This window comes from Microcebus murinus, chromosome 1, assembly GCF_040939455.1.
Source record: "Microcebus murinus isolate Inina chromosome 1, M.murinus_Inina_mat1.0, whole genome shotgun sequence".
NCBI classification, from domain to species: domain Eukaryota; kingdom Metazoa; phylum Chordata; class Mammalia; order Primates; family Cheirogaleidae; genus Microcebus; species Microcebus murinus.
This window is the reverse complement of record NC_134104.1, coordinates 78,932,512-79,000,567: the sequence shown is the minus strand read 5'-3', so window position 1 is coordinate 79,000,567 and position 68,056 is coordinate 78,932,512. Positions and strand designations below refer to the sequence as shown.

General features: G+C 49.1%; 5 protein-coding genes across 8 annotated transcripts in view; 3 read left to right on the top strand and 2 right to left on the bottom strand.

Annotated features, from left to right (window-relative positions):
- Window positions 1-4,605, top strand: part of ABCF3 (ATP binding cassette subfamily F member 3) — a 9,677-nt gene extending 5,072 nt beyond the window's left edge. For 2 of the 3 annotated variants that reach the window (XM_012736920.2, XM_076003523.1), the window contains 6 exons: window positions 1-15; window positions 1,336-1,424; window positions 1,531-1,622; window positions 1,812-1,944; window positions 2,091-2,178; window positions 2,268-4,605. The exon at window positions 1-15 is cut by the window's left edge and continues 118 nt beyond it. In XM_012736920.2, the coding sequence (XP_012592374.1) occupies window positions 1-15; window positions 1,336-1,424; window positions 1,531-1,622; window positions 1,812-1,944; window positions 2,091-2,178; window positions 2,268-2,426 (576 nt within the window). In that variant the 3' untranslated portion in view covers window positions 2,427-4,605. The remainder of the gene's footprint in view (window positions 16-1,335; window positions 1,425-1,530; window positions 1,623-1,811; window positions 1,945-2,090; window positions 2,179-2,267) is intronic. The other variant, XM_076003519.1, reaches the window with a different exon arrangement.
- A 27,905-nt stretch (window positions 4,606-32,510) lies between these two features.
- On the top strand, window positions 32,511-46,062 carry VWA5B2 (von Willebrand factor A domain containing 5B2). The gene is made up of 19 exons (XM_076003505.1): window positions 32,511-33,667; window positions 33,752-33,922; window positions 36,152-36,371; window positions 36,552-36,709; window positions 37,211-37,342; window positions 37,570-37,694; window positions 38,055-38,210; window positions 38,671-38,781; window positions 38,862-39,070; window positions 39,157-39,268; window positions 39,743-39,928; window positions 41,593-41,764; window positions 41,848-42,161; window positions 42,606-42,795; window positions 42,901-43,254; window positions 44,451-44,588; window positions 44,684-44,767; window positions 44,848-45,071; window positions 45,158-46,062. Exons 1-19 carry the CDS (start codon window positions 33,529-33,531, stop codon window positions 45,704-45,706), a joined length of 3,744 nt encoding a protein of 1,247 aa, XP_075859620.1. The 5' UTR covers window positions 32,511-33,528; the 3' UTR covers window positions 45,707-46,062.
- A 67-nt stretch (window positions 46,063-46,129) lies between these two features.
- Window positions 46,130-51,350, bottom strand: ALG3 (ALG3 alpha-1,3- mannosyltransferase). 2 transcript variants are annotated; one of them, XM_076003490.1, is made up of 9 exons: window positions 51,125-51,350; window positions 49,186-49,285; window positions 48,941-49,088; window positions 48,671-48,831; window positions 48,092-48,212; window positions 47,466-47,671; window positions 47,261-47,336; window positions 46,538-46,683; window positions 46,130-46,375 (listed from the first exon to the last, which is right to left on the bottom strand). In XM_076003490.1, exons 1-9 carry the CDS (start codon window positions 51,318-51,320, stop codon window positions 46,213-46,215), a joined length of 1,317 nt encoding a protein of 438 aa, XP_075859605.1. In that variant the 5' UTR covers window positions 51,321-51,350; the 3' UTR covers window positions 46,130-46,212. The 2 variants fall into 2 exon arrangements, with proteins under 2 accessions (XP_075859605.1, XP_075859610.1); XM_076003495.1 differs by having other exon boundaries at window positions 51,162-51,349.
- Window positions 51,351-52,029: 679 nt separating this feature from the next.
- On the top strand, window positions 52,030-63,514 carry EEF1AKMT4 (EEF1A lysine methyltransferase 4). Its single transcript, XM_012736898.3, has 3 exons — window positions 52,030-52,280; window positions 62,176-62,459; window positions 63,049-63,514. Exons 1-3 carry the CDS (start codon window positions 52,085-52,087, stop codon window positions 63,334-63,336), a joined length of 768 nt encoding a protein of 255 aa, XP_012592352.2. The 5' UTR covers window positions 52,030-52,084; the 3' UTR covers window positions 63,337-63,514.
- Window positions 63,515-63,961: 447 nt separating this feature from the next.
- CAMK2N2 (calcium/calmodulin dependent protein kinase II inhibitor 2) lies at window positions 63,962-66,291 on the bottom strand. The gene is made up of 2 exons (XM_012736899.2): window positions 65,857-66,291; window positions 63,962-64,974 (listed from the first exon to the last, which is right to left on the bottom strand). The coding sequence occupies exons 1-2, from the start codon at window positions 66,023-66,025 to the stop codon at window positions 64,904-64,906; spliced, it is 240 nt and encodes a 79-aa protein (XP_012592353.1). The 5' UTR covers window positions 66,026-66,291; the 3' UTR covers window positions 63,962-64,903.
- Window positions 66,292-68,056: the final 1,765 nt, after the last annotated feature.

The window sequence follows — 68,056 nt, the reverse complement described above, 5'->3', positions numbered from 1 at the left end:
TCCCGCATCTGTGTGGTACGGTTGCTGTTTCTCTGTTCTATGCACTGAGGCTCTCTTACCCCAGTATGTGGAGTGGATTGCCCCAGATGCACAGGAATAGGAGTGAGGGCCTGGGCTATGGGCTTTGCTATACTTGTACTGCCCCTGTCCTCTGGCTGCACAAGGCTGCCCTGCAGAAAAGAAGAGCCTGGTATGTGATATTTTATGAACACTTAGAGTAGTGCTTTATCTTACTGCTCTCAGTTCTGAGTTTTCTCAAATCATGGAACATTGAGGAGAGAGCATGGGCTTTAGGGTCAGACTTTAGATCACAACTATGCTATTTCCTAGCTTGGTTACCAAGCTCGTTTTATCCTTAAAACAGATATAACATCTCCCTCATTTGGTTATTGGGAAAAGTAAATCCCTAACACTTAACAGGTAGTCAAGTATTACTTCCCTTAGTATTTTTATTTTTCTGTATAGTTCCCTAAAAATATTTTTTTGGTTGTTGAGGGAGTTATTGGGACTGCTGGGATCCCTTCTCATCTCCTTCCCTTCTGTGTACCACACACGTGCATTTTTTTATTGACATAAAATGTACATATTTATTGGATACAAAATGATATTTCAATACATGTATACAATGTATAATGATCAAATCAGGGTAATAAGCATATCACCTTAAAATATTATCATTTTTTTGTGTTGGGAACAGTGAAAATCTTGTCTTCTAGCTATTTGAAAATATACAATAAATTATTAACTATAGGCCGGTTGCTGTGGCTCATGCCTGTAATCCTAGCACTCTGAGAGGCCGAAGTGGGCGGATTGCTCGAGGTCAGGAGTTCGAAACCAGCCTGAGCGAGACCCTGTCTCTACTAAAAATAGAAAGAAATTAATTGACCAACTAACAATATATATAGAAAAAATTAGCCAGGCATGATGGCACATCCCTTTAGTCCCAGTTACTCGGGAGGCTGAGGCAGTAGGATCGCTTGAGCCCGGGAGATTGAGGTTGCTGTGAACTAGGCTGATGCCACGGCACTCACTATAGCCTAGGCAACAAAGTGAGACTCTGTCTCAAAAAAAAAAAATTATTAACTATAGTCATCCTTCAGTGCTGTAGAACACTAAAACTTATTCCTCCTATCTAGCTGTGATTTTTGTCTTCGTTAACCAATCTCTCCAAACCTCCCTCTCAATCCCTGCTCCCTGATACCTTTCCCAGCCACAATTCTGTTCTCTACTTCTATGAGCTTGACTTTTTTTTTTTTTAGCTCTCACATATGAGTGAGAATATGTGGTATTTATTTTTCTGACACATATTCTAAAACATTCTCATATTTCTTACAGGTTGGGGAGAATGGGGCTGGGAAGTCCACCATGCTGAAGCTGCTTATGGGGGACCTGGCACCTATTCGAGGCATCAGACATGCTCATAGGTAAGGCCCACCTGCACCCTTGTGCACACACTCATAGGCACACTGCCTACACTCCTTGATGGTCGTTGCCTTTCGTCCCCATTTCCACCTCCATTTTTGCCTTCAGGAATCTGAAGATTGGCTATTTCAGCCAGCACCACGTGGAGCAGCTGGACCTGAATGTCAGTGCTGTGGAATTGCTGGCACGCAAGTTTCCTGGTGAGTTAGGGATTTGAGTTGAAGAAGGGGGGCCAGGGCTGACTCCTGCAGCCAGGCCTGCCTTGGGGTGGGTGCAGAGCAGCCCGCCCAACCGCAGGTGTTAGGACTTGGACACTTGAAGGTGTTGTTGGAGGGTAAAAGGAGGGAGTTGAGCTAAGAACCCACCTGATGGGAGGAGTCCTTTTCCAGGGCAGCCTGAGGAGGAATATCGTCACCAGCTGGGCCGGTATGGCATCTCTGGAGAACTGGCCATGCGCCCTGTTGCCAGCTTATCTGGGGGTCAGAAGAGCCGAGTGGCCTTTGCTCAGATGACCATGCCGTGGTGAGGCCTCACTTTCTAGAGCTCTTGCCCTCCCATTTCCCCATCTTGCACAGTAGAAAATGATCTTCTCCCATTTGTATCAAAAAGATTCATTTTCTTCCACTCCTGTACCTCAACTGCCCGTATTCCTGGGTTCTGCCTTCCAGCCCCAACTTCTATATTCTGGATGAACCCACAAACCACCTGGACATGGAGACAATTGAGGCTCTGGGTCGTGCTCTCAACAGTTTCAGGGTGAGTGTGCCTATACCCTGACCACCTCTCCCCAAGCCTCAGAGCCCCTTGGCTGTTCCCTGAGCACTTCCTGTTCTCCTGTCTTTCAGGGTGGCGTGATTCTGGTGTCCCATGATGAACGCTTCATCAGGCTGGTGTGCCGGGAGTTGTGGGTGTGTGAAGGAGGTGGTGTCACCCGGGTTGAAGGAGGATTTGACCAGTATCGAGCCCTCCTCCAGGAACAGTTCCGCCGTGAAGGCTTCCTCTAGGGCCACCAGGCTGAGGACTGTGCCCAGGACATTGACTGGTCTCAGACCCTGGGCCACCATGTAGGGAACCAACTCCAGGCTGAGGACTTTACCCGACTTGGGGACAGCCTTATTCCCAAATGTCTCTCCTTTCGACTGGAGCATCCTCTGCACAACCTGGGGAACCCCATCCAAGTATCTGTGAGGACTGGTCTCCCAGGGGGAAGGGGTTGGGGGGGGTTGCCCTCTGGGGTTATAGATTCCCCCACTGCCCCAGCTCTGCCTGGGCCCCACGTGGCTGCTATGTAAATTAAATTTCCCCCTGCATCTCCCTGGCCTCATCTCTGCTGATCACTGCAGGGCTGCAGTGGTTGCCTGCTATTGAGGAGTGTGGACTCTTTGGTTGGTGGTTTCCTTAGACAATTGTATCACTCACATGGATGAAGCAGTGGCAACACCAGCCTTGTCCCTGGGAAGAGACATCAAGGCCCCTGGGGCTTAGAGGTCCTGTGCCTAAGCTTGGGGAGGCTGAGCCAGTGGGACAGAAGGACAGCACATTGGCATCATGTAGTGCTGTTACCCCCAGCTCAGGCACATCCTCAGCTGAGGAGTCTTAGGCTGTGCTCTCTCAGCTTCCACTGCTTGGGAGGTTAAACTGATTCTGAAACCTGGCCTCACACATGGTTTGCCAGCTGCATTCTCCAGTGGTTTCTGGCTCAGGTTTGCTTCTCTGAACTGGACCCTCAGGGCTGAAGAGAAACCATCTTTGTCCTTATTTTGCTTGGACAAATTCATATGTATTATTTTTCCTTTATATAGGAGGGGCCTAGGAAGTGGGGAATTTAGGTCAGGGTCTAATGGGAAGAAATAGAACACTTCGTTTTCAAATTAAGCCATCTTTAAGAGGGGAGAGATGTTTAACAGAGGTGGTATGATTTGTAAATGTTATTTCTCAAGGACTTAGCCGTTATATGCAGTTGTTATGCAGAAGATGTTAGAATGGAGACATTGGAGCCAAGCAGGGTGGCACACACCTATAATCCCAGCTACTTGGGAGGCTGAGGCAGGAGGATCACTTGAGCTCCAGGAGCTTGAGACCAGCCTGGGCAACATAGCAAAACCCTATCTCTTAAAAAAAAACAAACACTGCTTTGCACTCAATGACAATGAAGAAACCGGAGGAGTTTGATTGCTTTGTGGAGATTGTAGTCATAAAGCTCGATCAAGGAATCTTAACTCTGAGCTGCTGAGGGTAATGTGGGATAGGTATCTGGGGGAGAGAGACCTGTTTGGGGGTAAAGGAGAATAAAGGCAGGAAGGCTCTGTTGATTAACCACGGAGCAGGCATGGCAGAAGGAATGCCTATCTGCCTGCCTCCTCAGCTTCCCTCCCTCTCAGAAGTCCTGAGGAGGTGTTTCTGTAGCCTTGAGCACCCATAGCACTCCTGAGAACTTTCTCACAAGCGCCATAATTCTCTTCCAACAACTTCAGGCCTGCAGATGGGCAAGTCAGGGATCCATCTGTTGGAGGTCTGTGCCTGCCTGTTTTGCCAGGCTTTTAGTTTTCCCCTGAGCCCCTCACCAGTTGCGAACCCCTCTTGGAGTTCTCCCAGCTCCTTGGAGTCCTCCGAAATGCAACTGAAGGGTTCTCTGACAATGAATATTTATTGTGTGTGAAGAGCTTTGGAGTTGGTGTTGGGTCTAATACCAAATCTCAGCTCTATTACTGGTAATGGAAGGGGCCACCAACGTTAGCTGGATAACCACAAATCCCTTCATTTTTGAACAGCTACTTGGTTTCTTTATAGGACTGTTGTGAAGATTTACTAACAAATACAATATGTAACCACTCAGAAATGTGACCAGGCCGGGCGCTGTGGCTCACGCCTGTAATCCTAGCTCTTGGGAGGCCGAGGCGGGCGGATTGCTCAAGGTCAGGAGTTCAAAACCAGCCTGAGCAAGAGCGAGACCCCATCTCTACTATAAATAGAAAGAAATTAATTGGCCAACTGATATATATATAAAAAATTAGCCAGGCATGGTGGCGCATGCCTGTAGTCCCAGCTACCCGGGAGGCTGAGGCAGAAGGATCACTCGAGCCCAGGAGTTTGAGGTTGCTGTGAGCTAGGCTGACGCCACGGCACTCACTCTAGCCTGGGCAACAAAGCGAGACTCTGTCTCAAAAAAAAAAAAAAAAGAAATGTGACCAGTCTGATCTGAAGGACTATCATGAGAAAAGAAGTAAAATTTCTCTGAGTCATTCCAAAGGTAGACCAGTTTGGGCTCAAAGGAAGGAAGATTTTAATAGCTCAGGCTGCCTTCTGAGAGTGAGTTATCAATTGCTGGGACCGTTCATCCCCGTCAGGCTTTAGAGAAGGGCTCTCTGAGCTAGGAGGCAGCATTAGATAATCTCCAGGTTTGCTTCCAGTTTTATGACTCCATGAAAGAAATGGAAGGACCTATATATATGGCAATACAAGCCCATGCTGCAGGACTTCAGAAAGGTGGGCCAAATGAATTGCACCATCTGAGAAAGACCTAGTTTTTAGAGATTAGATGGAGTTGGTAGAAGACAGTTTGTTTTGTTTTGTTTTTATATTTCTCTCTTTTTTTCTTTATTTTTTAATGATCCTTTTGAATTCAGCTGCAAGAAGACAGTTGTTTTGAGGGATGGAAAATGGTAGTGTGTCAGCCAGCTCCATTTCAGAAAGCACTGGACAAAGAAAGGAGAGAGGAATCTGGTGTGGAAGGGTGGGAGGTAACTTTTTTTTGGGGGGGCATCCCTGGGTGGGTATGAACAGAGGTCACTCGTGAACAGCCACACACTCTCAAGCACCCCATTTACTGGCTGACCTTCAATGTGATTATTAATGTCTTGAAATTTGTTAGACATGGACAATATTTTGCCATTCTTACTGATTTCCAGGCAAATTTTAGCCCACATCAGAGCTCAAGTCTGCATCAGGCCTGAGTGCAGATTGGATGTCAGAAGCTGTGGTTTGAAGTCCCAGCAGGCTAGCAGGGTGGGCCGAGGCTGTAACTTTCACAGCCTGGCTGAAGGGCCTCTAGGAGTCCCTGAACCTGGAGTGATGGACTCCTCAATTCCACTCCCTCCGACTAGGCTTCCATTGCACTTCGTGCTTCCCCCGAGAGCTGCGTGTCATCATTAAGATTGTAGTGCCCACTTTGCCTCAACATCCTTGAAGGCCAGGCCGTAACTTACTCATCTTTGCATCTTCTGTGCCTGTCCCAGGTTGGGTTTCCTGGGAAACAGCTTGAAGAGATCAGCATGCAAGGTGTTTTGGGGGTACTCCTGGGATCAATAGCTATAGAAAAAAAGGGCCAGGAAACAGGATGGAGCAGAGGGAAGAGTTGAGCAGCAGTGAAAGGCTTGGGTTAGTCTTGCAGAGTTGGCCTGAGTTGGGGTAGCCAATCAGGCCTCCATTCTGCTGAGGTGATCAGCTTTGGGATGCTGGCTACTACCAGAAGGAGGTGTGACCTTGAAAGAGGAAGTTTTCTTTAGTTGAGGCAAACCCCAAAGGGGCTGACAGCTGAGGATTTTCTGCCTCGGCACTCTTAGCAGCAAGGACAACAAGTCCTTTCTTCCTGAGAAGGGACTGGGCAGGTCATCACAGCATCTGCTCCAAGGCCTAGTACATAATAGCTGTGCAGTAGAAATGTTTGATAAATGAATGTTTTAGGAAAATTAGTTTGAGAAGAAGCAGAGAATGACATGGAAGGAGAGAATCCAGCCTTGAGGAAGTGGGGCTGGGATGATGGAGGTGAGACTAGGGAGGGTGGCACGCAGACGCCGAGGGCTTACGAACTTGGCCCAAACTAGAGAGGACTCCTTATTCAGCCAGAACCTTTGAAATGAAATGAAAGCTTTGGAACATTAAGAGGCAAGTTACAGGGGCTTTTTTTTTTTTTTAATAACTTATCCTTGTTTCCTTTCAAGACCATTCTAAGGAACTTTCAAATAATAACATTAATTAGGCTCTTATTGTATAATAAATATGGTCATTAAGTACTTTACCTGTATTGACTAAGTCAATCCTGACAATCCTATGAACTGGCACAATTATTGTCCCCATTTCATTGATGAGGAAATACAGAGAGTTGATAACAGTGGGTGGCAGGGCTAGGATTCAAGGTCAGTCTGGCTCTGGGACACAGCTCTTAACTGCCACACTGTTCTACTATGGACTTTTTTTTTTTTTTTTTTTTTACCATTGGGCTCTTAATGGGATGTGCAGAATAGTCACAGCTTGTTAATTCCATCACTTAAAACTTAGTTGCATGGACAGGGTTTGAACAAGCTTCTCTCAGGAGAGCAAGCTGAAGAGTAGGAGTTCTGACCCAAAGGCAGACACATGCTAGGTGCTCCCTGAATAGTTATTCAGTAAATAAATAATCTAAAACTCATGGTATACTGGAAAAGTTATGCACTGGTATTAGCTCAGCTCTAACACTGATGGCCTCGGGCAAGTCAGCCTCTCCTGAGTAAATTATCCATGCCATGAGCACAACACAATTTGTTTTGCTTCTTTAGGTAGTTGTATTGAGTCAGATAAGGTCCTATGTAAACTGAGTAAAATTTTTGTAAACTGTAAAGTCCTATGGGTCTAAAAGGTATAATTTCATGGAAGAAGTGATTAGGGCAGCAGCCTGGAGCCACCGCTGGAGACACACATACATGTGCAGGTAAGCGCTCCTGGCCATGCTCAAGATGATTGTCCCAGGAAGGCCACCCCACAGCTCTCCCCGTCCACTGAGCCAGACATCAGAAAGCGTACATGTAGGAATGTAGCATGAGACTCTGGCACCCACTGACTCGCATGGGGTGAGGCAGAAATCACCGTGCAATTTTAGCCCATTCTAATATGTATAGTTCATGCCCTGTTGGTAATTCTAGGTTTCTGTTTTCTTTATATTAAATAAATGGGTAGTTTGGAAAGTGATTTCTGCTTTACTGTATATAAACCTTTGAAACCCTAAATTAGAATAAATATTTACCAACTCATGCTGCAGTGTTTGTACTTTTTTTTTTTTTTTTTGAGATAGAGTCTCGCTTTGTTGCCCAGGCTAGAGTGAGTGCCATGGCATCAGCCTAGCTCACAGCAACCTCAAACTCCTGGGCTCAAGCAATCCTCCTGCCTCAGCCTCCCGAGTAGCTGGGACTACAGGCATGCACCACCATGCCCAGCTGATTTTTTTCTATATATATATATTAGTTGGCCAATTAATTTCTTTCTATTTATAATAGAGGTGGGGTCTTGCTCTTGCTCAGGCTGGTTTCGAACTCCTGACCTCGAGCAATCCACCTGCCTCGGCCGGCCTCCCAGAGTGCTAGGATTACAGGCGTGAGCCACCACGCCCGGCCAGCCTAATACTTATTGAACTGCTAGAAACCATAATGAGAGTTTTCCTTATCTTATATAATAGTCACCATAACTCTACAATGTAAGGACTATTATTATTTCCATTTTACAGATCAGGAAACTGAGGTACAGAGAGGCCTAATTTGCTGAGGTCGCACAGCTAATGGATGATAGAACCCAGACTCAAATGGAACTCTTTCTGACTCTAGAGTGGGCTTCCTATTTTACAAGTTAACAACAAATTAAGAGTAGATGCATAGTCACTACCTTCCATTCCAGGTTCAAAATATTTCCCTAAAAGGACAGAAGGGCACATGACCCTGGGTGTGCCCCACAGGCATGTGCGACATGAGAATGTCACCCATTGTATGAATAGCTGTGGAACAAAGAGGAGAACAGCCAATCTGGATGTGAGAAGGCTGGTGCCCAGATATCTGGGTTCTTGCCTCATCTCTGCACATAGAGGTATGTGAACTTAAGCAAGACACTTATCTTTCTACCCCAACTCTTCTATAAAGTGGGAATAACTAAACAGAAGCCATTTACACAAGATTATTGAGAAAAGGCCAAAGAGAATGTTTGTAAAAGTGTTTCCCAGTGTTAAAAAACTCTGCAGTGGCTGGGTGCAGCTCACGCCAGTAATCCTAGCACTCTGGGAGGCCAAGGCAGGCGGATTGCTCAGGGTCAGGAGTTCGAAACCAGCCTGAGCAAGAGCGAGACTCCGTCTCTACTATAAATAGAAATTAATTGGACAACTAATATATATAGAAAAAAATCAGCTGGGCATGGTGATGCATGCCTGTAGGCCCAGCTACTTGGGAGGCTGAGGCAGTAGGATCGCGTGAGCCTAGGAGTTTGAGGTTGCTGTGAGCTAGGCTGATGCCATGGCATTCACTCTAGCCTGGGCAATAAAGCGAGACTCTGTCTCAAAAAATCAAAAACAGGCCGGGCGTGGTGGCTCACGCCTGTAATCCTAGCACTTTGGGAGGCCGAGGCGGGCGGATTGCTCAAGGTTAGGAGTTCGAAACCAGCCTGAGCGAGACCCCGTCTCTACCCAAAATAGAAATAAATTAATTGACCAACTAAAAATATATATACAAAAAATTAGCCGGGCATGGTGGCGCATGCCTGTAGTCCCAGCTACTCGGGAGGCTGAGGCAGTAGGATCGCTGAGCCCTGGAGATTGAGGTTGCTGTGAGCCAGGCTGACGCCACGGCACTCACTCTAGCCTGGGCAACAAAGTGAGACTCTGTCTCAAAAAAAAAAAAAAAAAAATCAAAAACAATAAGTGTTAGTCATTGTGATGACAATTAGTATTTGTTGAGACCCTCACTACTTTATTGATTTTTAGTGAGATATTGTTTATAATGTTCTATAGCTGAGAACTACTGTGCAGTCTGCCCTCCCTATCTGTGGATTCTGCATCTATGAGTTCAACCAATTGTGGATGAAAAATATTCAGAAAAAAATTACATCTGTAATGAGCATGTATAGACTTTTTCCTGTCATTCCCTCAACAATACAACAAATATTTACATAGCATTTACAATGTATTATGTATTATAAATAATCTAGAGATGAATTAAAGTCTACAGGAGGATGTGAGTAGGTAATATGCAAATACCATGCCATTTTATTTCATGGACTTGAGCATCTACTGGCATTGGTATCTGCTGGGACTCCTGGAACCAATCCCCCATGAATATCAAGTGATGACTATATTTAGTCATAGTGCCTCAGCCAAAATGAATAGGAATTCACTCCTCCAACTTTATGCATTGATCCCAGAAGGGACTCCTTCTTGGATTCCTCTCCCACTGCAAAGACATTTCTTCCAATTCTTCTATTCATGCACACATATACATCTATGTTCCTATAGTTCTTTCTGGATATTCTGTACTCAATCTATTCCATCACTCAATACTTTCTTCCAGGTTGTGACTCTCATCATCGGGGCAGGAGTCCAGGTTTTTCTTGACTGGTAAGTGCCCTTGAGTGTAGTCATTCTTAACTCCCCTCCCCAAAGATTTCTTACTCCTTCTCCCCATGAACTGTGCAGTCAGAACATAGATATAGCATATGAATAACTTGCAAGTAGCGTTATATTAAAGGAAAACTAGTAATCAACAAAAACTGGTTGAGATGTAGAATTCATTGAAGAGATTATAAACTGTAGTTTTGTGGTATATGTGGGTCAGAGTTGGGGAGATATTTAAGAACCATCAGGTTGACTAGGGCCCAATAAGCCAAAGAACACAGTGACAGGAGGAACACACAGAATATGACTGGAGTCCTGCAGTGGAGGGGAGGGTGTGAGAGAGCAAGCACTGGTCAGTCGGTCCCCAGCCCTGCCTCAGAGGAGGCAGACCCCATCTGGTGACTTGTCTCACAGCAGCTTTGCCCTGGGTGCCATAGTCCATCAGAACTTGACACCACAAGCCCCTGAGCTCCATCCTCGCTCTCCCCTAGCTCCATTCCACTCTCATCTGGCCTCTTTGGCTTGTGACGGGGTTTCTTGTGTGGCCTTTCTCACCCAGAGAGGATGTGCCAACTAGCAAAGATGGATTTTCAGGCCACTTGTCAGCTGCATTTCTAATGATGTTAATAAACTGGAAGCTGGTTTACATACCAGTCTCTTGTAAGTTTTACCAGCTTGATCCAATAATAACAATTTTTTTTTTGAGACAGTCTCACTTTGTTGCCCAGGTTAGAGTGAGTGCCATGGCATCAGCCTAGCTCACAGGAACCTCAAACTCCTGCGCTCAAGCGATCCTCCTGCCTGAGCCTCCCAAGTAGCTGGGATTACAGTCATGTGCCACCATGCCCGGCTAATGTTTTCTATATATATATTAGTTGGCCAATTAATTTATTTCTATTTTTAGTAGAGACAGGGTCTCGCTCTTGCTCAGGTTGGTTTTGATCTCCTGACCTTGAGCAATCCGCCTGCCTCGGCCTCCCAGAGTGCTAGGATTACAGGCGTGAGCCACCATGCCTGGCCCAATAATAACAATTTACTGAACACTCTGTACCAAGCAGTGTTCTAAGCATTTTACATGAATTCACTCATTTAATGCTTTTTTTTTTGCAACAGGATCTGGCTCTGTTGCCCAGGCTGGGGTGCAGTGGTGCCGTCACAGCTCACTGCAACCTCCAATTCCTGGGCTCAACCAGTCTTCCCTGCCTTAGCCTCCTAAGTAGTTGGAAATACAGGTGCATGTCACCATGCCCAACTAATTTTTCTTATTTTTTGTAAAGACAGGGCGCTGCTGTATTGCCCAGGCTGGTCGCAAACTCCTGGCCTCTCAAAGTGCTAGGATTACAGGCATGAGCCACCACTCCCAGCCTGATTTAATCCTTACACCAAACCATTGTGGTATGTATTATCCCCATTTTATAAATGAGAAAATAGAGACCCAGAAAAGTTAAATAAATACTTGCTTAAGTCCCCCAGGCTAGGAAGACTCTGAGCTGGGGCTTGAACGGAGGTCACAGTGGGCCCAAAGCTTGAGCTCACCCACTTTAGCACAGAGAGACAGCTTGATCATGTGGACGTTCAGGACCTGAGGCAGCAAGGGACCTAATGCTCTATGCTATGGTGACCTCAGCAGGTGCTGGGTCCCTGGAAGTCACATCTCAGCAGCCTGCCTGGGGCATAGCACTGTGTTTCAAAAGATTTTACTGTATCTATGGATCAGGCTTGTTGGTTCATGCCTATAATCTCAGGGCTTTGGCCAGCTGAGGCAGGAGGATCACTTGAGGCCAGGAGTCTGAGACTAGGCTGGGCACCATAGTGAGAACCTTTCTCTACCAAAAAAAAAAAAAAAAAAACAATAGCCAGGCATGGTGGTACGCACATGTAGTCCTAGCTACTCGGGAGCCTGAGGCAGGAGGATCACTTGAGCCCCAGCCTGGTCGACACAACATAGCAAAACTATCTCTTAAAAAATAATGTAAATAATTTATCTATGAAACCTAATTTGTTAAATAATTATTTGTCCATAAAAATTCCATCAAAGACATAGGATGGTACCAATCACAGTGTCTGATCAGCCTTAAATAATCGCAGTTGCCAACTCAAGTTTTATAAATCCAGCCCCCAAAAAAGAAATGTTTCATTTAGCTTGGACACTCTGGTGACATCTCCTGGCCAGTCGTACTGCCTTCTCAGACCCCAGGCTGGGATGTCTGTTCTTGTCCTCAGAGGTCTCTGCCACGCTGGGTGGGAGAGAGAGGAAAAACAAGCCAAGGGGCACGTCTGCAGAAACACAATGGGAAGCCAGGAGCAGCAGAGTCACCACCACTGCCCTAATCCTGCTCTTCAGGCCTTACTGACTGCAGCTCCCATGCCCTCAGCCTACAATTCCCTTCAGTTCTTATCTTCCCTGACAACTCCTACACCTTCTGGAAAGCCTACTCAGGAAAGCTTCCCTGAAATCCTCCAAGTAGGTAGAACCTCCTCCCTTCTGCTCCCAAGACAGTTGACATATTCCCTGTTATAGCTCCTAGCACATTGTCCTGGAATCACCTTTCTTTAAATCTGTGTTCCCCACTAAACTGTGAGTCTCTGTGAGTGAGAATGATGTTATTGTGTTCTCACTATCTAGCACGATGCCTGGCATATAGTAGCTGTGCAATAAATATTTCCTAGATAAATGGAAAAATAATAAAAATTGTTCCTCCAACAAGGCTCTGTGGGGCTTAAAACCACACTATCAGAAAGGCATTCTTGGGCCAGGTGCAGTGGCTCACAACTGTAATCCTAGCACTCTGGGAGGCTGAGGTGGGAGGATTGCTCAAGGTCAGGAGTTCGAAACCAGCCTGAGCAAGAGCAAGACTCCATCTCTACTAAAAATAGAGAGAAATTAATTGGCCAACTAAAAGTATATAGAAAAAATGAGTCAAGTATGGTGGCACATGCCTGTAGTCCCAGCTACTTGGGAAGCTGAGGCAGGATTGCTTAAGCCCAGGAGTTTGAGGTTGCTGTGAGCTAGGCTGACACCACGGCACTCACTCTAGCCTGTGCAACAAAGTGAGACTCTGTCTCAAAAAAAAAAAGAAAGGCATTCTTTTCATCATTCATGACTACCTCTTTGGGAAATTAAATAATAACACTAATAAATCAAAAGTAAGGTAAGAAGGAGCTCGTGAGGGACCAACCATAAGAGATAGGACAGTGATGAGGAAGGAGCATGAATTTTAGAAATCTAGGTTTAAAACTCAACTCCCACACCCTCTGTGAGTTCTTCAATCTCTCTGAATTTTCAACTAGTAATATGGAAATTAAATTATTTACACCAAAGAGCTATAATGATTAAATGAGATAATGTATGTAAAGTACTGCATATGGTAGGTATGAAATAAATGGTGATCACTATATTATTATCATCAGAACCTAATTTGTATTGATTTTGACTGGACTTTCTTTTGTGTACATGCCAATGACTTTCAGGAGAGGAAAAAGAAGGAAATCTTATAGGATAGGAAGTGATTTATCTTTAATACAGCTACTCATTTAAAAATCTCTGCAGTCCTCTGTACTCACATTCTCATTCAAACTTATTTTTAAAAAACTTTCCTGAATATTTTTTCCTCAGTATATACAGTAGCTTTATTTTTCTATAGTATCTTAGAAATATTTTTTAGAGCAATTATCATGCTAGGAATGTTGACATTCTCTTCCCTTCCTCCATATCTTTCTCTCTCTCTGTGTGTCTCTCTCTCTCTTTCTCATGGTATTATATTTCCTAAAACTTGTTGAGCACTGGAAATCTTATATTTCTGAGACAGTGAAAATATAGATAAGTTTTGTGCAACAAAATGCATTGAGCCCCATCAAAAAGGCAAAATTACAATTCAAAGGACAGGTGAGCTTGCAGAACACTCTACAAATCAAGGTAGACAGTGTCAGAAAAGTAAACAGAGATTAGGGAAATTTCTGATCAAGGAATAAGGAAAGCAGCATAATCTATCTCAAAGTAACCTTGTCCCCCTCTTTAAAGAAACCCCTCCTCCCCAAGTAATCTCTTACCTTCTCTTCTTGGTTCCCATTGCACTTTACACCCCCACCCCCAACCCCTCGCCTTTGGCAAACTGGTCCCATTCTGCCTTGAAGGGAGCATCCTCTGCATACAAGTCTCAGGGTAAGGGCTATGTCTCATTTATCTTTGACGCCCTTATGGAGCCAGCATTGAGCTGGGTGATATGCAGAAAAGGTTTGTGGGAAGGAATATTCTTAAATCTACATCACTTCACGTCTCTAGCCTTATGGGTCTATATCCCAGCAAGTCTAGAGGAGTATTTGTACAATTAATTTGATGACGTGTGTAGTTCTTTGGATTGGAACAGCTGGTGCAGCTCCTTTGGGAGAGAGACTATGACCAGCACTGGTTTTGGCATCCTCCCCCCTCCTCTAGCTCTGTCTCCATCTCTGTCTCTATCTGTCTCTCCATCTCCCTCTCTCAGGTTGCCGTCACCCAGGCTGCCAGTGAAGATGTTAGTTATACATTTCTGCAGCTACTGCCGAATTTCAGGTAAGGCTATCTCTTTTGAAGTTTTGAAAATTAAAAACGTCTTCTTCTTCTTCCTCTTTCGATCCCTTCCCTTCCTGAACAGTCCAGTCCTGAAGCCATTAGATGAAGTAGAAAAAAGTAGGTATCCAGGCTGGGCGTGGTGGCTCATGCTTCTAATCCCAGCACTCTGAGAAGCCAAGGTGGGTGGATCACTCAAGGTCAGGAGTTCAAAACCAGCCTGAGCAAGAGCGAGACCCCATCTCTTCTAAAAATAGAAAGAAATTAATTGACCAACTAAAAATACATAGAAAAAAATTAGCTGGGCATGGTGGTACATGCCTGTAGTCCCAGCTACTCAGGAGGCTGAGGCAGGAGGATTGCTTGAGCCCAGGAGTTTGAGGTTGCTGTGAGCTAGGCTGGCGCCATGGCACTCTAGCCTGGGCAACAGAGTGAGACTCTGTTTCAAACAAAAAAAGTAGGTATCCACACTAGGGTGAGGGTCTGCCTTGGAGACTCAGAGCAGATGTCAGACAGATGTTAGAACCTAAAGAGGATGAGAACCGGTGTAGAAAGGTTGCCTGGTATGAGGTGTCAGAACCCGAGCCAGGTGCATGGCCTGGGGCAGGCTGTCAGAGACTCAACAGGGTCTATCTGCAGCATTAGGGGTGTAGCCAGAGTGAACAGTCAGAGCCCAAGCAGGGGAGGGAGGACATTTTTCTTTTTTTGAGACAGAGTCTCGCTTTGTTGTCCAGGCTAGAGTGAGTGCCATGGAGTCAGCCTAGCTCACAGCAACCTCAAACTCCTGGGCTCAAGCAATCCTGCTGCCTCAGCCTCCTGAGTAGCTGGGACTACAGGCATGTGCCACCATGCCCGGCTAATTCTTTCTATACATATTAGTTGGCCATTTAATTTCTTTCTATTTATAGTAGAGAGGAGGTCTTTGCTCCTGCTCAGGCTGGTTTTGAACTCCTGACGTCGAGCAATCACCTGCCTCGGCCTCCCAGAGTGCTAGGATTACAGGCGGGAGCCACCATGCCCCGCCAAAGAGGGCATTCTTGAGGGGAGAGACCAGGGCAGCATGGTGGGAAGGTTGGGATGAGGAGAGCATTCATTGTGGGGAGGGGAATAGCAACCAAAGACTGGAGTGAGAAGGGTGTCTGAGTGTGGAACAGGGGGAGAGGATAGAAAATTGATCATAGGCCGGGTGCAGTGGCTCACGCCTGTAATCCTACCACTCTGGGAGGCCAAGGCAGGTGGATTGCTCAAGGTCAGGAGTTTGAAACCAGCCTGAGCAAGAGTGAGACCCCGTCTCTACTAAAAATAGAAAGAAATTAATTGGCCAACTAAAATATATATAGAAAAAATTACCCGGGCATTGTGGCGCATGCCTGTAGTCCCAGCTACTAGGGAGGCTGAGACAGTAGGATTGCTTGAGCCCAGGAGGTTGAGGTTGCTGTGAGCTAGGCAGATGCCACGGCACTCACTCTAGCCTGGGGAACAAAGTGAGATTCTGTTTCAAAAAAAAAAGAATGAGCCGGGCGCGGTGGCTCACGCCTGTAATCCTAGCACTCTGGGAGGCTGAGGCGGGCGGATTGCTCGAGGTCAGGAGTTCGAAACCAGCCTGAGCAAGACCCCGTCTCTACTATAAATAGAAAGAAATTAATTGGCCAACTAATATATATAGAAAATTAGCCGGGCATGGTGGCGCATGCCTGTAGTCCCAGCTACTCGGGAGGCTGAGGCAGGAGGATTGCTCGAGCCCAGGAGTTTGAGGTTGCTGTGAGCTAGGCTGATGCCACGGCACTCACTCTAGCCTGGTCAACAAGCGAGACTCTGTCTCAAAAAAAAAAAAAAAAAAAAAAAAAAAAAAAAAAAGAATGATGGAAACATGTAAAAAAGACACAAAAGTGAGCTTAAAGTGCTCCTACTTCAAATTAGGGGCAGTTTGAGCATCAGTATAAATAATTATAATAATGAATTATAATCCCTGAATAAAACAGAAAACTATGGGTTTATAGTGATATACATAAATACATGAAGACATTAAAAGTTTGATGAGAAATGAGATACTGACATATATGCAAAATATCTCCACCCCAAACATTTATTAATTATATATAAAGGGGGAAAAGAATTACTTTGCAGTGGAGGAGCCTGGCAGACACCACCCGAAGCAAGTAATCAGAGTGAACATCATCAGTAATGGAACAAATCCACATCTTGTGCCAACCCATAGGATGCAATCAGGAGAACACAGCATCACTTCTGCGACATTCTGGCCAAAGATGCATAACCTGAATCTAAGCATAAGGAAGCATCAGACAAGCCCAAATTGAGGGACAGTCTACAAAGTAAATATCCTGTACTCATTCCAAATATCAAGGTCATAAAGTCAAGGAAAGACTGAGGAACTGTTTCAGAAGGAAGAAGAGACTAAAGAAATATATAGTAACAAAATGCAACATGTAATCTGCACTGGAGTTTTTTGTTTTTTTTTTAATTTAAGGACATTATCCAGACACTAGGCAAAATTGGAATGGGATTTGAGGATTAGTTGGTAGAAATGTATCAATGTTAATTTCATGATTTTGATGGTTGTGCTGTGGCTATACAGGAAAGAATGTCCCTTTTTGCAGGAAATATTTGCTGAAGTATTCAAGGGTGATGAGATATCAAATTGGCTACTTACTGCTGGGCACAGTGGCTCCCGCCTGCCTGTAATCCTAGCACCGTGGGAGGCCCAGACAGCGGATGGCTCAAAGGTCAGGAGTTTGAAACCAGCCTGACCAAGAGTGAGACCCCGTCTCTACTACAAATAGAAAGAAATTAATTGGCCAACTAAAAATATATAGAAAAAATTAGCTGGGCATGGTGGTGCATGCCTGTAGCCCCAGCTACTTGGGAGTTTGAGGCAGAAAGATTCCTTGAGCCCAGGAGTTTGAGGTTGCTGTGAGCTAGACTGACGCCACAAAAAACAAACATTGGCTACTTACTCTCTTAAATAGTTCCTGAGGGATAAAAGTTATTTGTTCTGTACTTTAATTTTTCCTCAATTCAAGATTGTTTCAGGCCACACAAGGTGGCTCACACCTGTAATCCTAGCACTCTGGGAGGACAAGGCGGGAAGATTGCTCAAGGTCAGGAGTTCGAAACCACCCTGAGCAAGAGTGAGACCCCGTCTCTACTAAAAATAGAAAGAAATTAATTGGCCAACTAAAAATTTATTGAAAAAATTAGCCGGGCATGGTGGCGCATGCCTGTAGTCCCAGCTACTTGGGAGTCTGAAGAAGGAGGATTGCTTGAGGCCAGGAGTTTGAGGTTGCTCTGCGGGCAACAAAGTGAGACTCTGTCTCAAAAAAAAAAAAAAGATTGTTTCAAATTCTTTACATAGTTTAAAAATATGAAAATAGTACATAAGTGTTGTAACAAGTTAAAGAATGCGTGGTATAGTCCAAGAAAGTTAATATCCCCCCTCTCCCTTCCAATTCTAGTTCCTTCATCACTAAGGAAACCATTATTACCAGTTTTGTTTGTATCTCTCCAAACTTTATCTATAGTCATTCAAACATGTAAACCAGTAAATGTATGTGTATGGAAGTATCTTCTCTCATTGTGCCAGCTACTAACTTGGTCCATAGTGTCCTTCCCTGCATAGAAATCCTTAATTTTTATAACATTTTATTTTGAAATAATTTCAGGCTTGGAGAAACATTGCAACGTATTACAAAGAATTCTGCTTTTCCCTTCAGCCAGATGCCCCAAATGTCAACATTTGCCACATTTGCTTTATCATCCTGTGTACTTGTGTGTGTATATATTTTTTTCCTAAACCATTGGCAAGTAAGTTGTAGAAAAAAATGTTCTTTTATTTCTAAATACCCCAATGTCCTGTTTTCTACTAACGAAGACTTTCCTGACATAACCACCATACAATTATCAAACTCAGGAAATAAACACTGATACAAGACTGGCACGTGATCTAGAGAGTTTATTCAAATTTTATGAATTGTACCACCAATTTCCTTTATAGAAAAAGAAAAAAAACATGTTTTTGGTTCAGGAGCCAATTTAAGATACTACATTGCATTTAGTTGTGTCTCTTCAGCTTCCTTTTATTTGGAACAATTCTTCAGTCTTTCTTTATCTTTCATGACCTTGACATTTTGGAAGAGTACAAGACACTTATTAATTTGGATTGATCTGGTGTTTTCTTATGATTAGATTCAGGCTGTGCATTCTTGGCAGGAACACCACAGAAATGGTACTGTGCCTCCTCAGTGCATCTTAGCAGGAGGCATGTGATGCCAATTTGTCCTGTCACCGGTGATGTTAACTTTCATTACTTGGTTAAGGTGGTGTTTGCCAGATTTCTATGCTGTAAATTACTATTTTTCCCTTCGTAATTAATACGTTTCCTGTGGAGAAGAAATACTTAATTTTTTTTTTTTTTTGAGACAAGAGTCTCACTTTGTTGCCCAGGCTAGAGTGAATGCCCTGGCGTCAGCCTAGCTCACAGCAACCTCAAACTCCTGGGCTCAAGCACTTCTCCTGCCTCAGCCTTCCGAGTAGCTGGCACAGGCATGCGCCACCATGCCTGGCTAATTTTTTCTATATATATATTAGTTGGCCAATTAATTTCTTTCTATTTATAGTAGAGACGGGGTCTTGCTCTTGCTCAGGCTGGTTTTGAACTCTTGACCTCGAGAAATCCGCCCGCCTTGGCCTCGGATTACAGGCGTGAGCCACCTCGCCCGGCCAATACTTAATTTTTTTTAATTTAAAAATTATTATTAGACTGGGCATGGTGGCTCACGCCTGTAATCCTAGCATTCTGGGAGGCCAAGGCAGGAGGATCACTCAAGGTCAGGAGTTCAAAAACAGCCTCAGCAAGAGTGAGACCCCATTTCTACTAAAAAAAATAGAAAGAAATTAGCTAGACATCTAAAAATACATAGAAAAATTAGCTGGGCATGGTGGCACATGCCTGTAGTCCCAGCTTCTCGGGAGGCTGAGGCAGGAGGATTGCTTTAGCCCAGGAGCTTGAGGTTGCTATGAGCTAGGCTCATGCCACAGCACTCTAGCCTGGGCAACAGAGTGAGACTCCTGTCTCAAAAAAAAAAAACAACTTTCTTCAATTAACTCTTGAAAATATTGTTCTGTTTTCTTTTTTTTTTTATTATTATTTTTTATTTATTTTTTTTTAACGGCCCAGCTTTCATTGCACAAGTATGTTCTGTTTTCTTACATCTAATATTACTTATAAGAAATCCTTATTTCCTTAACCTAATCAAGTGGAAAAAGAAAAAAAAAGAATTAAATTTACAGAAAAAAAAATATTAAAAAAAAAAAAAAAGAAATCTTATGTCAGTTGATTCTTTTTTTTTTTTTTTTTTTTTTTTTTTGAGACAGAGTCTCGCTTTGTTGCCCAGGCTAGAGTGAGTGCCGTGGCGTCAGCCTAGCTCACAGCAACCTCAAACTCCTGGGCTCAAGCGATCCTGCTGCCTCAGCCTCCCGAGTAGCTGGGACTACAGGCATGCGCCACCATGCCCGGCTAATTTTTTCTATATGTATTAGTTGGCCAATTAATTTCTTTCTATTTGTAGTAGAGATGGGGTCTCGCTCTTGCTCAGGCTGGTTTCGAACTCCTGATCTCGAGCAATCCGCCCGCCTTGGCCTCCCAGAGTGCTAGGATTACAGGTGTGAGCCACCTCGCCCAGCCTATAATTTCTTCAAACATTTCTTCAAAGCTTTTTCAAATTTTCTCTTACCTGTGTTGCTCTTGGATTTCTTTATAATGTGTTTCTGTTTTTCTTTGTTCTTTCTTTATTCCCTTCTGGTTGAGACTCTATGGATACTTTCAATTTGAAGTTATTTATTTTTCTTTAATTCTGAGAAATTTCTCTCTATTATTTTTTCAAATATTTCTTCCTCTCCTTTTATTTTTCTCTCTTTTGGATATTCCTATTATCTGAATGTTGACACATCCTTCTTTCCTTTGTATCTATCTATGAACTTCTGTTTTCTGTCTTTATCCTTCCTTGCATTTTTCTGAGAGATTTCCTAAATCTGATCTTCCAACTCATTAATTTGTTCTTTAGCTGTTTCTATATTATTATTAATCCTATTTATGATGTTCTTTATTTTAATTATAGTTTTCATACCTAAGAGATCTACAATCACTTATTGAAAACCCATGAGGCCCTATATATTTTAGAATTGAGAATATTTCAAATTTTAGAAAGTTAATATAATTATACTCTAATGTAATACCATGTATTTGTAAAACCCTCAATGGGAACTGGAACAATATCCCATAATCAGAAACATTCATACTTCTGCGGCAAAATATATAAATATTCACACTGAATGGGATAACTACTACTATAAGTAGCTTCTTATCAGCTTAGATTTATTGTTCTCAAACCTATTTTTTAAAAAATCCTGGGACTGCAGAGTTGTTTTTTGATTCTGAAATGTTGATAAGGGACTACAAATTAGTAGTTTCACTTTTTTGGTTTTTTGTTTACTGTTTGTTTAATGATTGCCTGCTCTAGTTTTATATTGCTGATATGTTCCGTTTATTTTTTTACTTGAAGGATGCCTTCTTTTGCAGTACCTTCTCACCTACGTATTTATCAAAACCTATTCCAAATTCTTGATCTATCTGTTGTAATACTTCTACCTTAGAAGTATATGTTGTCCAGTTTGTTGTCTTTCACCTGGGGTATCTGGTTATTTTGGCCTGAGAGCTCACATTTCCCTGGGGGGTGTCAGCCATTCTGTCTGGTAAGAGGTGTTGGGCTGTCACCCGAGTCTATTGCAGACCCGGTGAGTTCAAGGATAGTGGAAGGAAAGAGCCCTAGGGCAGAGGGCAGCACCCCAGGACAATTAACCACTCCCAATGTGCTGCCACCCACTAAGACATTTAAATCCTTTAAGCCCTTACAGAGAAGCAGGTGGGGAGGAGGTAATTTACTAGCCCCAGGGTTCTGGAAAGAAGAAGTGGGGGAGTGACTGCCAACATGATTCAGTCCCCTTCTGTTCTCATCAAGTCCTCTCCTAGCAGGGCTTTTGCACTACCCTGATATTAGAGGTAGTAGTAATTATTTGTTTTTATAAAAATGGACTCATACTATACACATCATTCAGCACTTGGTCTTTTCTTTTATCAATATGTGTAAGTAGAACTCATTCTTTTTAACAGCAGCATAAAACTGCCCAATATTTCATGATATGAATGCACCATCATTTATTCAACAGTTCTCCTTTTGGTGGACATTCAGGTTGTTTCCCTCTTTTTTGCACATTAAAATGGGTTTGTATCCTTGACTATAATCCCTTATATACTAGTGTATTTCTTTCTATAAGATAGCTTCCCCAGTGTATGGCAGAAGGATACATAAAGATACTGACAATACTGATTACTTCTAGGCTAGGACAGAGGAAGGAAAGGGAAGGAGACTTTTTACTTTCCACTGAATACCCACTAAGACTTAAGTACTTAACTCATTAAATTGAAATAAACTCTTATGATCATGTCATTCCCTAGCTTAAAACCCCTCTCGGGCTTTCCACTAATTTTCAAGTGGATTGCAAAATCCTTATCAAGGATCTAAAGCCTTGAATAATCCAGCAACTGCTGACCTCTCCAGATTGTCTGGCCTGACTCTTCCCTTGCTTTCAGGTGGATAACCCCATGAGCTCTCTCTCATTCTCAGTAAGGCTCCAGGCTTTTTCCCAACTCATGGCCTCTGCACATATAGATTCCTCTGCCTAACAACTTCTCCCTCATTTTATTTGCCTACCTAATTCTTATTCATCCTTCAAATCTCAATTGTATTTAAAAAGAATTTTTTTAATCCCCTAAATGTTCTCCAGGACCAAATCTCAGTTTTAAAGTGATACGTTGGCTGAGTGTGGTGGCTCACGCCTATAATCCTGGCACTCTGGGAGGCCTAGGCAGGAGGATTGCTTGAGCTCTGGAGTTCGAAATCAGCCTGAGCAAGAGCGAGACCCCATCTCTACTAAAAATAGAAAGAAGTTAATTGGCCAACTAAAAATATATAGAAAAAATTAGCCAAGCATGATGGTGCATGCCCGTAGTCCCAGCTACTCAGGAGGCTGAGGTAGAAAGATTGCTTGAGCACAGGAGTTTGAGGTTGCTGTGAGCTAGGCTGATGCCACTGCACTCTAGCCTGGGCAACAGAGTGAGACTCTTGTCTCAAAAAAAAAAAAAAAAAAAAAAAAAAAAAAAAGGCCGGGCGCTGTGGCTCACGCCTGTAATCCTAGCTCTTGGGAGGCCGAGGCGGGCGGATTGCTCAAGGTCAGGAGTTCAAAACCAGCCTGAGCAAGAGCGAGACCCCGTCTCTACTATAAATAGAAAGAAATTAATTGGCCAACTGATATATATAAAAAAAAAAAAAAATTAGCCGGGCATGGTGGCGCATGCCTGTAGTCCCAGCTACTCGGGAGGCTGAGGCAGAAGGATCACTCAAGCCCAGGAGTTTGAGGTTGCTGTGAGCTAGGCTGATGCCACGGCACTCACTCTAGCCTGGACAACAAAGTGAGACTCTGTCTCAAAAAAAAAAAAAAAAAAAGAGAGATATCTAAATAAGTAGAGACACATACTGTGTTCATGGATTAGAAGATTCAACATAGTAAAGATGTCAGTTCTCCTCAAATTGATATATAGGTTTAATGCAATCCCTATCAGTATTCCAGCAAGATTTTTTGTAGATACAGACAAAATTATTCTAAAATCTATATGAAAAGGCAAAGGAAATAAAATAACAAACTATTTTGAAAAATAAGAATAAAGTTGGAAGAATCAGTCTACACATAAACCAATGGAGCAGAATAGAGAATCCCAAAATAGCTCCATACAAGTATATCAACTGATTTTTTACAAAGGTGCAAAAGAAATTCAATGGAGGAAAAGACATGCCTTTTCAACAAATGGTGCTGGACCTATTGGATATCCATAGGCAACAAGAAAAAAGAAGGCTGGGCCTGGTGGCTGACGCCTGTAATCCTAGCACTCCGGGAGGCCTAGGCAGGAGGATTGTTTGAGCTCTGGAGTTTGAGACCAGCTGGAGGAAGAGTGAGACTCCGTCTCTACTATAAATAGAAAAAAATTAGCCAAACAACTAAAAATAGAAAAATATTAGCCGGGCATAGTGGCATGTGCCTGTAGCCCCAGGTACTCAGGAGGCTGAGGCAGAAGGACTGCTTGAGCCCAGGAGTTTGAGGTTGCTGTGAGCTAGGCTGATACCATGGCACTCTAGCCTGGGCAACACAATGAGACTCTGTCTCAAAAAAAAAAAGAAAAAGAAAAAGAAAAGAAAAAGAACCTTGACCTAACCCTCACACCTTATACAAAATTTATTTCAGGCTGGGTGCAGTAGCTCATGCCTATAATCCTAACACTTTGGAAGGTTGAAGAGGGAGATCACTTGAGCCAGGAGTTTGAGACCAGCCTGAACAAAATAGTGAGACCCTGTCTCTACAACAAATAGAAAAATTAGCTGTATGTGTACCTGCAGTCCTGGCTACTTGGGAGGCTGAGGCAGGAGGATCACTTGAAGGATTTTGAGGTTACAGTGAGGTTTGATTGAGCCACTGCACTCTAGTCCAGGTGACAAAGCAAGACTTTGTCTCAAAAAATCACATATTTTTATTTCTATGGCACGATCATAGCTCGCTGCAGCCTCAAACTCCCAGGCTCAAGTGATCCTCCTGTCTCAGCCTCCTGAGTAGTTGGAACCACAGGCATGTGCCACCATGCCCAGCTGATAAAAGACTTAAATGTAAAACTATACAACTTTTAGAAGTTAACACAGAAGGATATCTTGGGGAGCTAGGGCTTGGTGAAGAGTTCTTTTTTTTTTTTTTTTTTTTTTTTTTGAGACAGAGTCTCGCTTTGTTGCCTAGGCTAGAGTGAGTGCCGTGGCGTCAGCCTAGCTCACAGCAACCTCAAACTCCTGGGCTCAAGCGATCCTCCTGCCTCAGCCTCCCGAGTAGCTGGGACTACAGGCATTCGCCACCATGCCCGGCTGATTTTTATATATATATATATTAGTTGGCCAATTAATTTCTTTCTATTTTTATGGTAGAGACGGGGTCTCGCTCAGGCTGGTTTTGAACTCCTGACCTTGAGCAATCCGCCCGCCTCGGCCTCCCAGAGTGCTAGGATTACAGGCGTGAGCCACCGCGCCCGGCCATGGTGAAGAGTTCTTAAACATAACACTAAAAGCATGATCCATAAAAGGAAAAAACAGCAAACTGAGGTTTTGATTTGTGTTGGTGAGGATGTGGAGAAATTGGAACCCTTACACATGGCTGGTGGGAATGTAAAATGGTTCAGCCAGTGTGGAAAACCTCAGTAAGTTAAACACAGAATTACCCTATGACCTGGCAATTCCATTCTTGGGTATATACACAAAAGAATTGAAAATAAGTGTTCAAACAAAAACTTATACACAAAAGTTTATAGAATTACTATTCACAATAGCTAAAAAGTAGAAAAACTCAAATGTTCATTACAGATGAGTACATAAACAAATGTGGTAGATACATACAATGGAATATTATTCAGCCATATAAAGGAATAAAGTACTGATTCATACTACAACAGGAATGAACCTTGAAACATTGTTAAGTGTTGGTACCAAGACAGCTGGCATTGGCAAAAAAAAGAAAAAGAAAAAAGAAATAAAGAAAACATTGTTAAGTGAAAGAAGCTAGACACAAAAGGCCATATATTGTATGATTCTATTTATATGCAATATCTAGAATAGGCAAATCCCTAGAGACAGAGCACATTAGTGGTTTTTAGGGACTGGGAGGAGGCTGGAATGGGAAGTGTCTGCTTAATGGACACAAGATTTCCTATTAGGGTGATGAAAATGTTCTGGAACTAGATAACAGTGAATGGTTGCACAATATTGGGAAAGTGCTAAATATCACTAATGTTAAATTTTATGCTATGTATATTTTACCAAGATTAAAAATGGCTAATTTTATTGTATGTAAGTAATACCTCAATAAAACTGATGTAAAATATTATTTGGGTCATCAATGGATGTTAAAACTCATAGACAAAATTTTGCTGAAGATCAGGATAGTTACATAGAATCAAACTATCTCCCTACAAAGGGACTGATTTATTTATTTATTTATTTTGAGACAGAGTGTCACTTTGTTGCCCAGGCTAGAGTGAGTGCCATGGTGTCAGCCTAGCTCACAGCAACCTCAAACTCCTGGGCTCAAGCAATCCTGCTGCCTCAGCCTCCCAAATAGCTGGGACTACAGGCACACGCCACCATGCCCAGCTAATTTTTTCTATATGTATTAGTTGGCCAATTAATTTCCTTCTATTTATAGTAGAGACAGGGTCTCGCTCTTGCTCAGGCTGGTTTCGAACTCCTGACCTCAAGCAATCTGCTGGCCTTGGCCTCCCAGAGTGCTAGGATTCCAGGTGTGACCACGGCGCCCAGCCAAAAGGGACTGATTTAATTACAAAAAGAAAATGGCAGCATTACAATGGAGAAATCTTGCAGACGCCACCTGTGATAGTTAATTTTATGTGTCAATTTGGAGAATGTTTTTGAATGAGATTGACGCTTATGTTGGTGAATTTTGAGTAAGCAGATTGCCCTCCAGAATGTCGGTGGGTATATTAGTCAGGGTCCTCCAGAGAGACAGAACCAATAGGAGAAAGATAGATAGATGACAGATTTATTAGGGGAATTGGCTCACATGAATGTGCAGGCTGAGAAGTTCCACAATAGGCCATCTGCAAGCTGGAGATCCTGGGATGAAGTAGCATGGCTCAGGCTGAGTTCAAAGATCTCAGAACCAGGGAAGCTGATGGGGAAACTCTCATTTGGAGGCCAAAGACTGGTGACCCTAGGTAAGTGGGGTTCTGTAGCAGGGGCTGCTGTGTAAGTCCTGGTGTCTCAAGGCTGGAGAGCCTAGAGTTCTGATGTCCAAGGGAAGGAGGAGGAGAGGGTCCCAGATCCAGGAGAGCATGAGAGGAAATCTTTTTCTCCCCCTTCTTCTTCCATCTGGGCCCCCAGCCAATTGGATGGTGCCCACCCACATTGAGGGCATTTCTTCCCCATTCTGTCCGAGGACTCACAAGCCAATCTCCTCTGCAGACACCCTCATAGACATACAAGTAATGCTCCACCGGTTCTCCAGGTATTCCTTAATTCAGTCAAGCTGGCACCTAAAATTAACCGTCTCTCTCTCTCTCTCTCTCTCTCTCACACACACACACACACACACACACACACATTTTATTGGTTTTGTTTTCTCTGGAGAACCCTGACTAATGTACCACCTTCGTCAAATGCTCAAAATTAACACTGCCAGTAATAGTAACTGGCATGTACATCCTCCTGATGAGATATAGTGAGAAAAATACAACATCACTTACGTGGTATTCCTGCTGAAAGTACGTGTCCTGAATCTAATTGTGAGGCAACAATAGACAAACCCAAACTGAGGGACAGTCTACAAAGCAACTGGGCAGTATTCTTAAAAAATGTCACTATTAGGAAAGACAAAAATAATGAGAAACTATTTCTGATAGAAGAAGACTAAAGATAATTATCAACTTAATGCAATGTGTGATCTTGGATTGGATGAGGGAGAAGGATATCTATGAAGAACAATTTTGCAACAATTAGTGATATTGAAATATTGACTATAGTTTATTTTTTTTATTTATTTATTTATTTATTTTTGAGACAGAGTCTCGCTTTGTTGCACAGGCTAGAGTGAGTGCCGTGGCGTCAGCCTAGCTCACAGCAACCTCAAACTCCTGGGCTCAAGCAATCCTTCTGCCTCAGCCTCCCGAGTAGCTGGGACTACAGGCATGCGCCACCACGCCCGGCTAATTTTATATATATATATTAGTTGGCCAATTAATTTCTTTCTATTTATAGTAGAGACGGGGTCTTGCTCTTGCTCAGGCTGGTTTCGAACTCCTGACCTCGAGCAATCCGCCCACCTCGGCCTCCCAGAGTGCTAGGATTACAGGCTTGAGCCACCACGCCTGGCCTTGACTATAGTTTAGATAATAGTATTGTTTCAAAGTTTTTTTGTGGGTTTTTTTGTTTTGTTTTGGTTTGGTTTTTTTGAGACAGAGTCTCACTCTGTTGCCCGGGCTAGAGTGCAGTGGCATCAGCCTAGCTCACAGCAACCTCAAACTCCTGGGCTCAAGCGATCCTTCTGCCTCAGCCTCCCGAGTAGCTGGGACTATAGCCATGCACCACCATGCCTGGCTAATTTTTTCTATATATTTTTAGCTGGCCAATTAATTTCTTTCTATTTTTGGTAGAGACAGGGTCTCCCTCTTGCTCAGGCTGGTTTCGAACCCCTGACTTTGAGCGATCCGCCCGCCTCGGCCTCTCAGAGTGCTAGGATTACAGGCATGAGTCACCGTGTTTCAAAGTTAACCTTCCTGTTATGTAAGAGTGTGTTCTTGTTCAAGAAACATGCACTGGGCCAGGTGCAGTGCATTTTGGGAGGCCAAAGAGGGAGGATCACTTGAGGCAAGGAGTTTGAGAACAGCCTGAACAACATAGCAAGATCCTGTCTCTACAAAAAATACAAAACTTAGCCGGGCATGGTGGCACACACCTGTAATCCCAGCTACTTGGAAGGCTGAGGCAGGAGGATTGCTTGAGCCCAAGAGTTTGAGGTTGCAGTGAGCTATGGTGATGTCACTGCACTCTAGCCTGGGTGACAGACTGAGACCCTCAGGGAAAAAAAAAAAAAGCACACATGCACTGAAGTGTTTAGGGGTAAAGAGGCATGATGTGTACAACCTATTTTCCAATGGTTCAGAAAAAAATGCTATTCTTGCAACTTTTGTCTAAGTTGAAATTATTTCCAAATAAGAAGTTTAAAAATTAATTGTATAATTGTTTGACATCTGTCATGAGAAAAGGGAACTACTACTGTCTTGTTTCTGCCATACGAGCACATAGTAGGTGCCAATAAGAAATATTTATTGAGTGAATAAATGAATGCATGAACTTAACTGTCTTCTGATTTGGGCTTCAGACAGGGGCTGGGATTTTAGAAATCAAATTTAGAAAGGCAAGAGGTAAAACTCTTCTCTTTTTCTAGGTCAAACACTTCTGGAGCACAAATCTAAGCGTATAGATGCTTCTGAAGTTTAGGGACACAAGACCTCTGCCCCCAAGGCATAAAGGCAGCCCATGAGCAGAGAAGACAACAGAGTTGTGCTTTTGCAACAAGATGACCTGGCTGTGTGTCATTATCTAAGGCCATTTCCTCAGGGTTATCCTACTCTCCATATCACCACTTGGTAAAGGTTTACTGATATATTCTAGCTCCAGCCTGGGCAGTGTTATCCTGAGGGGCAAGTTCAAATCCTCTCTCTTGGACCAGATCAGAGAAAAAGCAGCACCCCACCAGCCAGCGTGGCGGTGGTGGCCTAGGTGAGCAGATGTCTTGGACAGGGAGCTCAGTAGCCACAATACACAGTAAGTATATACAATATTTATTTGTCAATTAAAATTTGTTTTAGGTCAGGTGAGGTGGCTCACGCCTGTAATCCTAGCACTCTGGGAGGCCAAGGCGGGTGGATTGCTCGAGGTCAGGAGTTTGAAACCAGCCTGAGCAAGAGCGAGACCCTGTCTCTACCATAAATAGAAAGAAATTAATTGCCCAACTAATATATATATATATATATATATATATATATATATACATATATATATATATAAATAAAATTAGCCGGGCATGGTGGCGCATGCCTGTAGTCCCAGCTACTCGGGGAGGCTGAGGCAGGAGGATCGCTTGAGCCCAGGAGTTTGAGGTTGCTGTGAGCTAGGCTGATGCCACAGTACTCACTCTAGCCTGGGCAACAAAGCAAGACTCTGTCTCAAATAAATAAATAAATAAAAATTTGTTTTAATTTTTTAAATTTTAAAAAGAACCTGCATTGTCTATAGTAGTAGTTTAAAAACAAGGGTTCAGAGGCCAGACCGTTTGAGTTCAACACCTCAGCTCCACCACTTTATCAGCTTCTGATAAGCAAGTTACTTAACACTCTGGGCTCTGGTTTTTACTCATCTGCAAGATAATAACAGTACCTATCTTTTAGGGCACTTGTGTTTTGTTTTGTTTTTTTCTGAGACAGAGTCTCACTTTGTTGCCCAGGCTAGAGTGAGTGCCGTGGCATCAGCCTAGCTCACAGCAACCTCAAACTCCTGGGCTCAAGCAATCCTACTGCCTCAGCCTCTCAAGTAGCTGGGACTACAGGCATGCGCCACCATGCCTGGCTAATTTTTTCTACATTTATTAGTTTGCCAATTAATATGTTACTATTTATAGTAGAGATGGTAACCTATCCTTAGTCAGCAGCAAAAAGCAAAAAAAGTATAAGTAATTTTGTTAAAAGAATAAAGTAAAAAATATATATATATATATAGTAGAGATGGCGTCTCGCTCTTGCTCAGGCTAGTTTCGAACTCCTGACCTCAAGCAATCCGCCCGCCTTGGCCTCCCCGTGCTAGGATTACAGGTGTGAGCCACCGTGCCCGGCACAGTTTTGATTAGTAAATGTGGTAATCCATGCTTAGCACAGTGCCTGACCTGTAGTAAGTGCTGGACAAATGTTAACTAAGAGAAAAAAACAAATATTGTACATAACTATTTATATTTTCCTTAGTCCCTCTGGCTCGCTCACCTTTGTTTTTGTTTTTTTGTGGTAGAGATGGGGTCTCACTATGTTGCCCAGGCTGGTCTCAAACTCCTGGCCTCAAGACAATCCTCCCATCTTGGCCTCCCAAAGTGCTAGGATTATGATCTTGAGCTACCGAATCAAGCTTCTCTCTTTTGACAAGCTGATTTTTCTGCCTGAAACATCTTCATTGCTGAACTCCCATTTAGGACTCAGCTTAAACACCCTCCCACAGGTTAGGTGACCTTCTGAAAAGCTGCCTGTTAAAAGCTTTTATACCATCCAATTACTCTTTTTTAATGCAGCACTTATCTCATTCTCCTGAAACTGCTTATCTGTCTGCCCCTTTCTCTCAAGTGTGAGCCTCTTTTGGCACAGGCTACCTCTTTTCGCCTCCATATCCCCCACCCCCTCCCCTGTGAGTGGCACAGAGCAGACCATCCAAGCCCCAAGGCATCCTTCAGCCCTGCCTCTGATTTCCGACACCTCCTGGAACGTGGCTTCTGGGCCCTCCAGGGCTATGCTGTCCTCTTCTGCCCTTGGCTGCCATGCTGCCATCCCACCACCAGAGTGCCTTCCAGCTAGGCTGCAAAGACCCACCCTTCTTGCTCTCCCACCCCAGCCCAGGTGCCAGGCAGCCAGCACTGGCTGCCCCCTGCTGCATGCTGCTCTATCCCTCAGTGGAGCTGCTAAGACAGCCTTCCCAGCAGGATCTCAGAGCTGCTCCAGCCTCCCAGTAAAATTTGGCTTCTGCCAATGTGTGTGTCTGGTCTCTGATAGGGACCCTTTCTTCTCAGGAGACCCTCTTACTTCCAAGCTCTCTTTAGGACCAAAGACAAGGATGTCTTTTTCCATTTCCATGTGTCTGAGGCCTCCTAATGATGGTTCCTGTAGCCTCACATTTGGTCTGAGGACCATACAAAACTCTTGTTCCATTTGCTGAAGGGGCAGAGCACAAGGCACCTATGGGGAGGTAGCCACTGCCAGTGCCTTTGTGGAGCCCTCAGGACCAAGGCTGGTGCTGCCTGGGGACCTGGATCACCTGGAGGGACCACCAGCCCATCCACTGTTTCTTCCCAGGCCTGTAAGAGGGACCCTTGTGCCTAACGGAGCTGACAGTGGGCTTAACAGAGAAAGGAGGAGAGAGGTCAATGGAACCACGGCCCAAACACTATGGAAACAACAGGGCTGAGACCCAGCTGGAGCTCCATGTGCGCTGGATCGGTGTGACTGTGTCTGTGCTTCCTGTATTGTCCTTCTGCATTCCCACCCATGAAGTTCCCTAGGAACAGGCCAAGCTCCTTCCATCACGCTAAGTGGTTTGAGCAAGGGAGAGAGTTGGGGTTGAGGGCTCAGATGCTCAAGGAGGCATTCGGTGGTGGTGATTGGAAGCGGAAGGATTGACTTAATAGGGACTAGTGAGAACCCTGGGTGTGGCTTGAAAGCCCACTCCCTACTGGCTGCCACCTACCCTGGCTCTCCTCAAGCTCTCTTTGTGGAATCTGTGGCATGGGTAAAAAAGCTTGCATGGGTGACCCACAAGCATGGTCACCTCCCCTCACTTCTCCAGGACTTCCAGACTCTCCCTCAGGTGTCCTGGCTAGGTTTTATAGACTTCCTAACCCTTTGCAGCACCACACTGTCAAGCACATGAACAATCTGCCAATAATAAGGGAGCTGTTTTACAAGCAGGGATGTTTTCTACTGAGGCGCTGCGGTGGTGTGCGTGTGGTGAGTGTGTGGGGGGTCACTTCTACGACAGGGTGGTCTGGAGCCAGGAGAAGCCTCTTCAGGCTGGAAGGCTTCGCTCCCAAGGCCTGAGGCAACTGAAGGGACCAGGCGGTTGTGGCCTGAGTGAGCCATCCTGCACACCCTCCCACCCCCAGCAAAAGTGGGGAGATGGTACTGCAGTGATGGCAAGCCTGGCTGTTCCCGGGCGGGAGGAAGTCGCTGCAGTGATGGGGAATCCTCGCTTTGTCACAGAAGTGACTGCCCGAACTAAGGCTACCTACAGGGACGGGGGAGGTTTTCTACAGTAATGAAGGATAACTTTGGAAAGGGGCTGGCTTCTTGAGGAAAAAGTCCTGTGGTGACGGGGCGCTGGGGTTCGCTGCAGTGAGGAGGGAGGGTCACTGCAGTGATGGGAAGCCTACCGAGGGCGGGGGCTGGGCTGGGCACGGGGATAACGGGATAGCTAGGGTCGCTGTGATGCTGGGGCTTGCAGACTGAGCGGCTCTGCTGCTCTTGCAGGATGCCTCACTTCCTGAAGAATGGAAAGGGTGGGACCTCGGAGGCTTCGTCCCGCACTGTTGGGGACCGTGCGGCGGCGGGGACGCGGTGCCTGCACTGCAGTGCCCTGTCTGGCTCTGGCAGCGGCGCTGGCGCTGAGGCGGTACCTCACCCGCAGGAGGCGGGAGCGACAGCCCAGCCGCAGCGGCGGGCGGGGCCGAGGCGGGCCGGAGGGGCGGCCTCTCGGAGCGGGGGCGGGACCACCACTGCCAGGGCCGGCGCCCCTGCGGGGACTCAGAGCCGCGGCAGCTGGAATCGGGAGCTGGCGCCCCGCGGGTGCCGGGACCCAGTGCAGCCCAGGGCGCAGAGGCGGTACCACCCACCCTGGTCCCGTCTCGGCGCCCAGAACTCCGCCGAGGACGCGAGGGTGAGGCTGAGCCTGCCGGGAGGGAGGGGGCGCCCCAAGACCCGGCCCGCAGCATCCCCTGTAGGGGCAGTGGTGACTGCAGCCGCCCGCTACTCCCAGACCAGCTCTGCCAGGGTGGGGAGAGGTGCCTTGGATAGATCCCTTGGAGTCCCCTGCCCAGACACCTCTCTGGGTCTTGCCTCCGAAAGACCCCCGTCTTCTCGCTTCCCTCTCTCATTTTTCCCACCCCAACCCCCTCCACTCCAGCCCGCGCCCCAGCCGGATGAGGCACCAGAGAAAGACTGCGGCCCTTTCAGCCTCCCATCCCACCCCGCCCCTGCTGTCCCTTGCTGGGCTGGGGGCACCCGGGAGGATGCTGGCCCTTTAAACCTTTGCTCCTCACCCAGAGCATCTTCCATCTCTCCACCCGCGCTACTTCCGACAGCTGGCAGCCGCGGGGAGCCCCGGGGGGCCGGCAGGTACGGGGGTGGAGGTGAGGCCCGGGAGCGGGTGATGGAACAGCTGTGACCGCCTCCCCCACCCCCCAGAGGCGCGAGCAGCGGGACTGCCGGGCGCCCCCAGCGCTAGTTAATCATTAACCCTCCACTCCCCGGTCCCCGCGCTGCCGAGAGCTGCGCTCCGCCCGGCCTCCCAGGTAACCAGCGAGGATGCCACCTCGCCATGCCCCCCGCCTCGCCTTTTCTTATCTCCCCCCGCCACCTGTCAGCCTGGCAGGAGCCCCCGCTCGGTCTTGCGCCCCCTGCAGGCCCGCGTCCGGGTGCCTGAGTTAGACTGTCGCGCTGGCTTTCAGGGGCGCGGGGTGAGGCGCCCCGGACTCACCCTGCGCACCGCGCCTCCAGGGCCGGCCTCCCGGCACCATGCCCGGCCTGTACTGCCCCTCCAGCTGGACGCCGCTGCCCCTCACGGACTCTTGGGTCCGGGCCTGCGCCAACGGACCCTGCCTCAGCCTGCGGGCCCGGCTCACCTACCACAACCCGCAGCCGCAGCCGGTGGACGGTGAGGCGGGGCGCGCGCGCCGGGCGGTGGGGAGCGGGTGCCGGGAGGGATGCGACGCCGCCTCCTGCCCGCCCCTCCCTGCAGGCGTGTTCGTGTACCCGCTGGCCGAGGCTGAGGTGGTATCCGGCTTCGAGGCCGAGGCGGCCGGACAGCGCGTCTCCTTCCAGCTGCAGAGCCGGCGACGCTCGCAGGCCGCCTGCTGCCGCGCGCTGGGCCCCGGCTTGGGGGCCGCCCCGCCCCGCCGCTGCGCACAGGGTGAGTCCTGCGTCCGCGCCGCGCGCTCCCGAAATCCAGCCAGGTTCCTGCACCCGCTGTGCGTCCCGCCCCTCCTCGCTTCCTCCAGGCGCTGATTTTTTCATTCATTGATTCATCCCTTTATTCAACAGTCATGGACTGGGCACCTGACCTGTGCCAGGTGCTGGGAGAATATGGCCCAGACCTGGCCCAAGATTCACAGCCAGGGAGACAGACACAGGCAGCATAAGGCTTGCAGCCCAGACCATAGTTCCCCCTCGTGCTGCAAAGGGCGCGCCCTCCCCAGATACCCGCCTTCGGCCCCTTACCTTTTAGGCTACAAACCTTCTCAGCCTGGCCCCGTGTGAATGTGCCAGCTCCTGGATCAAGCAGGAACTCCTTGGCCCAGCAGCCAAGGCCCTCACCCCTTGCCGTCCCTCTCCCTCCCCCACACCAGGTACCACAAACTTGCCACACTGGCCGGCCCTTGTACACTTCCTGGCTCCATCTTCCCATCTTCTAGTGAGCAAATTTGTACTTGTCCTTTAAAATCCATTCAAATGTCACTCCTTGGGAAACTCTCCCTGACTCCGGACAAGCAATGGGTGCACTGTTTCCTTGCTCCTCGCCTTTTGTGCCACCCCCTACAGCACATCCTAGGGGAGTAACTGTCACAGGTCTGTACGTCTGTCTCCTCTGGACCCTTAGCTCCTGAGCTTAGGACTGTCGGGTTTTGGTCATCTCCAAGTGCCAGCATCTCACACAGAACCTGACACAAAGGGGCCCAGTAAGTGCTGGGGGGAGGGGATGGAAGCCCAGCCCTGTGCTAGGTTCTGTGGCTTTCACTCCATTCTTCCCATTTATTCATTCATATGTTTGATTCCTTCCCATGGGATTTGCCATCTGGGTAAAAAGAGGGACAGAATCCAGTGGTGTTGAGAGTTGGCATAAGCTCAGCAGGTTATTAGAAGCCAGAGTGAGCTCTGGGCTAGGCCCCAGGAATGTTCCAGAAGGAGGTGGAGCCAGTATTTGACTGAAAGCAAGGATAGGACTTGGTTAAGTGGAGAGTAGGGACAATGGTATAAATAAAGGTTTGGAAGTAGGTTATCCTGGGTAATGGTAATAAAACACCTCATGTTTACAGTGACTTACAGTTTACAGTCACTGGTGTCACCTCATTTGAATCCTGAGTGGTATGTAATGGAAGCGTTGCTCCCGTTCCCCCTTTTCTGGTGGGTGAAAATAATAGCAACGGTCATTACATATATGTTCGGTGCTTTGTATACATTATCTCATTTGTTCCTCACCACAATCTTTGAGATATAGTTATCGTGATCCCCATTTTATGGATGAAGAAACTGAGGCCCCTCAGAACCAGAGAGTTACCAAAGGACACATTAGAAGTCACAGGGCTGACACTCAAAACCTGCTGCTGTGCTCTCTCCACTGTATCAGGTGGCTGGGAGGGAAGCCCCTTTCTTACCCCTTCTTACTCACTTCTTTCCTTTCCTTCCATCTCTTTCTTCTCTTCATTTATTCAGCAAGTATTTCTCGAAAGGATGATCAAATGACTATTGTGGGGAAGTGAGGTGAAGTAGGGCTGTAAAGGTGGGCTGGGGCCAGACCAACACACCTGGCCATTATTCCTTTAGCAGCAGTGGTGACTGCCACAGCTCTGCCAGTCCCCAAATAAACCTATGATCTAAATAAAATGGTGTCCTTGGCATGCAAATGAAGCTTTATGTCTTCTAGCCTGTGTGAAAGCAGGTTACTGCTGCTAAGCTCCTCTCAGGTAGAAAACTCTGGAGCCACCCTAGTGGGCAATGGGGAGCCCCTAATGGTGCACGAGCAGGAGATTTATGAGCAGAGTGGGTCCCAGGCCACAGGGAGATGTCTGTCTACTAGGAATGGTGCCCAAGGGTTGACTGGGCAGAGGCAGGCAGGGGAAGATGGACACAGGCTATGGGATGTCCAGGGCCCTTGGAGTGGACATGCCCCCTTCTCCCCAGCCCTCCATTAGCAAGGATACCACTCTCCCTTGCCTGATGACAGCTGGATCCTTCCACCATCTGCCTCTGCTACCATCATCATTTCATGCCTCCATCCTGCATCACCAGCACATTAGCCCAGTGTCCCATTGGTCATGCAAAGTCCCCCTTGCCCAGGCTCCCTGACTTGGTGCCTGCTCCCCTTCTTCCCCTACCTCCTCTGCTTCCAGCTCCCTCTGACCCCTCTTCTCACTCATCATAGGTCATCTTGTCTTGGATCTGGCCCAGGCCCGGTCCACGCTGGTGCTGCCCACAGGCCTTATCGCTGCGGCTGGCACCATGACAGTGACCCTGCACAGCAGCCGGGAGCTGCCCTCAAGGCCTGACGGGGTGCTGCATGTGGTCTTGCCCACTGTGCTCACCCCGCTGGCCCTGCCAGGCCCACCAGGGCCCCCCAGGCCTCCGGGGCTCTGTGACGACAGGTTGGGCCTATGGTGATTCTCTTCGTCCCTCCCTCGGCTTCTCTGGGTCTAGTGCGGGTGAGGGGGCTTTGGCAGGGTATCCCAGGGGATGGGCAGGGTGAGGAAGGGCTGGGGCCAGTAAGCCAGAGGGGCTAGGGGCCTTCACAGTGGCCCAGTGACCCTCCTCGTGCTCCCTTCCAGCCCCACCAGCTGCTTCGGGGTGGGCAGCCCTCAGGAGGAAGGGGTGCCCTGGGAGGAGCCGGCTGCCCCTCTGGACGTGTTCTCAGGTCCTGCCCGCTGCCCTGCCCCATATACCTTCTCCTTCGAGATGCTGGTGACTGGGCCATGCCTGCTGGCAGGTGGGTGCGTCTGGCCTGACTTGACCTCTTTTCAGATGCCCGTCCCTCCCAGTGCAGCTGACTGGGAAATAATCATGACTCAGAGATGGGAGGAACATAGGACAAAAAGTCAGTGACTAACCCTTAGGAACCTCCAGGGTAATGGTGGGAGCATCCCCTGGCTGCCTCTACCCCCCCCCCAGTTTATCAAGGTAATTTATTTATATCCCCCACCACCACCAATAGGAGAACAGATCAAGTGATGAAGTGGATTCCCCTTGTACAAGAGGTGGGGTGGGGGATGCTAAGTCACCAATTGGTTGATGTATAACTCTTTGACCAGCCAGGAACAGAGCTGGGAATCCACTTCCCACCCCATGAAAGAAGGCAAATCCTCCCTTGTCTGTTTGACTCTATAGAGCAAACTCAGAACACTCAGCCCACAACACTGTGATGTTTGTGCTCTTGGTACTGGCTTGGGGTGATGGTTGCATCACCCCTTCCTGCCTCTATGTCCCTCAGGCCTGGAGAGCCCCTCTCATGCTCTACGGGCAGATGCCCCTCCTCATGCCAGCTCTGCGGCAACCATCTGTGTCACACTGGCAGAAGGCCACCGCTGTGATCGGACCTTGGAGATCCTGCTGCACCCCAGTGGTGAGCTACAGTGGGCCAACTCTGGCCTGCTTCGGAACAACCTGGGTAGCATTTTTCAATTACAGATGTCTGGGCCCCAAACCAGGGGGTCAAGTCATCTGTGAGCGTGGGGCCCATGGTGCAGGAAGGCTGGACCTGCATGCAGGCTCCTTCCAGGACAGTGGGACTACACAGTTGGAGGCCAGAGGCAGGGACTTCCCTGACGGAGTTGTGTCGTCTCCTCTCAGAGCCACATCAGCCACACCTGATGCTGGAGGCGGGCAGCCTGAGCTCAGCAGAATATGAGGCCCAGGTGAGGGCCCGTCGTGATTTCCAGAGGCTGGAGCGCAGGGACAGCGATGGGGACCGGCAGGTATGGCTGCAGGGGCTCGTGGCCTGATTGCTGTTGCATTTGTGCACGAGGAGCAGGCGAGCAGGCTCGTGTTGGGATGGGGGCCTCGTTCCACAGAAAGACCCCTACATAGCTGCCACCCAGCTTCGTAGAAGGCAGATGTGGGTCTCCCTGAGATATGTCCCAGAGAATGGAAGCTAGGTGTGACATAGGCAGAGGACAGCCACCTGTCCCTGCCCCTGCCTTTATTCAGACTACTACAAAAGATATCCCCTCTTGGTAGATCAGATAGAAAAATGTCCCCAGGCCAGGTCCCACTGGCCACACTGGACAAAGTAGCAGTAAGCCTTGCTCAGCCTAATGCAGGGCTCCCATGCTCAGGTGTGGTTCCTGAAGCGACGCTTCCACAAGGACATCCTGCTGAACCCTGTGCTGATGCTAAGCTTCTGCCCAGACCTGAGCTCCAAGCCTGGACACCTGGGCACAGCTACTCGGGAGCTCCTCTTTCTGTTGGATGGCAGCAGTGCAGCACACAAGGCCTGTGGGGGCATAGCATGGGCAGGCCTGCGTGGGTGGGGCAGCGGGTCAGAGGTGGGCCAGCCACGAGTCACCTTGTTGCTTCAAACGCCATCTTCCAAAGAGGAACCAGACAGCATCTCCTCAGGGGGACTCCCTTAGAGAGCAGCCCTGCCCTGACCCCTAACCCCGCACACATACACACTCTCAGGTCTCTCTTTCTCGAATTCACCCATACATGCATCTCTCTCAGATGCCAAGAGCCTCTCGTACAGAGTCACACTCAGAGACACGTGAGTTTCACATATACCTTCACAGTCCCCTACACAAAAATGTTTCCTGCACATATTCAGGGTCTCACTCGTACGCATGCTGGGCCTCTCCCAGGTTACCCCATCCAGCCCCTCGTTCTGATCATGGTCTGGAGAAGGCGAGCAGTGCTGGGGGGCCTGCCTCACACTGCCCTCCCCGCCCTCCCCAGGATGCCATTGTTTTAGCTGTGAAGTCTCTCCCACCCCAGACGCTCATCAACCTGGCCATGTTTGGGATGTCGGTGCAACCGTTCTTTCCAGAGAGCCGGCCTTGCAGTGATGTGAGTGTGGTCCGGGGATTTGGGGACCTCGTGGAGATGTTTCAGCCCAGCATGGCCCAGCCCATCCCTTCTTTCTCCAGGACACTGTGCAGCTGATCTGTGACAGCATTGAGACCCTGCAGGCTGTGAGTGGCCCTCCAGACGTGCTGGCTGTGCTAGACTGGGCCATGGGGCAGCCCCAGCACAGGGCCCACCCTCGGCAGCTGTTCCTGCTCACTGCTGCCTCGCCCATGGCTGCCACCACTCATCAAACCCTGGAGTTCATGAGGTGGCACAGGGGGGCAGCCAGGTATGGGATGGGCAGAACCAGGTGCCTACGATTGAGCCCTGCCAAGGGGCTCCTTAAGGTCACAGCTGCTTCCCTTCCCTCATTAGGTGCTTCTCCTTTGGTCTGGGGCCCGCCTGCCACCAGCTGCTCCAGGGTCTGTCTGCCCTCAGCAGGGGCCAGGCCTACTTCCTGAGGCCTGGAGAGAGACTGCAGCCCATGGTGAGCTTGAGCCCAGCCCTGTTCCCTACACCTGGAAGTCCTTCTCCCAAGTTACACATCATGTCTGAAACAGAACCCACTCAGGCCATGGGGTGCCCTGGACCCTCAGCTCTCCAATGTCTCCTCTCCCTGATACACCAATCGGGGGCAGAGCTGTTAGCGCTGCTGTGGGGTGCTGTGGAAGGCCAAAGGTGTGAAGCCACCTTCCAAATCTTACTCTCAGCCTTGTCCTGGAAGTGAGCCTCATCCTCACGGTCCCACCCCATCCACACGGCAAAGCTCAGGCCAGGGATCCAGACCACAACCTGGGAACTGAGCCCGCAATCCTCTTGCTTGTTCCTGTCCCATTTCTTCTCCAGCCTGACCCTGCTCCCCATCAGCCCAAGGGCTGGGCACATGGCACTGGGGAAGAGCGACCTTCCCGCTCTGGCTGTGTGATACCTTTCTCTCCCTCCCTCTGGCCACTCCCCACAGCTGGTGCAGGCTCTGAGGAAGGCTCTGGAGCCTGCTTTGAGTGACATCTCTGTGGACTGGTTTGTGCCCGATGCCGTGGAAGCGCTGCTGACCCCCCGGGAGATCCCAGCACTCTACCCTGGGGACCAGCTGCTGGGTTACTGCTCACTCTTCAGGGTGGATGGCTTCCGGCCTCACCTGCCAGGGGTAGGCCTGGGCTTGGGTGTGGTGGGTGGGCCTGGGCTGGTGGAAGTCCCCGCATCTCTCCCAAACCCTTCCATTCCCTGTGCTTCTCTCTGCCAAGCTCCCCTACTATCTCCTAGGGCTCCACAGAGATCCACTAGGCCCCCAAGGTGACCACATCCTGTCTTCTTCATGGGGTCTTCCACCCAGGGTCACTAAAGCACATAGCCACAGAAAACAGCACCAGCACTTGCTGTGAGGTTTTTGTCAAAACTATTGCTCACTACTTCACAAGGTACTCTATATACCTTGTAAAGCCGTGGAAAGCACCATGTGACATATTTCCTGTAACTGAGTGACAGAGGAGCATAACATAGGTTGTAGATGCAATTGTAAATCCCAACTCTGCCACTTACCAGCCATTTGATTTGGGCAAGTCATTTAACCTCTCTGAGCCCACTTCCTCGTGTGTAAATGTTTATACACATTTTTGTAATTAGAGGTCATAACACAAGTGCTCTTGGCAGGACACCTGGACAATTGACACAACAGGAGTTTGAGAAATGGTAGTTATTTTTTTTATTTTTATTTTTTTTGAGACAGAGTCTCGCTTGTTGCCCAGGCTAGAGTGAGTGCTGTGGCGTCAGCCTAGCTCACAGCAACCTCAAACTCCTGGGCTCAAGCGATCCTTCTGCCTCAGCCTCCCGAGTAGCTGGGACTACAGGCATGCACCACCATGCCCGGCTAATATTTTTTTTATATATATATATATATATTAGTTGGCCAATTAATTTCTTTCTATTTATAGTAGAGATGGGGTCTTGCTCTTGCTCAGGCTGGTTTCGAACTCCTGACCTCGAGCAATCCGCCCGCCTCGGCCTCCCAGAGTGCTAGGATTACAGGCTTGAGCCACCGCGCCCGGCCAGAAATGGTAGTTATTTTTTTAATGAAAAGTTTTATCTATCTAAAAGAGCTAGGCATGCTCCCTTGTTTTGATCATGAGGCCTATATAATAGACTGTCTTTTGCCTGGCTACCAGGAAGCTCAGGGACAAGCTTCAAGCTCAGCTCCACAGCAAGTCTGTTAGTTGTTATGATTAACATGTTCGCTTCTTGCATTCTTAGTACTGGTCTGTTATTTCTGGTTTGTTAGCTTTATTACCTCTTCCTGTGAACCATCTTAAAATCCTGTTTGGGCCAGTGGTGGCAGTGGCTCACGCTTGTAATCCTAGCACTCTGGAAGGCCGAGGTGGGCAAATTGCTCGAGGTCAGGAGTTCAAAACCAGCCTGAACAAGAGCAAGACCCCATCTTTACAATAAGTAGAAATAAATTAATTGGCCAACTAATATATATAGAAAAAATTAGCCGGGCATGGTGGCACATGCCTGTAGTCCCAGCTACTCAGGAGGCTGAGGCAACAGGATTGCTTGAGTCCAGGAGTTTGAGGTTGCTGTGAGCTAGGCTGATGCCACGGCACTCACTCTAGCCTGGGCAACAAAGTGAGACTCTGTCTCAAAAAAAAAAAAAAAAAACATCCTGTTTGGAAAGAGGTAGTATATAACTACAATCAGGGTTTTTTTGTGTGCTTTTTATTTTGTTTTTATTTTTTGTTTTACCTTTTTGTTTGTTTCCCCCAAAAATCCATGTTGAAATACAATCAGTTTTTTTCACAATGATATTCTTTCTAGGGCCAAGATCCTGGCTGGCAGAGCTTGGGTGGGTCTGTGTTCCCATCCCCAGAGGAGGTGCCATCTGCTGCCAGCCCTGGCACGGAGCCCACTGGCACCTCGGAGCCACTGGGAACAGCCACTGTGTCAGCAGAGCTGTCCAGCCCATGGGCTGCTGGGGACTCAGAGCGGAGTGAGTGCCCTGGTATAGCAGTGTTGAAGGAGTGGGCAGTGGGAGGGACAAGGACTGGGGTCTATTCTACTGCCTCCCTGCAGGTACCGATGCTCTGACAGACCCAGTCACAGATCCTGGACCCAACCCCTCCTCTGACACAGCCATATGGCGCCGCATCTTCCAGTCCTCGTACATCCGTGAGCAGTATGTGCTCACCCACTGCTCTGCCAGCCCAGAGCCAGGCCCAGGCTCCACAGGCAGCAGTGAGTCCCCAGGCTCCCAGGGCCCTGGATCCCCCGAGGGTAGTGCTCCCCTGGATCCCCCTTCTCAGCAGGGCTGCCGCAGCCTGGCCCATGGAGAACATGCGGGCTCCCGCTCCTGTCCCCTGCCTGCACCACCACCAGCTCCATTCAAGGTGAGACTCAGCCCACATCATTGATTCACCAGGTATCCAGCAAATATTTACCACCTGCTGTGTGTCAGACATTGTGCAGAGTTTACTATGAAGTTTAGCTAGAGAGATAGGTGGGTAAATCTATAATGACAATACCATGTGATGAGTACAGGAAGAAGGTACTATGTGGGCTCAGAGTCAGCATGACTAACTAACTTCATTTGAGGGAGTCAGGAAAGTAAGAGCCGTGTCTAGTAGAATAAGTTAGCCAGGCAAAGAAGGACATGACATAAACAAAAACAGAAAGACAAGTAACAACCTCAAGTGGGAGATAGGGAGTAGAGTATGATGACACTGGGAAGGGAGCCGGGGCTGGAGGTCCTTGTAGCCTGTGGCCAGCTGTATATGTATGATGGTCAGGAGCCCGGCATTCCTTGACCAGCTGCTCCCATATCTCACATGCAGGCAGCGGCCTTGAGTAGTGAGGTGCTGGGCCGTCGGCACAGGGTGGCTCTGGCTGGCCGAAGCCTCTCATCCCCTCCAGGCCGGGCAAACCCAGTCTCTGGCAGACCCCAGCACCCGTCTCTGGGTGCAGCACCAGATGGGCCAGGCCCCGAGCCAGGCCAACAACTGGGACAGGGCCTGGATGACTCAGGTAAGGTTTGGATAGGGAGCTGGTTTCCCTGACACCAAGGAGGCCTTGGGGAGGTGAAGCCCGGAGTACTACACTGCCCTAGCCTATGCCATCTTCTTTCCCTAGGAAACCTGCTCTCCCCAGCCCCCCTGGACTGGGACATGTTGATGGAACCACCCTTCTTGTTCACGGCTGTGCCCCCTAATGGGGAGTCAGCCCCTCCTGCAGTGCCACTGCCTCCTCAGGCTCCACGCTGCCATGTGGTGATCCGGGCCCTGTGTGGGGAGCAGCCTATGTGCTGGGAAGTGGGTGTTGGGCTGGAGACACTGTGGGGGCCTGGGGATGGCTCACAGCCTCCGTCACCCCCTGTAAGAGAAGCTGCTTGGGACCAAGCACTCCACCGGTTGACAGCAGCCTCTGTGGTCCGGGACAATGAGCAGCTGGCTCTCCGAAGAGGGGCTGAGACCACAGCTGACCAGGGTGAGTTGCTAATGGGCCCACTGAAGGCCCAAGGGCATGGATAGGCAGAAAGCAGCAGAGGTGTAGGTCAGTGTGTTTGATCACTCTCTATACCTCATCTTGTTCACAAAGGATCTGATGTGCCTCATCACACTGATAAGATAAAAAATTAAGCAGAGCAATGGGAAAAAGTGAAAATAAAAGCTGAGAATGAGGTTATATTAAAGATGTTCACCACAAGGTTATGTACTCTTGCAAGTATGGGACCCAAAACTGACAATCTTCCTAGGAGCCAGCACAGAGGGAAACATGATCTTGTAATGAGTCACAATGCCCATAACATAAAAACAAATCGTTGTCATTCAAGAAAACACTATTAAAATTAAATAGGGGCCGGGCGCTGTGGCTCACGCCTGTAATCCTAGCTCTTGGGAGGCCGAGGCGGGCGGATTGCTCAAGGTCAGGAGTTCAAAACCAGCCTGAGCAAGAGCGAGACCCCGTCTCTACTATAAATAGAAAGAAATTAATTGGCCAAACTGATATATATATATAAAAAAAAAAAAAATTAGCCGGGCATGGTGGCACATGCCTGTAGTCCCAGCTACTCGGGAGGCTGAGGCAGGAGGATCGCTTGAGCCCAGGAGTTTGAGGTTGCTGTGAGCTAGGCTGACGCCACGGCACTCACTCTAGCCTGGACAACAAAGTGAGACTCTGTCTCAAAAAAAATAAAATAAAATAAAATAAAATAAAATAAAATAAAATAAAATAAAATTAAATTAAATTAAATTAAATAGGGTTAAATTTTCAGTTCTTCAGTTGCACTAGCCACTTTTGAAGTACTCAGTAGTCACATGTGGCTAGTGGCTACTATACTGGATCACGCAGACATAGAACATCATGCAGACGTAGAAGAAAGTTCTATTAGACAGTGCTGAAATGGGTGAAGGAAAAGGTGCCAGTCAAGGCTTCCTCTGGGTGGTGTACAGTGTTGAATTTCTGGGTGGCTGGGGGCCCTTACCCTGCTATGGTTGAAGGTTCAGCCTGACCACTTCTTGTCAAAGTTGGGAGCCTAAGCTAGTTCTGGGCCTAAGAAGTCACTCTATTCTGTCCAAAAGTAGACACAAGGAGAAGCTGTGGGGAACACTGATTTTTTTCTGTGAATCCTTCTATAGAGGGCAGGTGGCGGGAGTTTAGCATGCTGCTCCATGGTTTCACAGGCCATGCCCGGAGATGCTGGCTCCGAGCCCTTCAGACAAGCAAGGTCAGCTTCGCCCCCTCCTGCTTCACCTGCCCTGTAGCTGTGGATGCTACCACTAGGGAGGTCCTGCCGGGGACCCTGCAGGTGCGGAGCTCAGGTAGGGGCCCTCCTCTGGTGACCTCTCAAGTGCAGTTCTCGCGGCACTGGCCATCCTCCTGGACAAACCTGACCCCATCCCCTGTGCCCCTGCAGAGCCAGCTGAGCTCCCAGGCACCCCACCCACCTCTCAGAGCCATCTAGATGCAGCTTCTCTGCCCACACTTGTCCATTCTAAAGGTAAAACCCAAGTGTGGGAAAAAGGTAAGGGGCAACTGGGTGTAGAGACCACCTGCCAGCACGGATTGGCTCCTCTGCAGGACTTCAGGGAGGCTCTCCAGCAGGTGCCTGGCACTCAGACCAAAATGGCAACTCCAAGACTGCTGTGGGGGACCCCGTAGCCACCACAAGAGGTCCTCACCGCCCACCCCCGCAGCCTCCCTCTAGGCTCAGTCTGGGCCGCCGTCGCAGACTCTGCAGCCCCGACCCGGGCCAAGCCAGTGATGGCATCAGTGAAGGAAGCGACCATGACTATCTGCCCTTGGTGAGGACTCGGGAGGTGGAGGGTGGCATCGTCAGGGCCTGGACGCTGTCTTAGCTCGCTTCTCCCCCCACCTCCTCTCTCCTCAGGTGCGGCTGCAGGAGGCGCCCGGCTCCTTCCGCTTGGACGCGCCCTTCTGTGCTGCGGTGCGCATCCCGCAGGAGCGCCTGTGCCGTGCCTCGCCCTTTGCGGTGCACCGCGCCAGCCTCAGCCCCACCTCATCCTCATCTCCCTGGGCACTTCTGGGCCCTGGTGTTGGCCAAGGTGACAGCGCCACGGCCTCCTGCAGCCCCTCCCCCAGCTCGGGCTCAGAGGGCCCAGGCCAGGTGGACAGCGGGCGGGGCTCAGACACTGAAGCCTCAGAGGGGGCGGAAGGGCTGGGTGGTACAGACCTGCGTGGCAGGTCCTGGGCCACTGCCGTGGCACTAGCCTGGCTGGAACACCGATGCGCTGCTGCCTTTGGTGAATGGGAACTTACAGCTGCCAAGGCTGATTGCTGGCTGCGGGCCCAGGACCTTCCCGATGGCCTTGACCTGGCCGCCCTGAAGGCTGCAGCCCGGGGGCTCTTCCTGCTGCTGCGCCACTGGGACCAGAACCTGCAACTACACCTGCTGTGCTACAGCCCCGCAAACATGTGACAGTTGCCCGCTGCTGCTCAGGCTGGTGCCCAGAAACATACTCAAGTCACTGCCACCCAGGAGCCCCCTCAGTGCTGGGAAGGGATAGGCTGGTGTCAGCCTGTCCCCACTGCTTCTTACTCCCTTTCCAGAGTCCTCTCACCCCCACAAAAAGTGCCTGCCTGTGCTCTCTCCCACTCCTCAAACCATCCCCCAGCCCTCCCTGCTCTAATCTGCTCCTCCCACCCCACCCCGTCCCCCTTCTCCTCCATCCTCTGAGCTTCATGCAGCACAGTGGAAGGGGAGAGAGCCAGTTCCCAAATCCTATGCAATAAAGTGCCTCTTTAGGACTACCTGAGTGAGTTCTTTATCGGCCCCATAAATGCCCCTTACAGCTTGGTCCAGGCACTAGCTTCCCTTATTTCCATGAGGGTTATACAGAGGTAGACTTGGCAAGGTTTATTTGGAAGATGACAGGATCTGTCCCACCCATGGTCCTGAATGGACTGGAGGGAAAGGGGTGGATTTCAGTGGGCTTTCTTGCTGTGCTGGACGTTCTTGGGGAAAGCCTGCGGACCCAGCCAGAGCTGCAGCAGGATGACAGCATGGCATACGTGCAGGGCAGCAGAGCTGCAGGATGTGGATGGGTATGTATTCCAGGAGAGCTCAATGAACCCCAGCACCAGCAACCTGGAGATGAGAAACAGGATCAAGCTTCTGTCAAGTTTCAAGGCCTGCAGCCCTTCAGCTCCTCATGCCCTAGCCACATCCCTCTAGCTTCTCCATGGTCATAGCCCTGGGATAAGGAGCTCCCAATCCCTTTCCACTCTCCCAGGTTGACCCGGCCAGTACCTGAGCAGGTGTGTGAGCCAGCGAGCAGGTGTGGCCCACAGGAGGTAGGGCAGTGTGTGGAAATACCAGACGTAGAACTGGTAGTGAAGGGAGCGGCTGAAGCAGATGCCAATGAAGTTGGAGGTGAAGAGGGTAGAAACAATCTGTATGCAGTAGTTAAGGCCAAGGGCAGGAGCAGAAGGGGCATGAGTTGGGACAGTCTCAAAACAGAGGAAAAAAGTCTGTGGGTCACATAGCCCACTAGCTCTGCCATTCTTAGATGCATGCCTTTGGGCAAGTTTTTTACTATCTGGACCTGTTCCTCAATCTAATATGGAGGGAGTAACACCTACAGCCATAGGCCTAGTGAGTCTGAATCCCCCACGTACTAGCTGTGTAACCTTGGTAAGTTACTTAACCTCTTAAAGCCTTAATTTTGCCATCTATAAAATGAGGATAATAAGAGCACCTCCCTGTCTAAGCATCTCCTGTGAGCTTTAAATGTTAGAATGTAGCTAAATCTCTTAGGACAGTACCAGGGAGAGGGTTAGCATTCATAATGGTGGACCAGTACTTAGAATTAAGAATAAAATATGCCTCAGTATGTAAAGTGCTCAGTTCAGTGTCTGGTGAAGAATAAGAGCTCTATGATTGGGTTCCCCTTCCCTCCCCAAGGCCTAACTGACTGACCCTGTCTGCACCTGGAGAGGGCAAGACTTACCTTCCCATGATTTAAAGGATATGGTTGGGTGTAAGGGGCTGGGGTGGAACCTTCCTTTTGGAGGGATCCTTCAGCAGTGACAAGATACTTTCCCCTGTCCTGGGAAGAAGCCATTTAGACATTTATCAAGCCCTCATTGTGGGCCAAACTCCAGACTCACCTCCATGAGCTTAATATCTCCTCTGGGAAGCCCCTAAGGCCATAGCATTGCCCCTCCCACCTTCTCACCTGTGCCACCTGCAGACGGCAAACAACAAGAGCAGGGTGAGGTGGGCAGCCAACAAGGCCAAGTGGAAAGCACGATGCAGGAAGAGGGCCTCTGGGAGGAAGCGCCAGTTCACTGTCCAGCGGAACAGAAACTGGCGGCCAAGGTCAAAGGAGCGAGACAGGTAGCCAACGGGATTTTCCAGCAGGAAGGGTAGCCCCAGCACCACCTGAGGATGGGTGTGGTGTCAGCAGAGCTGCCAAGGTTCACCCCCAGGCTTAATGCTAATCCCTGAGGGGAGCAGGATGTAGGCCTCAGAGGTTAATTCCCACCAAGAATACTAGGAAAGCTACACACACACCCAGGCCAGAGCCTGTGGCCAAAGAAGCTGAGGAGGCAGGTAATAACAATACTTTAAGGTTTGGATTCACCAAATAATACATGGGCAGAGCTAGGAAGGCTCTCAGAGACTATCTAGTTCAATACCCTTATTTTATAGATAATGAAGCTAAAGCCCAGAGATAGTGGCTTCCCAGCTCAGACAACTCCAAAATCCTGCCTTTTGGCTTTGAGGAAGTCTCAGGGACGGAAGAAGACCAGATGAGTAGCACCCACTTCATTAGAAAGTGGAAGAGTAAGGTGGAGGTACCTGAAGGGCAGCACAGATGCCCAGCTTGGGGAGAGCTCCATGGAAGCCAAACTGTGTGAGGAGAAGAAACAGTAACCCAGGGGCGAAGAGCAGCACATTCATCTTCACAGAGACTGCCAGGCTGGGGTGGGCAGGGGAGAGGAAGGGTGGAGATCAGCTCCCAGGCTATGCACACTGCCCAAAGACATAACCCCACCCCTGTGCCAGCAAACTCCAGGATGGGGGGTGGGGTCCACACTCAGAACAGCCAGAGGCAGGGTAAGGTAGCCTGCAAGTAGACTGGAGGTAGTGGGCAGATACCTAGTGTCTATGCCCAAACTGAGTGAGCATATATTGAGTATTTCAAAGGTGCAATGACCAATTCCAACAATGGATGTTGTCTAGGGGGAAGAGAGGATGGGAAGAGGGCATGTGTGAGGGTGGGAGGGCAGGGCACTTTCTACAGAACCTGGACTCGCCTGTGGGGCCTCGAGTGACCCACATTGTCTGGCTACTCCATTACTCCGTCACAGAGAATTGGGAAGAAAGAAATGAAAATCCACAAAGTAAGAGAGGAGGCCAGAAGGGAGGGGTGTTGACCTGAAACAGAAGCAGCCCCAGCTCCAGCGCTGGGCCAGCAGGAGGTTGATACTAAGGAAGAGCAGCACCATGGCCACCGGGTCATTGAAGAGCCGCAGCACAAAGATGGAGTGGACACGGTAAGAGGCGCAGCACATGAAGAAAAAGACGAAGGGAGGTACCTGAGGGGTGGGCACAGTGAGGAACAAAGTCAGCTCAACAAGCCTGAATCATCCCCACTCCCTAGCCATTCCAGGTTGGGGCCTTTTAGTTCTGGTAGCATGGACTTACCTTGCAGGTCTGGTGATAGATCAAGAAGACAAGCAACAGGGTGGCCAGGTAGAGCACAGCGAAGATGTTCTGGGCCATGCGGATATCAGTGCCCCGGCCAGTGGCATAGTATAGCCCCATAAAGATGTACACAAAACCAGCTGGGTATCTGGAAGATGAGAGGGAATGTGAGCCTGGGTCAGGCCACCTAGCCTGGTACCCAGCCAGCCCCTCACGCCCTCCCTGAGCCTCCTATCCCCACTTACACAAGTGGTCCAGTGTCACCCTGCAGTTGCGTATAGTCATAAGTGCCATTGATGACTCCCTCCACCTGGGCCATATAGGCTTTCCAGTCAATCTCTGTGTCTAGAAGAGGACAACATGATCTAGTTACTTCTTTCTTTTTTTTTTTTTTGAGACAGAGACTCATTCTGTTGCCCAGGCTAGAGAGCCATGGCGTCAGCCTAGCTCACAGCAACCTCAAACTCTTGAGCTCAAGAAATCCTATTGCCTCAGCCTTTTGAGTAGCTGGGACTACAGGCACGCACCACCATACCTAGCTAATTTTTTCTATATATTTTTAGTTGGCCAATTAATTTCTTTCTATTTTTAGTAGAGACGGGGTCTCGCTCTTGCTCAGGCTGGATTCGAACTCCTGACCTTGAGCAATCATCCTGCCTTGGCTTCCCAGAGTGCTAGGATTACAGGCGTGAGCTTCTGTGCCCAGCAGACTGTAAGTTTTTTTTAAACTTTTTTTTTTTAAAGAGGGTCTGACTCTGTCACTCCAGCTAGAGTGCAGTGGCATCATCACAGCTTACTGCAACCTCAAACTCCTAGGTTCAAGTGATCCTCCTGCCTCAGTCTCCTGAGTAGCTGGGACTACAGGCATGCACCACCACACCTGGCTAATTTTTCTATTTTTTACAGAGATGGGGCCAGGCTGGTCATGAACTCCCGGCCTCAAGCAATCCTCCCAGCTTGGCCTACCAAAGTGCTAGGATTAAAGGTGTGAGCCATGGTGCCTGGACTGACTGGAGGTTTTTGATACATGGTCCTCTCTGCCCAGAACAGTCTTTCCTCTTCTCTTTTCCTTCTTTCCTCAACTAGCTAGTTCCTACCTTCCAGTGCGGGGACTGTAGGGCCGTCTATGAAGCCTTGCCTGACTCCTCAGGTCTGACTTTATTTATTTATTTTTTTTTTGAGACAGAGTCTCGCTTTGTTGTCCAGGCTAGAGTGAGTGCCGTGGCGTCAGCCTAGCTCACAGCAACCTCAAACTCCTGGGCTCGAGTGATCCTTCTGTCTCAGCCTCCCGAGTAGCTGGGACTACAAGCATGCGCCACCATGCCCGGCTAATTTTTTATATATATATCAGTTGGCCAATTAATTTCTTTCTATTTATAGTAGAGACGGGGTCTCGCTCTTGCTCAGGCTGGTTTTGAACTCCTGACCTTGAGCAATCCGCCCGCCTCGGCCTCTCAAGATCAGGTCTGACTTTAATGCCCTCCTGTGTCCTTTATAGCATCCTGTCTTACTACTGTCATAATGAATATGATACATTGTAATTGTCTGCTAACTTATCTTTTTCCAGGCCTACATACCCAAGTCAGAAATGTGTTTCTTTTATTCACCACTGTACCACTGGCATTTAGCACAACGTTAAGCATATAATAAGCATTCAATAAATGTGTTGAATTAATTATCTTTAGCAAGAAAGCCAGGTGCCTTAAGCCCAGTGTCTAGAGTCAACCCCAGAAGAGTCGCCAATAATGCCTAATGGACTCCAGAGGTCACAAAATGCCATCGTTGAGAAGAGACTTTCAAAGACATCAGAATTGAACAGATGAGAAAATTTAGATCCAGGAAGGGAAATGACGTGTCCAAAGCCACAGACATAAGCAGCAGCAGCAGTGCATTTAACTAGGGCCTAGGTCGACTACCGGGCTGGTTTGCTTTCTTAGCCTGGCAGGTTGTAAGTTCAGAGAAGCCAATCAATCTCTAGGGTCGCCGCATCCGTCATGGTGGGCGGGATTAACATCCAATTTTCTGTCGAGCAGGCTTGGGTTTCGGGTAGGGGATATGGGTCTGCAATTGATGAATTAATGAATCTGGAGTCTGGTTTTGAGTTCCAATTCTGAGCTTGGGTCGGGGGTGGGGGGTGGGGTGGGATCTTCCTCCCTTCCCTCCCCTCCCCGTCGGCGCACTCACATGCCACCCTGTGAATGACCCAGAAGGTGATGCCCACCTCCGCCAGGCAGAGGCAGGTGGCCACCAGCAGCGTGTAGCGTGGCTCCCGCAGCAGTAGGCGCCGCTCTTGCCAGGCGCGCTGTAGCCATTGCCTGCAGAATCCCGCCGCCTGGGCCGCGGAACCCGGCCGGCCGCGTTTCCGCAGCCCAGCCGCCATGTTGACGGTGCGCCGCTCGCGTGGGTCCACCACCCCGGAAACCCGACCCTTCCACATTTGGTTCCACTTCCCGCGCCGGGCGTTCCATTGGACTAAGCGCCGACTGGAGTAGCCAGAGTTCTTATTTACTCCACTAAAATTAGCTACTTCCACATGTCGCCTCTGATGTACTATATGCTCCGCACGAGCATGAACAAAATCTTATTCCTCAGTCTATACCCAGCCCTGAGGTACACAAGCGCTAACGTAGAACAAATGCCCAGAAAAGCAACATTCCTGTTCACTTTCCACTCCCACCTCGCCAACACAGCATCCCATTTCGCCTGTGTTGGGAATATCAGTGTCCGTGCTGTCTCTTCTGGAGGAAAAACGCCCTGTCCCCGCCTCTCCTTAGATCCTTCTGGGTACTCAAAAACGGCTTGGAAAGAAATGAACCCTTCACTAATTTTCAGATTTCTTAACGGGAGGAGCCGTTCACGTTGAAAATATAAGAGGACGCAATGAAGAGCCCGAATGAGTCTGACACTATTAGTGTGGTCCTAGGAAACGAGTGGGCAGTAAAGCCGGAGGATTCAGGGTCTGGACACTACGGTTTTCGTACCCGGAGGATTTTTCTAAGTGCGCTTAGCGGAGGACGGAAGTTCCACGTGTTTGTGTTGGGCAACTGCAGGCGGCGGGCGGAGACAAAAGGTTCCCGCCTCCCACATCCGCCATCCGGATTGGCTAGGAAGGCTAGGGGCTCTGGCGGCCGGGCTGCTGAGAGCATGGCCTCTCCAGGGGCCACCGCTCCCCAGCCGGAGTTACCGGAGCGAAACTGCGGGTACCAAGAGGTCCAGTACTGGGATCAGCGCTACCGAGACGCAGCTGATTCTGCCCCCTACGAGTGGTTCGGGGACTTCTCCTCCTTCCGTGCCCTCCTAGAGCCGGAGCTACGGCCCGAGGACCGTATCCTCGTGCTAGGTGGGTAGTCCCAGCTACCCTACCCAGGTGGAGTTGCCAGGATCGGCTCTGCCTGGGCCTGGCCCCGTCCGCTTTCCTGCTGTCTACCTCTCTTAGAGGACGCCCGAGTCCAGAGCCAAGATCCGATACCTTCAGAATCCTGGCTGTATTTAGCTAGGGCAAACATGAGTTAGAGATTGTCGGTCCGGGGGCCCTCGGGAGGCAGCCTTGGGCACCGGAGAACTCGGAGGACCTAATTTAAGTCCCAGCGCTAATTGACTGTATAACTTAGAACAGGTCATGAACCTGTTCTGAGCTTCAGATTCAGTTCTAGAAACTGCGAGTTCAAGTCGGATACGGCACGTGCAGGCACCTCCAGCACAATGCTTAGCGCTTTTCTTTTGGTCCCATGGGTACTGGGCAGAGTTATCGTCTCATCACTCTCAGACCCCTAACTGAAACTTTGTCCTATGTCTCCTGTGAAGTGACGGTGAGTAAAGCGCCCTCTGAGGTCGGAGGGGAGATAGCAGCCGAGATTAGCACGACTCGGCAAAGGGAAGTGCCGAGACGCAACGTGGGTCTCTGAGAAGTCCAACTGCCTTCTTGGGGTTTACTCCCACTGTCAGCCTTTGAAGGCTCTAGTGAAGTTTGAATGCGTAACAGGTTTCCGTACAGTTACAGTTTTTATCTTTGCTCTTTGGAAAAGCCTTCATATGTTTAAATGAAGTATTTAATATAATAAATATAAAAGACATCTATAATACAGTATATATAAGGTATAAATAACGAGTCAAATGTGTGTGTCTGTTCTATTTAGTCTGAGAAATGGAACATTACTAGGACTAAAAAGGAAGTGTAACTGTGTAACTTAGTGGTTAAGAACTTGAACTCTGGGCCCGGCATGGTGGCTTACTCCTGTTATTCTAGCACCCTGGGAGGCTGAAGCAGGAGGATTGCTTGAGCTCAGGAGTTCAAGACCAGCCTGAGCAAGAGTGAGACCCCATCTCTGCAAAAATTAGAAGAAATTAGGCAGGCGTGGTGGTGCATGCCTGTAGTCCCAGCTACTTGGGAGGCTGAGGCAAGATGATCGCTTGAGCCCAGGAGTTGGAGTGATAGTGAGCAATGATTATGGGATTGCACTCTAGCCAGGGTGACAGAGTGAGACTCTGTCTCAAAAAAAGAACTTGAACTTGGGAGGCAGCTAATTATGTTGGAATCTTGGCTCAGCTTATACTGGCTGTGTAATCCTAGACAGAATACTTTTGTGCCTCCATTTTCTCAGCCTTAAAGAAATAAGATGACTTATTTATTGAGTTTTAGGATGATTGAATGAGTATGAAAGATACCTAGAACAATACCTTGGAAAATGAAAATTACATTCAAAATTTTCTGTGTGGTCCTCCCTAAACCTGTTTTCCTCACAGGTAAACACTTTCTTGAAAATTGTCATTTTAAACCATTGCATTCATTCATAGATTTACCATAGATGTATGTTTTTCAAGCGTTAGTGTGTATGAAAATCACCAGGAATGCTAGACCCCACCCTGAGATTCTAATTCTAGGGATGGTCTAAGGTAGGTCCAAGGAATCTATATTTTCAATAAACTCTACAACTGATTTTTATGCTGGTGATTGTCAGAGTAATATCATCTTAAATTCTGCTTGACTGGGAGATATCCTTTTCTGGATAGGAAAGGTGAAACATCTAAAAATCAAAAGAGAACAGTTTCTAGGTATGATCCTTAAGATCTAAGGACAGAACCCACAATTTGAGCACCCTATGTTACATTCCACCTCAACAAACATAAGTTGAACACCTGGTAAGTGCCAGGAAATGTGCTGCGCCCTTTCTAACTTACTTAATTCTTATGACATCTCCTAAAGGTGAGTCATAAGTATTAAGAGATTTACTCTAGATTATGGGTCTGTAAACGTTTCTGAAAATGGCCTAATAATAGTCCCTCTCACAACTACTCAGTTCTGCTGTTGTGGTGGAAAAGCAGCTAGAGACAATACAAAAGTGAATGAGAGTAGCTATGTTTCAATAAAACTTTATTGTCAAAAACAAGTGGCAAGCTAGATTTTGGCAACACTTGCTATAGGTCATTATCTTAGGTTGGTTCCCCAGAAGCAAATCCTTAAGATGAGGATTCATGTCTAAGTCATTTGTTAGGAAAGTGCTCCCAGGAGAATTGGTAAGAGATCATGGGAACAGGGAAAGGGAAGGAGCCAAGCAAGATTATGATCTCAGGCAAGTTTCTCTGATGGTATTTTCAGCCTGAAGAGTCACAGATGCAAACCATTAGAAGCAAACGCACACCAAAACTGGGACATACACAATTGTTAAAAGGACTCAGTGGGGATCTGGTCAGAGGACCAACAGTGTCCACTACTGTCATGCTGCAAGTAAGTAGTGAAGTAAAGGTGCCTTCTGATGTGAGCTTCTGTAATACTTTTGCTATACCACACAGATGGGTGAAGAGAGGCATTTAGGCCAGGTGCGGTGGCTCACGTCTGTAAGCCTAGCACTCTGGGAGGCCGAGGCAGGAGGAATGCTTGAGTTCAGGAGTTTAAGACCAGTCTGAGCAAGAGCAAGACCCCATCTCTACTAAAAATAGAAAAATTAGCCCAGTGTCGTGGCCCAAACCTGTAGTCCCAGCTACTTGGGAGGCAGAGGCAGGAGGATTGCTTGAGCCCAGGAGTTTGGGGTTGCAGTAAGCTATGATGATGCCACTGCACTCTAGCCCTGGCAACAGGGTAAGACTCTGTCTCAAAAAAAAAAAAGAAAGAAAGGAAGGAAGGAAGGAAGGAAGGAAGAAAGGAAGGAAGGAAGGAAGGAAGGAAGGAAGGAAGGAAGGAAGGAAGGAAGGAAGGAAGGAAGGGAGGGAGGGAGGGAGAGGCATCTAGAACTCTGTTGAAACTGGTAAAATAACTACATTGTGAATTACAGCATAATGGTCATATTGATATAGCTAAAGATGGAATGTCACTAATGTCACTGCTGGAGGCTAGTGAGCCTCTTGAAAACTGGAGGCAGTTGAGCACAGTGGATTAAGAGCTCTGGTTCTGGAGTGATACACACGTGGGCCCAAATTCTGGCTTTTCCACTGACCATGTGACCTTGGGAAAGTTTCTTACTTTCTTCAATTTTCCCATCTAGAAAATGGGAATGGTAATAATAGTATCTTTTATATGGATCTCTTGCAAAAATAAATTGAAATAATTCTTATAAAATGTTTAGCATAGTGCCTGGCGTTCAATGACTTTTAGCTATCATTATTATTGAAAATGGGAATCAAGCACTCAGGAAGGCCGAGGCGGGCAGATTGCTCGCTGTCAGGAGTTCGAAATCAGCCTGAGCAAGAGCAAGATGCTGTCTCTACTATAAATAGAAAGAAATTAATTGGCCAACTAATATATATAGAAAAAATTAGCTGGGCATAGTGGCACATGCCTGTAGTCCCAGCTACTTGGGAGGTTGAGGCAGAGGATTGCTTGAGCCCAGGAGTTTAAGGTTGCTGTGAGCTAGGCTGACACCATGGCACTCACTCTAGCCTGGGCAACAAAATGAGACTCTGTCTCAAAAAAAAAAAAAAAGAAAAAAGAAAAGAAAATGGGAATCAGAGAGGCAGTTTATCCAAGACTGCTCAGAGAACAGAATGCCCTGCCTGAGGACTTGTGTTTCTGGTCCCTACAGTTAAAATATCCTCATATCAGGTGAACCCATATGGATGGCTATTCCTGTTTTGCCATCATTATATTAGGTTATTAACTGTGAAATGTCTGATTTCCTTAAGTACTAAGTTTGATGGTTGATATCTCTGACATTTCACTTTGACACTTTTTGCTTTGTTTTTATTTGAAGGTACATCCTCAGTCTTTCAAATTCATGTTTTGGCTTGTGATTATCTTCCAATTTTTTTTTTTTTGAGCAATTTTTGTAGAACCATGAATAAGTCAAAGATTTGTGTTATTTTGTTTTTTGGGGGGTTGTATGTTTTTATTTTTCTCAGGCAGATGTAGGGAGTCTGATTTTTAACACATATTGGGCATGTGGGGGAAACCCTCACCAACCCAGCTGCCACTTTGGGGTTTCATCCCTTTGCTATCCTCTTCCCCAGCCTTGTGGGTCATCCCTAGCCCCTGCCCTGGTCCTCTGGAGAGGACTGAGTGCAGTGGGGAGGCCTTAGAGGAGGCCCGCCCTTGCATGTAGCTGCAGAAGGAAGAGACCTGCATGGCTGCTCACCCAGGGTCAGGGCTGTGTGTGTCAGAGCCCATCTCACTCTTCACATACACATGCCTTGTCTTGGAATGCTGAGCTTGATCAGAGGCACTCTGCAATTGTTAGCTCTGTAATATCTTGCTATGTTCTGAATGTTTGTGTCTCCCCAAAATTGGTATGTTGGAATCCCCCCACCTAAGGTGGTGGTATTAGGAGTTGGGGCCTTTGGGAGATGCTTAGGTCATGGGGGTAGAGTCCTCAGGAATGGGATTAATGCCAGTATCTTGATCTTGGGCTTCCAACCTCCAAAACTATGACAAATAGATTTCTGTTGTTTATAAGCCACACAGTTTATGGTATTTTGTTATAAGACACTGAATGGACTAAGATATTAAAGCATGATTTTAAGTTTTGTTTTTTTTTTTTTTTTTTTGAGACAGAGTCTCGCTTTCTTGCCTAGGCTAGAGTGAGTGCCGTGGCGTCAGCTTAGCTCACAGCAACCTCAAACTCCTGGGCTCGAGTGATCCTTCTGCCTCAGCCTCCCGGGTAGCTGGGACTACAGGCATGCACCACCATGCCCGGCTAATTTTTTTTTTTTTATATATATATCAGTTGGCCAATTAATTTCTTTCTATTTATAGTAGAGACGGGGTCTCGCTCTTGCTCAGGCTGGTTTTGAACTCCTGACCTTGAGCAATCCGCCCGCCTCGGCCTCCCAAGAGCTAGGATTACAGGCGTGAGCCACAGCGCCCGGCCTGATTTTAAGTTTTTAAATAAAGTTTTTGTCCAGAGATATCCATCACCACATGGGGAAAAGAGCAAACTTGGGACAGACCAAGGCCCCACGGCCGAGTGTGGCAAGAGCATCTTTCTGAACACGGCCTAGCAACCCACTGGAGGCTGGAAGGAAGTGGGCTTCAGGGTAGGAATGTGGCTTGCTTCATTCTTCCACTTCATTCCAAATTTCCTTGTTGAACAGTTTTATAATTACCAGAGGTCTCCTGCCAGGTCACTGGCAGCAGGAGCCACCTGGCACTGGAGGACAGCCATACAGTCAGTCAAGCCAAGACAGGGAGATGGGCAGGAGAAAGGCAAAGGCCTGAACTCAGGGTGGGGAGGATGAGGGAGCCTTAGTCACTCCTGGGGGCCCCACTCTAGGACCAACGGGCAGCCCACCAAAGGGCAGTAGCTCAAGGCCATGTGCCTCAGGAGGCTGGACCATGTATGAGCAGTGCCCAGGAGGGAAGTGAGTCCCCAGCAAAGGCCTGTCCAGGGTCTGAGAGGCAGGGGCCAGCAGCTGTCTGCTCATGAGAGGCCACTCTGGCCAAGGCTGTGGGGAGTGGCGCTTTCCTGCAGAGAACCTCATGATGGTGTGTGATATTCACAACTAAACTAACTTTCCCTCAATGGGATGGGACAACATCACTGTATCCACCCTGAGTTGCCCCCAGTACCTTCCTAGAGCTTAAATGGGGTCCTCATTACATTCTGAAACCACACACCAGGCAGGGGTTCAAGTTAGGGCAGTTTCTTCAGTAGGAAAATGCTACTAAAATTCATGTTTTTTTTTTTTTTTTTTTTTTTACATACTATTTCTGGACTGAAGATTTTTTTTTTTTATTTTTATTTTTTTTTAGAGACGGGGTCTCGCTATGTTGCCCAGGCTGGAGTGCAGTGGCTATTCACAGGCGCGATCCCACTACTGATCAGCACGGGAGTTTTGACCTGCTCCGTTTCCGACCTGGGCCGGTTCACCCCTCCTTAGGCAACCTGGTGGTCCCCCGCTCCCGGGAGGTCACCATATTGATGCCGAACTTAGTGCGGACACCCGATCGGCATAGCGCACTACAGCCCAGAACTCCTGGGCTCAAGCGATCCTCCCATCTCAGCCTCCCGAGTAGCTGGGACTACAGGCGCGCGCTACCGCGTCCGGCTGGACTGAAGATTTTTTAATGTGAGTTCTATCATGGAACCAATGCAGCACAGACAGCTCAAAATGTCAATGAATTGTTTGCAAAGGATGTGGCTAAGGAATGCACAGGATGTTAATGGTTTGAGAAGTTCTGTTCTGGTGATTTTAAAATTGCAAATGAGCCATGTGGCTGACCTGAGGCCAAGGTGGATAATGATGAGCTGAAAGCTATAATGGAAGAGAATCCATCTCAGCCTATGCATGAATTAGCAGCAAGGTTTGACATTACTATTCTAACAATATTGGACCATTTGAAACAAATTGGCAAGATCAAGAAGCTGGATAGATGGGTTCTGCATGAGCTAAACAAGCATCAGAAGAGAAATCATCTCGAAGCTTGCCTTCTTTGCTGTCACGACATAAAGGCAAAACATTTCTACACCATATTGTTATGTGTGATGAAGTTATGTGTGATATGTGATATTCTTTTTGACAATCGCAAGTGTTTGGTATAGTGGATGAAGTGCCGAAACATAGTCTAAAACTAAATATTCATCCAAAAAAGCTAGTGGTGTCTGTTTGGTGGTCCAATGGTATATCCACTACAGCTTCATGAAACCTGGTCAATCAATTACAGCAGATGTCTGCTGCAACCAGTTGGACAAAATGATGAGGATGCTTCTGATAAAGCAGCTGAGATTGGTCAATAGGGATAGGCCAATCCTCTTGTAAGACAATGCTCAACCACATGTGGCAGGAACAATGCTGCTCAAACTATAGCAGCTGGACTCGGAAACTCTCTGTCATCCACTATATTCACCAGACCTTGCACCAACCGATTCCCATTTCTTCCAGGCTTTGGACTACTTCTTGCAAGGAAAAATATCCAATTCTCTACAGGCTTCTTCACTGCTGGCATAAATAAGCTGTTAGATGGCAAAATTGTGTCAATAGTTTAGGCTCAAACTTTGATTAATTGTACTGCTTCTTGTTTGAGATATAAACTACACTTTTGATTTGAAATCAGACATTTCATACTTAATGACCTAATACTTCTCTGATTCTCTATCCTTGCTTGACTCCATGCTCCATAGGAATCTTCTAATCATAATTTGGCTTCCAATTTAGATTTCCTATAAGGAGAAAAGGGACTGACTAGAGGATTAAACACCAGTCTCTGTGGTGGCTATTTTTCCTGTTAAAAGTGAATGAATTGGCTTTCTGGCTAACATTTCAGTCTCTTGATGTTGAGTTAGCATCCACATAGCTCCAGGATCCCATGTGGTGTGTTCTTGGATTTGGATCATTTCTTCAAGACTCTGCTTCCCTAAGGCCCCACTTTGGAAGGCAGTGGCCTTCTGAAGCCCCACCTTAATTGCTAGCCCCATGTTACTGAGGCAACAGAATCAGAAATCACTGCTTTGTAAGCATAACCAACCCAGTGGTTAGGTTTTGTTCTCCCTTCCTCTTTGGTAAACTTCTCTTGGGAAATGCCTTCCTGTACCAAGGGGAACAAATGAAGGAAATGTGGGGTTATCCACAGTTGGGCAGAGCTCTGCAGGCACATGAAGTTAGGTATGGGGTAATGAAGGGATTGTGAGTCAGAGAACCCAGTGGGATTTCAGCCTGGAACTGAGTCGGTCTCCTGTTCAGTCACCCTTACCCCCCATCCCAAGTGCTGTATCTACCAGAGCTTTTGTGGCTCCAGCACTTGGGGAAGCATGTGTTGGGTCTTCCCAGCCAAGATAGTACTCTCCCTGAGCCCCAGGGCTTGAAAAGGAACATGGGAAGGGGCAGCTGAGGACCAGCCAGCTGCTTCTGGGTGCCCTGTCCAGGTGCCAAGCCCTGCTAGATTAGGGCTATCACAACTACTGATCCTGTGATCCTCTTAGGAAGGCAAATGGGGATTACAGGCAACCTAATCCCAGGAGCTGGAGATCCCTGCATGAGGGCATCATAAGCTATCACAGCCCTGTTCTCAGGCTGAGGCTGGCCACAGGAGGGCCTGGAAGAGGGCCACTGGATCTTCTGAGGAAGTCCAGTGGGCTGTAGATCCACATTTACTCTTCTAACCTCCACCCCCTCTCTAACCTGGCCCTTCCCTCTTTGGTACTGCATTCCTGGCACTTCTCATCAAAATGTTGGAAGTTGTCAAAACTGTGTTTTTCAAAACTATGCTTTGTTGTCAGCTCCCTAGAAACCCTTGGCTGACCCACCTGAAGTGGGGTTGGGGCATTCCTATGTGCTCTCTTAGCGTGGCCCTATTGAAACACTCATCGTGTTATGGGGCAACTGCTTGGTTACACATTTGTTCTTCCCACTGGAAAAACAAAGGAGCATGAGCTCCTTGAGGACAGGAACTTTTATTCATTAGCAGAGCCCAATATGTAGTGTTCAATACATACATTAAGAATTACAAGGGGGCCAGGTGCGGTGGCTCATGCCTGCAATCCTAGCATTCTAGGAGGCCCAGGCAGGAGGATTGTTTGAGCTTAGGAGTTTGAGACCAGCCTGAGCAAGATTGAGACCCCGTCTCTACTAAAAATAGAAAAATTAGCCAGACATGGTGGTACACACCTGTAGTCCCAGCTACTCAGGAGACTGAGGTAGGAGGATTGCTTGAGCCCAGGAGTTTGAGGTTGCTGTGAGCTATGATGACACCACTGCACTCTACTCAGGGCAGCAGAGACTCTGTCTCAAAAAAAAAAAAAGTTTCAAATTAAAAAAAAAATTATAAGTGATTGGCTCCACTGTGTGTCCCCACCTAGTTTCCCCTTCACTGCCTTAGAAAACAAAGTAGGAGGCCAGGCGCAGTGGCTCATGCCTGTAATCCTAGCACTCTGAGAGGCCGAGGTGGGCAGATTGCTTGCAGTCAGGAGTTCAAAACCAGCCTGAGCAAGAGTGAGACCCTGTCTCTACTATAAATAGAAATAAATTAATTGGCCAACTAATACATATAGAAAAAATTAGCCAGGCATGGTGGCGCATGCCTGTAGTCCCAGCTACTCGGGAGGCTGAGGCAGGAGAATGCTTGAGCCCAGGAGTTTGAGGTTGCTGTGAGCTAAGCTGATGCCATGGCACTCACTCTAGCCTGGGCAACAGAGTGAGACTCTGTTTCAAACAAACAAACAACAACAACAACAAAAAAGAAAAAGTAGGAGAATAACTCCTAACATGAAGCCTTCCCGGGGTTAATATCTTCCAAGTTTCTCTAAGAGGTTAGGGTTAAGGATTAGGACAATATTAGTATTATCCTAGTACTAATATTAATTAGTATCCTAATACTAATATTATCCTAATAATAATAATATGATGGTCCTAATGATGCCAATATTATCCCCATTCTGAGTTTGAGGAAACTGAGGCTCAAAGAGTTGAATAATTTTCCATGGCTGTGTGACTCGGGATATCAGAATCCAGATCTTTAAACTCCCAAGTTCAGATGTCCTTTAGCTGCTCTCCAGCTATTTCAATTCTCAAATTTAGTGCATCATGTCCTAGTGTATACTAGGTATTGTTGTCTTCTTTTTTCTGAATAGCAAATACAAGTTCCTACTATTTAAACAACTCACCCTAGGCCATACAGCTAGGAATGATAGAGCCAGGGTTTGTGGCCAGGTCTGTGTGATTCCAGCGCTCATGCTCTTTTCTGCACTATGCCACCTCTTCTCAGTACTGAAGGGTTTGGACTGAGAGAAAATGGACCGAGTGGAGGGATAATAAAGGGTGATGAGAACCAAAGCTAACCTAGCTCTTTTGCTATCCATCCCTTCCCACGCCAGGTTGTGGGAACAGTGCCCTGAGCTATGAGCTGTTCCTTGGAGGCTTCCCTGATGTGACCAGTGTGGACTACTCATCAGTTGTGGTGGCTGCCATGCAGGCTCGCTATGCCCACGTGCCCAAGCTGCGCTGGGAGACCATGGACGTGCGGGCATTGAACTTCCCCAGTGGCTCCTTTGATGTGGTGCTCGAGAAGGGCACGCTGGATGCTCTGCTGGCTGGGGAACAGGATCCCTGGAGTGTGTCTTCTGAAGGTGTCCACACTGTGGACCAGGTGTTGAGTGAGGTGAGGGAACAAGAGAGAAGGGTAGATCAAGAGGTGGGGGTGAGGGGTTGAGGTTTCAGCAGATTGGAAGAACTCAGAAGCCAGAAGAAAGCAGGGTTTGGGGCAGGTAGTGGGTCACCTTAGGAGTGTGGTTCTCTGAAGAGGGGAGGGTTAAGCTGGGTCAACATTAGAGAGGGCTGGAGTGGCCAGGCGCACAAAGGCTAATGTTTGGCTACTGGGTTGCCATAGGGATGAGGTAGCAGCCAGGTTCCAGACAGGTGATGCAGACTGGGAAGGTGAGCAGTTGATAGAAAAATAGTGCTCCCCACACCTGAAATCACTCCCATGTTTCTGCCTGTCTACTTACCTTTTTTCTTTTCTTTATTTTTTTACCCACCACTATACTAATGAGGATACCTATCTAGAATATAGCTCTATCCCTATGGAATGGCTAGGGGCAGAGAAGGTGGCTTACTCTTTGCCATGGAAAGCCTGAGCTACTGGATGTAGGGTAGTACCTGAGGTTTGACTGGGAGGGCCTCTGGAGCAGTACTGACCTTTGAGAACCTGCAGATCGACTTCTCACCAATGGCTTCTCTCTGTCATGCAGGTGAGCCGCGTGCTGGTCCCTGGGGGCCGGTTCATCTCAATGACCTCTGCTGCACCCCACTTTCGGACCAGACACTATGCCCAGGCCCGTTATGGTTGGTCCCTGAGCCATGCAACCTACAGCAGTGGTTTCCACTTCCATCTCTACCTCATGCACAAGGGCGGAGAGCTCAGTGTGGCCCAGTTGGCCCTGGGGTCCCAGATCCTTTCACCCCCTAGACCTCCTACCTCACCCTGCTTCCTTCAGGATTCAGATCATGAGGATTTCCTTAGTGCCATCCAGCTGTGAGGCCAGAAGCATGGTCCTCCAGCCCTCGCTGCCATTCTCTCCTGGGCTTCTCATGTAGTTGGAATTCCTGACTCAGGGCTTGAGGTTGGGTCCAAGGTCCTCACTCCCCAGGGACCTCATGCCTAAGATAGAAGGTGGGAGTAAACCCACATGAACCAATATAGCCCCTCTAACTAGATTCCAGATTTCTGGCTTCCTTCTTGGGTTCCTTAGATCTCTTCTGGGTTCCCTAACCCCTGCCACCACATTGAACCACCAGTGATTCATCCCCTGGGGGAAGGCTCAGCATAACCTCTCTGGACACCAGCCAGCCTCAGAGACTCCCTCCCTGAGGCCTGTTACTGATCCTCATCCAAACTGGATTTATCCACAGGAGGCTGCTGACTTTGAATCTAGATTGCTTTATGCCTCTGACCCCAGCTGCAGCCCCAACACTGCTGATCTGTCCTGCTTGGGTTATACATGTACCCAAGGTGGCTACATTGTACTGATGTTCCCAGACAGGCTGGCCTGTCTTCACTTGGCAGCCCTCCCCCACCAGCACCTGCACCTAAGATTCCCAAGTACCTGACCCCCTCGGATTTTGGCCTGACTCCTAAGCAGACCTAAGCAGCCGCCACACACACACAGGGAGGTCTGTGTTTATTCACACGCTCCTGGTACAGTGAGGATGGAGGAACATTTACAAAGGGCACCCCTGGGTTGAGAACATCTCCAGGGCCACAGATGTCATCCAAAGGTGCAGAGCAGTCCCCATGTGGATTCCCAGGGGCAAGATGCAGGGGTCCAAGGTAAAATCAGATCTGGGCCCTTGGAAGGTGATGATACCTTGGGGGGGAATGGTCTGCCAGAGAACCTCCTGGGGTCAGGCCTGGGCTGACTGACCATGTGGTTGGTAACCATATTGGGGGCTTGTCCCACCCCAGCCTCAACACCCATCCTATCTGCCAGGCGCAGAAGAGCGTGGCTGAGACTGAGGGGAGGGCAGAACCATGAGCAGAGCCAGTAAACAAAGAGTCGGATATAAAAATACAAATGTGCTGAGGAAGTCCCTTAGAAAGAGGCTGAGGCTGGGGTCACGCCAGACAGGGGTGGGGGTGAGGAACGGCCCGGAGGGCTGGGCTCAGGTGGGTGGAAAGCTCATGCAAATGCGCAGCCAAACATCCCTGGCCGCGCGGTCCGACACCTGCGGTCGCCGGGTCCACAGACCAGACTGGCCGGAGGGGGGCGGGGCAGGGGAGCCGTGCGGGAGGGGGCGGGCCGGGGACTGGGGGCCGCGGGTCTCTGTGTCCGTTCCGGTGTGCGGGGTGGGGCTGCGGCCCGAGGTTCTAAAGTGCATGAGCGCGGCGGCGGCGGGCTCCTGGCGGGTCCGCGCTGCCGCTACCGCAGCCGCCGTGGTGCTGAAGCGGACAGCTCCGGAGTGCCTGGCGGCGGCGGCGGCGCGGCCCTGCAGCCCCCGCCCGCGGGCGCTTGGGCCGGGGCGGGGGGCGCCCGCAGCCGCATCGCCAGCCCGCCCTCCTGGCCGCTGCGAGGCTGGGCCCGGAGCCCGCCGCCCGAGCCGGCGCGTCTACACTCCGGACGGCGGCTTCTCCCCCATCCCCTTCAGCACGTCGTCTATCCGGTCATCCTCGATCACCACTGCGCAGGGAGAAAGCGCGTTAGCCGCGCGGCCTCGGGGGGTGTCGGCGACAATCGGCCCCGAGTCCTAGCGCCCTGCGCGGCTACTGCCCGCGGCCCAGCGACGCCCCTCGGAACCCAGTGCCACTGTGTCTTCCCCCATCTGAACTCTTCTGCCAAGCCTCTCTCCCACAGACCCCTCCCCTCCCTAAGGCGGAACGCCCCTCTTCCAAAGACTCCTGCTATTCTGCCCAGTGCAGGTCCTCCCGCCGCCTGAATCTTCCCCTATCTGAGCTGATCAGAGACCTCTAGTTCATGGACTCCCCCTCTTCAGCCCTCACTTCAACAGAACCCCCTCCTCAAATGGGGCTCAAACGGAATATCCAGCTAATCCAGCCCTCTCCCCAACCTAAGCCTCTTGCCGCTTGAACCCCTCTTCCAATCTTGGTACCAACAGAACCTCCCTCCGCATGCAAACAAGCAGGACAACCGAACCCCCAGCCTCCATGCCCTCTCTCCAGTTGGACGCCCCTCTCGACCCGAAGATTCTGGTTCTTCGTAGCATCCACCGACTCAGTATTTGATTCCTAAGAATCGGCCCGGCACTCCCTGTTCCCACTTCAGGCATCCCCAAATGCCCCTACCGGCCCCTCCCCCTCGCCCGGGTGCCAGGGCTCTGCTTCCAGAGGTGGCGAACATCGAATCCGGGGCACTGTGTTCCCGGGAGAGGGGAAGAAGGGGACACAACACTGCAGCGGGGACCCCCCCAAGCCCGGGCCGAAGAGCGGTTGGCTGCGCTGGTCTGCGGCAAGAGCTGCGGGCACTCGGCGGGGAACGGCAGCCGGGGGGCGCCCGGCGAAGGGTTTCTGGGTCAGGCGGCGACTCCGGGCCCGGGCCGCGTACCTCGCTTGGCTCGACCGATCTGGCCCAGCTTAGGGGGTCGCTTGGCCTGGTTGCCCGCGAAGAAGGAGTTGGTGTCCTGCAGGCGGCAGCTGAACGAGAGATCGGAGCCCTCGGGGTCTGCGCCGAAGCGGCCCATCTTGTCCTCGCTGTAGGGCAGGATCTCGGACATGGCGGGCGCGGGGCGGGCGCGGGACTGCAGCGGGGCGCGGGCGGCGGGCTAGCTGCCGGACCGGCCCTAGCTCAGCAGGGTAGCCGGCGGAAGGATGAAGTCATGCAGCATCCGGGGCTGCGGAGCCAAGCGGGGCCTCCTCCCCCGCGCCTCCGCCTCCCGGGCCGCTGGGCAGGCGGCGGCGGCGGCGGTGGCGGTGGCGGGAACCGGGCGGGGGCTGGGGGCGGGGGCGGGGGCGGGGGCGGCGGCGGCGGTGAGAGCGGAATGACGATGAGCGCCCGACTGCGGCAGAGCACCGAGGGCGGGGCGCGGGGGAGGCGGGGCGGGCACAGGCCACGGAAAAGAGGCGGGGCCGGGGGTCAGCAGCGCGCCCAGCTAGCCAGGGAGAGGAGGCAGCAGAAGTGGGAGGTTCCCGCACCGTGGCGGGGAATGGACGGCACATGGGCCTTAGGGAACTGTATTGGCCAACGCGGGCGGGATGTGGCGGCGAGAGGCGGGGTTGGAGGTGGGGCGGGATCCAGCCTGGTACCTGCCGGAGTCCGACACCCAGGCTAGGAGAGGCGTGTAAGGGGGACTGGCAGCGGGGTTGTGGACAGAAAGCTGAAGGGGCGCGTCTGGGCCGGAAGGGGACCGCAGGCAATGGAAAGGGGGGGCATGGGAAATAAGGCAGGGGGAGGGTCAGGTTCCAGGTGGGAAGGGGAAGCCACGAACCGGCAGGACTCCGAAAAGAGCTCAGGCCAGTGGATGGTGCCCTCGCAGTTGGCGCGCTCTTGTATCCTATTTGCCCGCGGGTCTTACGTAGTTCTTCAGGGTCTGCGCGTCTCTGCCCTTCTGTATTGCTGTCTCTGCCTATCTACATGCCCGTCTATCTCTATGTGTCTGTGTCCTCTGTCTGTGTCCCCATACTTCTTTTGATGTGTTACGGTCTTTGTCCACGTCTGTCTCTTAAGTGTCTTTGCCTTTCCGCATCTATCCCCATGCTTGGCCCCTGTATCTGAGTGCCTGCCCTCGTAGCTCCGTCTCTCGAATCTGTGCATTTCAGTCTCTCCTTAGTAACTGGGCGGATGCAGCGCGCACCGGGGCGGACGCCCTCACCCCCAGCCCGGCAGCTGGCACCGAAATCCCGACTCAAAGCGCCCGCGGCGCCCGCAGTTCCCCGCCCCTGAAGGCCCGCGCTGCGCCCGTGGTGTAGGAGGAGGAATGAATGGCGGCGTCGCGGGGGGCGCCCTGGCTGCGGTTGACGCGGGGAAGCCCGGAGCACCTGAGGACGCGGCGCGCGCCAGTGTGCGTCCCAAAGGAGTGCGGGAGGGACGGAGGGCGCCCCCTTCCCTTGTTGCCGGGGACCACGGGAGAGTTCTCGCCTCCCGGATGGGAACGCGCCCTCTTATCCCCCTTACCTCCGCCCCTCACCCGCCACCCACGCCCTGGCTGGCCGTCAGCTGCGGCGTCACCTGCTTGCTAACGCGCAGGAGCTCTGGCGCAATCACTGGTCTGGCGGGGGGAGGGGGTGTCTCACATTCGGCGACAGTGACGGCAGCGCTGATAAGAGTAATAATCACCCGCACCTTCTCTGTACGTTCACATTCCTGGTGGAGGCGCTTCCTACCTCATTCTGACCAAATCACATAGCTACTGAGGCTGCCCGGTGTTGTGTCTCCTTCCTCCAACACTTCCTCCCCAAGTGTTAGTCCCAGAGACACAGAGGCTACTGCAAGGTGGCTGCCCTCAGGGAACCGTACCGGGAGGTGGTGCAACAGGGTGCCTCAGTGCCAGCCCCACTCAATGCCCAGGCCTGGGAGACAATCCTGCCAAGCCCTCCTCTGCTCTGTCCCAGTCTCTTGGGCGAGGGCTGCAGTTGGAGGTGGAGGCCCAGCTGGAATGAGAGGAACCATGACACTGGAAGGACTGTAGAGGGGGGAGCTCAGGGTCACTAGGGGGGAGTCTAGAAAATCCCATCCCCACTACAAGTTGTCTGGCAATGGGTTCCAATCCTGACTCTGCCACTTTGGCTTTTAAAAATTAATTCATTTG

Bases quoted from the DNA above. Each gene is read 5' to 3' on its own strand.
- EEF1AKMT4 (XM_012736898.3), top strand. From the start codon at position 52,085: ATGGCCTCTCCAGGGGCCACCGCTCCCCAGCCGGAGTTACCGGAGCGA. The intron at 52,281-62,175 runs GTGGGTAGTCCC...TTCCCACGCCAG, and splicing joins GGACCGTATCCTCGTGCTAG to GTTGTGGGAACAGTGCCCTG. The intron at 62,460-63,048 runs GTGAGGGAACAA...TCTGTCATGCAG, and splicing joins TGGACCAGGTGTTGAGTGAG to GTGAGCCGCGTGCTGGTCCC.
- ALG3 (XM_076003490.1), bottom strand. From the start codon at position 51,320: ATGGCGGCTGGGCTGCGGAAACGCGGCCGGCCGGGTTCCGCGGCCCAG. The intron at 48,832-48,940 runs GTAAGTCCATGC...CCCACCCCTCAG, and splicing joins TCTATCACCAGACCTGCAAG to GTACCTCCCTTCGTCTTTTT. The intron at 46,376-46,537 runs GTACTGGCCGGG...TCTCATCTCCAG, and splicing joins TGGCTCACACACCTGCTCAG to GTTGCTGGTGCTGGGGTTCA.
- VWA5B2 (XM_076003505.1), top strand. From the start codon at position 33,529: ATGCCCGGCCTGTACTGCCCCTCCAGCTGGACGCCGCTGCCCCTCACG. The intron at 33,923-36,151 runs GTGAGTCCTGCG...CACTCATCATAG, and splicing joins GCCCCGCCGCTGCGCACAGG to GTCATCTTGTCTTGGATCTG. The intron at 44,768-44,847 runs GTAAAACCCAAG...GCTCCTCTGCAG, and splicing joins CACACTTGTCCATTCTAAAG to GACTTCAGGGAGGCTCTCCA.
- CAMK2N2 (XM_012736899.2), bottom strand. From the start codon at position 66,025: ATGTCCGAGATCCTGCCCTACAGCGAGGACAAGATGGGCCGCTTCGGC. The intron at 64,975-65,856 runs GTACGCGGCCCG...CTCCCTGCGCAG, and splicing joins GATCGGTCGAGCCAAGCGAG to TGGTGATCGAGGATGACCGG.